Below are 72,089 nucleotides of genomic sequence, written 5' to 3'. Positions count from 1 at the left end.
TTAAACTGCAGGTTTATGCATGTGGGAAATCAATAGAAGGTTATGAATATTGATAGTTATATTGTTTTTATCAATATATATGTATTGTTATACGGGTATAAACAGTAACGGTCCTACATTATGTCGATACTTTTATTTAGGCATCGCACAAGGTCATGTTTTTCTTACATAAATAAAAAGATGTGATATGATTGCTATTGAGACAACAGTTACTCTCCATCAGAGACCAAATGACATAGAATTAAGTTTATTGAAATAATGCACAATTATATACCCCAATGGGGTTGATGGGATACATGAAAACAAAATAACACATTACATAATACATCACAAAAATAATAAAAGGACATGAATTCATATATGCACATGTCATGCAGTTGTTGAATCCACTCTCCTCGGTGACCAGGACTTTTTGATAAATGGATAGGTGAAAGTGTGACCTTCAACAATGAGTAAATCACATTCCGCTCAGCAAAAGGCCCCGAAATGACAAATGTAAAACAATTCAAAGAAGAAAACCGATGTAATGGTCTGGTTTATGTACAAACAATAAATGAAAAACGAATATGATATACAGCAACAAACAACAACCAGAGATCCGCAGAATTATGCCATTCCAAGGCGCAGAACAGTTTCATATTAAAGAAGTTTCATACCATCTGCTCTGGAATGAATTAGATCCTTATGTAAAAAATGTTTTGTCGATTAACCAGTTCAAATCTTTACTTGATAAAATTAAAAAAAACAGAAATGCCTCCTAAGTATTTTGAAAACTTTGATTTGTCATGTTCAATATGAATAAAAAGAAATAAAAGGTGTTGGTCATGAGTCAGCAATCCGAAAACACAAAAGAGACATCTACAACAACAGACATCTACAACAATAGACATCTACAACAATAGACATCTACAACAATAGACATCTACAACAATAGACATCTACAACAATTGACATCTACAACAACAGACATCTACAACAATAGACATCTACAACAATAGACATCTACAACAACAAACATCTACAACAATAGACATCTACAACAATAGACATCTACAACAACATACATCTACAACAACAAACATCTACAACAACAGACATCTACAAACATCTACAACAATAGACATCTTCAACAACAGACATCTACAACAATAGACATCTACAACAACAGACATCTACAACAACAAACATCTACAACAACAGACACCTACAACAACAGACATCTACAACAATAGACATCTACAACAACAGACATCTCAAACAATAGACATCTACAACAACTGACATCTACAACAACAGACATCTACAACAATAGACATCTACAACAATAGACATCTACAACAACAGACATCTCAAACAATAGACATCTACAACAACTGACATCTACAACAACAGACATCTACAACAATAGACATCTACAACAACTGACATCTACAACAACAGACATCTACAACAATAGACATCTACAACAATAGACATCTACAACATTAGACATCTTCAACAGTAGACATCTACAACAGTAGACAACAACAATAGACATCTACAACAATAGACATCTACAACAATAGACATCTACAACAATAGACATCTACAACAATAGACATCTACAACAACAGACATCTACAACAATAGACATCTACAACAATAGACATCTACAAAAACAGACACCTACAACAACAGACATCTACAACAATAGACATCTACAACAACAGACATCTCCAACAATAGATATCTACAACAACAGACATCTACAACAACAGACATCTACAAAAATAGACATCTACAACAACAGACATCTCCAACAATAGACATCTACAACAATAGACATCTACAACAATAGACATCTACAACAACATACATCTACAACAACAGACATCTACAACAATAGACATCTTCAACAGTAGACATCTACAACAGTAGACATCTACAACAGTAGACATCTACAACAGTAGACAACGACAACAATAGACATCTACAACAATAGACATTTACAACAATATCTACAACAATAGACATCTACAACAATAGACAATTTCTATACAAAGTTTTATGATCTAAATTGCCCCGAGTTTGGACAAATAAAAGATGATCTTAACCATGTTAACAGAGACATTAAAAAAACAAGGCTATACATAGAAAATCAGTCATTAGAATAATAAAGCTTCACAGAAAAATTTGTCATTAGAATAACAAGGCTACATAGAAAATCAGTCATAAGAATAATAAAGCTTCATAGAAAATCAGTCATTAGAATAACAAGGCTAGATAGAATATCAGTCATTAGAATGATAAAGCTTCATAGATCATTCAGTCATTAGAATAATAACAAGGCTACATAGAAAATCAGTCATTACAATAATAAAGCTTCATGGAAAGTCAGTCATAAGAATAAAAGGCAACATAGAAAATCAATCATTATAATAACAAGGCTACTTAGAAAATCAGTCATTAGAATAACAAGACTACATGGAAAATCAGTCATTAGAATAACAAGGCTACATAGAAAATCAGTCATTAGAATAACAAGACTACATAGAAAATCAGTCATTAGAATAACAAGGCTACATAGAAAATCAGTCATTAGAATAACAAGACTACATAGAAAATCAGTCATTAGAATAACAAGACTTCATAGAAAATCAGTCATTAGAATAACAAGACTTCATAGAAAATCAGTCATTAGAATAACAAGGCTACAAAGAACATCAGTCATTAGAATAACAAGACTTCATAGAACATCAGTCATTAGAATAACAAGTCTACATAGAACATCAGTCATTAGAATAACAAGGCTACATAGAAAATCAGTCATTAGAATAACAAGACTTCATAGAATAATCAGTCAATAGAATAACAAGACTACATAGAAAATCAGTCATTACAATAATAAAGCTTCATGGAAAGTCAGTCATAAGAATAACAAGGCAACATAGAAAATCAGTCATTATAATAACAAGACTACATAGAAAATCAGTCATTACAATAATAAGGCTTCATGGAAAGTCAGTCATAAGAATAACAAGGCAACATAGAAAATCAGTCAATAGAATAACAAGGCTAGATAGAACATCAGTCAATAGAATAACAAGGCTACATAGAACATTAGTCATTACAATAACAAGATTTCATAGAAAATCAGTCATTATAATAACAAGGCTACTTAGAAAATCAGTCATTAGAATAACAAGGCTAGATAGAACATCAGTCAATAGAATAACAAGGCTACATAGAACATTAGTCATTAGAATAACAAGACTACATAGAAAATCAGTCATTAGAATAACAAGGCTACATAGAAAAGCAGTCATTAGAATAACAAGGCTACATAGAACATCAGTCATTAGAATAACAAGACTACATAGAAAATCAGTCAATAGAATAACAAGGCTTCATAGAAAATCAGTCATTAGAATAACAAGACTACATAGAAAATCAGTCATTAGAATAACAAGGCCACATAGAAAATCAGTCATTAGAATAACAAGGCTACATAGAAAATCAGTCATTGAATAATAAAACTACACAGAAAATCAGTCAATAGAATAACAAGACTACATAGAAAATCAGTCATTAGAATAACAAGACTTCATAGAAAATCAGTCATTAGAATAACAAGGCTACATAGAAAATCAGTCATTAGAATAACAAGACTTCATAGAAAATCAGTCATTAGAATAACAAGGCTAAATAGAACATCAGTCATTAGAATAACAAGGCTTCATAGAAAATCAGTCATTAGAATAACAAGGCTACATAAAGAATCAGTCATTAGAATAACAAGACTACATAGAAAATCAGTCATTAGAATGACAAGACTACATAGAAAATCAGTCAATAGAATAACAAGACTACATAGAAAATCAGTCATTAGAATAACAAGACTTCATAGAAAATCAGTCATTAGAATAACAAGGCTACTTAGAACATCAGTCATTAGAATAACAAGGCTTCATAGAAAATCAGTCATTAGAATAACAAGGCTACATAAAAAATCAGTCATTAGAATAACAAGACTACATAGAAAATCAGTCATTAGAATGACAAGACTACATAGAAAATCAGTCAATAGAATAACAAGACTACATAGAAAATCAGTCATTAGAATAACAAGACTTCATAGAAAATCAGTCATTAGAATAGCAAGGCTACATAGAAAATAGGTCATTAGAATAACAAGGCTACTTAGAACATCAGTCATTAGAATAACAAGGCTACATAGAAAATCGCAACAATGTAATTTTCAATAGAATTTCAATAGAATTTTGTTAGTGGGTTTTTCTATTGAATTTTTCATAAAAAAACACAACATATTTGAACAGAATGCTATTTCCTGTGTACAACACTTAAACCATTGTCGTGACGTCAGCCTATTCATTTACCGTGGATTCTATACAAAACACAACATATTTAAATAGAATGCTGTTTCCTGTGTACAACACTTAAACCATTGTCGTGACGTCAGCCTATTCATTTACCGTGGATTCTATACAAAACACAACATATTTAAATAGAATGCTGTTTCCTGTGTACAACACTTAAACCATTGTCGTGACGTCAGCCTATTCATTTACCGTGGATTCTATACAAAACACAACATATTTAAATAGAATGCTGTTTCCTGTGTACAACACTTAAACCATTGTCGTGACGTCAGCCTATTCATTTACCGTGGATTCTATACAAAACACAACATATTTAAATAGAATGCTATTTCCTGTGTACAACACATAAACCATTGTCGTGACGTCAGCCTATTCATTTACCGTGGATTCTATACAAAACACAACATATTTAAATAGAATGCTATTTCCTGTGTACAACACTTAAACCATTGTCGTGACGTCAGCCTATTCATTTACCGTGGATTCTATACAAAACACAACATATTTAAATAGAATGCTATTTCCTGTGTACAACACTTAAACCATTGTCGTGACGTCAGCCTATTCATTTACCGTGGATTCTATACAAAACACAACATATTTAAATAGAATGCTATTTCCTGTGTACAACACTTAAACCATTGTCGTGACGTCAGCCTATTCATTTACCGTGGATTCTATACAAAACACAACATATTTAAATAGAATGCTATTTCCTGTGTACAACACTTAAACCATTGTCGTGACGTCAGCCAATTCATTTACCGTGGATTCTATACAAAACACAACATATTTAAATAGAATGCTATTTCCTGTGTACAACACTTAAACCATTGTCGTGACGTCAGCCTATTCATTTACCGTGGATTCTATACAAAACACAACATATTTAAATAGAATGCTATTTCCTGTGTACAACACTTAAACCATTGTCGTGACGTCAGCCTATTCATTTACCGTGGATTCTATACAAAACACAACATATTTAAATAGAATGCTATTTCCTGTGTACAACACATAAACCATTGTCGTGACGTCAGCCTATTCATTTACCGTGGATTCTATACAAAACACAACATATTTAAATAGAATTCCTGTGTACAACACATAACTCGTCAACTGTGTTCATATATCGTCTAGCTAAAATAAATACACATCTTTTATACGGTTTCTAATGATGCTAATTTTTACAATATTGATACAACTTATCTGCTAAAATAAAGATGTTGGCATTCGATCTAGATTTCCGACAGCAGTACTCTGCTAGCAGAAAGCAGTTAAAAACTCACACTGTCAAAGGAGGGAATTAGACATTAAAAATAAACGTAGCTGATAAAGAAATTGTCGGATATAAAACTTGAATCATCAGAAAATGTTCTAATACAGACGTCCGGACAATAACGACATATATAATCGGACGTACTTAGTATAAGGCATTCGAAAGGAATATGGATTATCTCCCATTTATCAGGAAAAAAAATCACAACTAAAAATAATCTCCAATTAAATTAAATATGTGTGTCTTTTATCAACAAACTTCATGTTATAAATCCAAGTAGTTTGTTCCACCGTCCATTCATGTTGTCATATAGACCGAGGTCATGCTGTCTGAACTCAATTAATCCCTCACTGGGAAGCTCGCATTTACCAGATGTATTTAGATATTGAAATCTTGAAATGAGTTTAATATACTTTGAATCGATTGAATTTACAGAACATTCATATGCAGCTTTTAACGTTATATTGCTGTGTTTTCAAAGTACTCCACGAAATCTGTTTCTAAATTATTAACATCAATTTTATCAGCAATCAAAGCTGGGCTCCAAAATTATTGTGGAACTACCTATCCTAGAGGTGGCGTGAATCTGATGTGGATACTAAAAAATCCAAAGATCTTTTAGAGTACATACAATCTAAGACTATTTTATCATGCAATAGTATTAACAGATTTGACTTTTTTACACTTGACACAAGCATCCCCCGTTCCAAACTAAGAGACAAATTGAAAGAGTTCGTCCTTCTTTGTTTCATAAAAAAAGAATGGCCAACGTAGATACAAGTATCTTGTCTTAGGGAGGGATAAATAGTACTTTGTTAAAAGTCACTCAAAAATTCAAACAAAATATTTTCTGAAACTGACATTATCAAAATGCTTGATTTCTTCGATTGACAACATATTTGTTACGTTTGAAGGATGGGTTTTTCAACAGACAATCGGCTTTCCCATGGGAACCAACTGTGCTCCTCTCTTCTTGCTGACTTGCTCCTTTATTCATATAAGGCTGAATTCATACAGAAGGAAGAAAACAAAGAAGTTAGAAGTATCATTAAACTTCACCCTCCTTTAAAGCTTGGTTTTAAAGAACTGAGTTATTCTATCATGAATTTCATTAGAAGATTTTGCTTTGTGATGCATATTCTTAATAATTAGGCAAAATAAGTTGAAATTGACTTTGATTGATTGATTGATGTTTGCTTTATGTCCAATCGCAAATATTTCATGCATTTTAAGGACGAAAATTGACTTTGAACTATAGATTGCAGTAACATGTACTCTTGTAACGGTACAATATGCGTGTCTTTTGTATTTTTGTGAGTTGCTTTTGGGCCAACCAAGCCCTTTCCAACTGATATTAATAGTCTGTTTTTATTTCATGTTGGGATGTTACACCACTATCCCAGCTTAAGGGAAAGTTTGAGCGATCACAAACATGTTGGAGTCTGTAATTCAATGATTGTTGTTAGTTGTGTAATTCAATGATTGTTGTTAGTTGTGTAATTCAGTGATTGTTGTTAGTTGTGTAATTCAATGATTGTCGTTAGTTGTGTAATTCAATGATTGTCGTTAGTTGTGTAATTCAATGATTGTCGTTAGTTGTGTAATTCAATGATTGTCGTTAGTTGTGTAATTCAATGATTGTCGTTAATTGTGTAATTCAATGATCGTCGTTAGTTGTGTAATTCAATGATTGTCGTTAGTTGTGTAATTCAGTGATTGTCGTTAGTTGTGTAATTCAGTGATTGTCGTTAGTTGTGTAATTCAATGATTGTCGTTAGTTGTGTAATTCAATGATTGTCGTTAGTTGTTTAATTCAATGATTGTCGTTAGTTGTGTAATTCAATGATTGTCATTAGTTGTATTATTCAATGATTGTCGTTAGTTGTGTAATTCATTCAATGCTTGTCGTTAGTTGTTTCATTCAATGATTGTCGCTAGTTGTGTAATTCAATGATTGTCGTTAGTTGTGTAATTCAATGATTGTCGTTAGTTGTGTAATTCAATGATTGTCGTTAGTTGTGTAATTCAATGATTGTCGTTAATTGTGTAATTCAGTGATTGTCGTTAGTTGTGTAATTCAATGATTGTCGTTAGTTGAGGTCTATTATTTATCATTGAATTGTTTCTCATTTTATCATGACAGGCCCTTTTATAACTTAGTATACGGTATGATTTTTGCTCATTGTTGAAGACCATACTGAGACTATTGTTGTTTCCATCCTAGTCATTTAATGGATAGTTGTCTCATCGGCAATCATACCACATTTCCATTATTTTTTATATATCATAACCCCTTGATTGAAAACGACCTTGAATCTGAATCCGAACCTGTTCTTGAATATTAAATATCAGTAAAATTGAGAATGGAAATGGGGAATATGTACTTTGTCTAAAAATGTGAATCATGTGCACTGAAAAAGTTATCACCCTCCTTTAAAGCTTGGTTTGAAAGAATTGAGTTATTCTATCATGAATTTCATTAGAAGATTTTGCTTTGTGATGCATATTCTTAATAATGCATAAAAAATGTCACTAGCCCTAATCTCTAACAGCTTTATGCTAATTCGTGTATGTATAACTTTATCAAAAGCTTATGAAAATCAAAAAAGCATGCAAACACTCTCTCGTCCCTCTAGGCTGATATCCAGTTGAAATTAAACAAAAGAAATGAAATTCTTTATTAGAGAAGGTTAAAATGACCAAGTTGGTATATTTGAATTGTTAACATCTGTTTCTATGACTTTTGAATGTTTGCTATATGTGCATAGTTTATTATATCATATTTTTGCATCAAATATACGTGTTAATACTTCTATTATAGTATCGACTTTCGAGATAAATTTTCACAAAACAGTAAATGTGGTACTAGTATGTGCAAATACATTGGGGTGTTTTTTTATGCATAAGCATATATTCCACCGAAAAAAATCCACAGAAAGATGAAAGATTGATCTTTTTAAAGTATTTATCTCCATCTCTGCCACTGGCAACAGCTTTTTGGGGAAAAATAAAAAAAATGGACAAAAATTTTAATGAGGAAGTCGGATACAACTTAGTACGTTTAGGCGTGTTTGTACGTTTAGGCGTGTTTGTACGTTTTGACGTGTTTGTACGTTTAGGCGTGTTTGTACGTTTAGGCGTGTCTGTACGTTAAGGTGTGTCTGTACGTTTAGGCGTGTCTGTACGTTTAGGCGTGTCTGTACGTTAAGGCGTGTTTGTACGTGTAGGCGTGTTTGTACGTGTAGGCGTATTAGTACGTGTAGGCGTGATTGTACGTTTAGGCGTGTTTGGGCTTACTGTTTGGTCTTGAAAACGTATAAAACAAAAAAATAGTAAATACGTCATCTCGCTCCAGTTATATGTGTCGCAACTGAAATAGCAACCATACGTTGATTCAATTATTTAAATACAGGAAACATTCAAGGGACAGTACTTTGTCTAAAAATGTGAATCATGTGCACTGAAAAAGTTATCATACGTTTTTGGGGCGCCCCTTTCACATTCTAGAGAGAGGGCAGGAGGATTTTTTTCTAATGGAATATTCATTTTCACCTTTTGCAAGTCTCGCTTATTTTTCCGCTTTTGTACACATTCAATCATGTATGTTGTAGCTTAAACTATTTCTTTTCATTGTGTTTTAGGCAAAGTTTGGGGACAATTATTTGATATTCGGGGGGAAAGGGGGGGGAGGGGGGGGGGGGGGGTTCCGGTTTAAATATTTATTTCATCTGTTGCTATAAAAATAAGAAGATGTGGTATGAGTGCAAATGAGACAACTCTCCACCAGAGACCAAATGACGTAGAAGTTTTAACAGCTATGCCTGCTTATTTTTTTTAAATTGTGTATACAGTATTCCCAGAATATCAAAATTAATGGTCGTCCTCTTATAATTTTCAGTTCTTACCAGGCCATAATATTCTTTTTCAAAATCCTCCAGAAATTCATAAGATCTTTTTCTGTCTTCGTTAATTTTTAAGTCATTTTTTCTCTGTTCTTATAATGAGCTGCTTCGGATAGAAATTGACCATATGCAGATTATTTTCAATACATCTGTTAAACTATTTCGGGTTGAACAAATCTATATGCAAAGTTTGTAACTGTTTGGAAATCGAGTTAATATATGAACCCTACAAATCATCTTTTATTTGAATGTTCCAAAATTAATGAAAGTCTATTACGTGTACATTTTATAGCCAACCATACGGTATGGGTTTATCTAATTTTCGAAGGCCGTACGGTTGCCTATAATTGCTTACATCCATATCATTTTAACTTTGGTGGACAGTTGTCTCATTGGCAATCATACTATATCTTCTTATTTTAATATTTTTTACATAAAAATCAGTTGGGAAGGTCTTAAATAATAAGATCGATACAACGCAGAAAAACAACTAACAAAAACACAGACGGGTTGTGGCAAGGTATTAATACATCCCTCATAACAAAAAGAAACAAAGTACAGATCTGTCTCTGAGAGTTATCGCAGTAACTGACAGCTAGTTCAAATCCAATAACAACTAATAAAAAAAATCATGTATTTAAGACTCAATCAGTACACATTCAACATCCAATTTCTATTCTTTATTTTTGTTTGCCAATCAGTTTCTAAATAATGCCCATTATTCCATATTCTGTAAACACAATCCAAACTCTCGTTCATGACACAAAACCTGAATAATGCATTTCAGAAACCTAAAAGAAAATCAAGATGTTTTGATGGATAGAGAGAGAGATTTTGACCCTTTTAATTCGAAAATCTCAAAGAATTATAAATTAACCATATGACATTCTTCAAATGTTCACATGCCATTAGTGATCACCAGTCACGTGCCATCAGTGATCACCAGTCACGTGCCATCAGTGATCACCAGTCACGTGCCATCAGTGATCATCAGTCACGTGCCATTAGTGATCACCAGTCTGTCAGATAGTCAGTTATAATTTATTCAAATTTTTGCTTCCAAACTTTGTGTATGTAAAGAATGCCAGAATTCTCTTTCATATTTACATATATGTAAAATAGTCTTAATACCGACAAGACAAAAATATGTGTTTTACAAGGATGTTGATATGAGTCTTGTTATATTCAGCTGTTACTCAAACTTAACATTTCAAAAACTATTGTGTTAACAGTTTTCTAAACACGAGATCGGTGCAAAATAAAATTACCGGAAATATTTCTTAATTTACAACATTGCATGCAGTTAAAAATTTGTGTGAAATGCAATGTTTCTGGTAAAAAAAAGTAAACATCCCATGTTGTATAACATTGTAAGGAAGGTTTCAGCAATTAACGCATAGGATTCTGTGCCTGTAGTTGGTTCATGTCTGTCATATTTATTTTTCGTTATTTTTTTATTTTAAATTAGGCATTTAATTTTGTCAATTGAATTGTTTCATAATTTTCAACTCAGGGCCTCTTATAACCGCGACTATACGGTATGGGTTTTCTCATTGTTTAAGGCCGTACGGTTGCCTATAATTGCTTTCATCCACTTCATTTGAAGTTGGTGGGATAGTTGTCTCATTGGCAATCATACCACATCTTCTTATTTTTATATTTGTGTTTTGTGTATACTAATTCTTTACATTTTTTAACAAGACATAAAGCCACTGGGTGACTGAACTATTTTGTTTTCGTATTTTTTTGTAATTCTGATTTCATAATAAAAAATAAATGATGCAAGCCAGTTAAACATTGGTCGGCAAAGGTTTGCAAAGATGATATCAATACACACAATGTCTGATACACATGTAACATGAATACTTGTGGTCAAACATCTGGTCGATACTTACATTTTAGTATTGCACAAGTGCATGCTTTTTTTCAGACTGTTTATGACTTCTTTACACTAAATCCATCAGATGTGTACTGCATTGTTGATATTCAAATTAGGCAAAATAAGTTGAAATTGACTTTGATTGATTGATAAATGTTTGCTTAATGTCCAATGGCAAATATTTCATGCATTTCAAGGACGAAAATTGACTTTGAACTATAGATTGCAGTAACATGTACTCTTGTAACGGTACAATATGCGTGTCTTTTGTATTTTTGTGAGTTGCTTTTGGGCCAACCAAGCCCTTTCCAACTGATATTAATAGTCTGTTTTTATTTCATGTTGGGATGTTACACCACTATCCCAGCTTAAGGGAAAGTTTGAGCGATCACAAACATGTTGGAGTCTGTAATTCAATGATTGTTGTTAGTTGTGTAATTCAATGATTGTTGTTAGTTGTGTAATTCAGTGATTGTTGTTAGTTGTGTAATTCAATGATTGTCGTTAGTTGTGTAATTCAATGATTGTCGTTAGTTGTGTAATTCAATGATTGTCGTTAGTTGTGTAATTCAATGATTGTCGTTAGTTGTGTAATTCAATGATTGTCGTTAATTGTGTAATTCAATGATCGTCGTTAGTTGTGTAATTCAATGATTGTCGTTAGTTGTGTAATTCAGTGATTGTCGTTAGTTGTGTAATTCAGTGATTGTCGTTAGTTGTGTAATTCAATGATTGTCGTTAGTTGTGTAATTCAATGATTGTCGTTAGTTGTTTAATTCAATGATTGTCGTTAGTTGTGTAATTCAATGATTGTCATTAGTTGTATTATTCAATGATTGTCGTTAGTTGTGTAATTCATTCAATGCTTGTCGTTAGTTGTTTCATTCAATGATTGTCGCTAGTTGTGTAATTCAATGATTGTCGTTAGTTGTGTAATTCAATGATTGTCGTTAGTTGTGTAATTCAATGATTGTCGTTAGTTGTGTAATTCAATGATTGTCGTTAATTGTGTAATTCAGTGATTGTCGTTAGTTGTGTAATTCAATGATTGTCGTTAGTTGAGGTCTATTATTTATCATTGAATTGTTTCTCATTTTATCATGACAGGCCCTTTTATAACTTAGTATACGGTATGATTTTTGCTCATTGTTGAAGACCATACTGAGACTATTGTTGTTTCCATCCTAGTCATTTAATGGATAGTTGTCTCATCGGCAATCATACCACATTTCCATTATTTTTTATATATCATAACCCCTTGATTGAAAACGACCTTGAATCTGAATCCGAACCTGTTCTTGAATATTAAATATCAGTAAAATTGAGAATGGAAATGGGGAATATGTACTTTGTCTAAAAATGTGAATCATGTGCACTGAAAAAGTTATCACCCTCCTTTAAAGCTTGGTTTGAAAGAATTGAGTTATTCTATCATGAATTTCATTAGAAGATTTTGCTTTGTGATGCATATTCTTAATAATGCATAAAAAATGTCACTAGCCCTAATCTCTAACAGCTTTATGCTAATTCGTGTATGTATAACTTTATCAAAAGCTTATGAAAATCAAAAAAGCATGCAAACACTCTCTCGTCCCTCTAGGCTGATATCCAGTTGAAATTAAACAAAAGAAATGAAATTCTTTATTAGAGAAGGTTAAAATGACCAAGTTGGTATATTTGAATTGTTAACATCTGTTTCTATGACTTTTGAATGTTTGCTATATGTGCATAGTTTATTATATCATATTTTTGCATCAAATATACGTGTTAATACTTCTATTATAGTATCGACTTTCGAGATAAATTTTCACAAAACAGTAAATGTGGTACTAGTATGTGCAAATACATTGGGGTGTTTTTTTATGCATAAGCATATATTCCACCGAAAAAAATCCACAGAAAGATGAAAGATTGATCTTTTTAAAGTATTTATCTCCATCTCTGCCACTGGCAACAGCTTTTTGGGGAAAAATAAAAAAAATGGACAAAAATTTTAATGAGGAAGTCGGATACAACTTAGTACGTTTAGGCGTGTTTGTACGTTTAGGCGTGTTTGTACGTTTTGACGTGTTTGTACGTTTAGGCGTGTTTGTACGTTTAGGCGTGTCTGTACGTTAAGGTGTGTCTGTACGTTTAGGCGTGTCTGTACGTTTAGGCGTGTCTGTACGTTAAGGCGTGTTTGTACGTGTAGGCGTGTTTGTACGTGTAGGCGTATTAGTACGTGTAGGCGTGATTGTACGTTTAGGCGTGTTTGGGCTTACTGTTTGGTCTTGAAAACGTATAAAACAAAAAAATAGTAAATACGTCATCTCGCTCCAGTTATATGTGTCGCAACTGAAATAGCAACCATACGTTGATTCAATTATTTAAATACAGGAAACATTCAAGGGACAGTACTTTGTCTAAAAATGTGAATCATGTGCACTGAAAAAGTTATCATACGTTTTTGGGGCGCCCCTTTCACATTCTAGAGAGAGGGCAGGAGGATTTTTTTCTAATGGAATATTCATTTTCACCTTTTGCAAGTCTCGCTTATTTTTCCGCTTTTGTACACATTCAATCATGTATGTTGTAGCTTAAACTATTTCTTTTCATTGTGTTTTAGGCAAAGTTTGGGGACAATTATTTGATATTCGGGGGGAAAGGGGGGGGAGGGGGGGGGGGGGGTTCCGGTTTAAATATTTATTTCATCTGTTGCTATAAAAATAAGAAGATGTGGTATGAGTGCAAATGAGACAACTCTCCACCAGAGACCAAATGACGTAGAAGTTTTAACAGCTATGCCTGCTTATTTTTTTTAAATTGTGTATACAGTATTCCCAGAATATCAAAATTAATGGTCGTCCTCTTATAATTTTCAGTTCTTACCAGGCCATAATATTCTTTTTCAAAATCCTCCAGAAATTCATAAGATCTTTTTCTGTCTTCGTTAATTTTTAAGTCATTTTTTCTCTGTTCTTATAATGAGCTGCTTCGGATAGAAATTGACCATATGCAGATTATTTTCAATACATCTGTTAAACTATTTCGGGTTGAACAAATCTATATGCAAAGTTTGTAACTGTTTGGAAATCGAGTTAATATATGAACCCTACAAATCATCTTTTATTTGAATGTTCCAAAATTAATGAAAGTCTATTACGTGTACATTTTATAGCCAACCATACGGTATGGGTTTATCTAATTTTCGAAGGCCGTACGGTTGCCTATAATTGCTTACATCCATATCATTTTAACTTTGGTGGACAGTTGTCTCATTGGCAATCATACTATATCTTCTTATTTTAATATTTTTTACATAAAAATCAGTTGGGAAGGTCTTAAATAATAAGATCGATACAACGCAGAAAAACAACTAACAAAAACACAGACGGGTTGTGGCAAGGTATTAATACATCCCTCATAACAAAAAGAAACAAAGTACAGATCTGTCTCTGAGAGTTATCGCAGTAACTGACAGCTAGTTCAAATCCAATAACAACTAATAAAAAAAATCATGTATTTAAGACTCAATCAGTACACATTCAACATCCAATTTCTATTCTTTATTTTTGTTTGCCAATCAGTTTCTAAATAATGCCCATTATTCCATATTCTGTAAACACAATCCAAACTCTCGTTCATGACACAAAACCTGAATAATGCATTTCAGAAACCTAAAAGAAAATCAAGATGTTTTGATGGATAGAGAGAGAGATTTTGACCCTTTTAATTCGAAAATCTCAAAGAATTATAAATTAACCATATGACATTCTTCAAATGTTCACATGCCATTAGTGATCACCAGTCACGTGCCATCAGTGATCACCAGTCACGTGCCATCAGTGATCACCAGTCACGTGCCATCAGTGATCATCAGTCACGTGCCATTAGTGATCACCAGTCTGTCAGATAGTCAGTTATAATTTATTCAAATTTTTGCTTCCAAACTTTGTGTATGTAAAGAATGCCAGAATTCTCTTTCATATTTACATATATGTAAAATAGTCTTAATACCGACAAGACAAAAATATGTGTTTTACAAGGATGTTGATATGAGTCTTGTTATATTCAGCTGTTACTCAAACTTAACATTTCAAAAACTATTGTGTTAACAGTTTTCTAAACACGAGATCGGTGCAAAATAAAATTACCGGAAATATTTCTTAATTTACAACATTGCATGCAGTTAAAAATTTGTGTGAAATGCAATGTTTCTGGTAAAAAAAAGTAAACATCCCATGTTGTATAACATTGTAAGGAAGGTTTCAGCAATTAACGCATAGGATTCTGTGCCTGTAGTTGGTTCATGTCTGTCATATTTATTTTTCGTTATTTTTTTATTTTAAATTAGGCATTTAATTTTGTCAATTGAATTGTTTCATAATTTTCAACTCAGGGCCTCTTATAACCGCGACTATACGGTATGGGTTTTCTCATTGTTTAAGGCCGTACGGTTGCCTATAATTGCTTTCATCCACTTCATTTGAAGTTGGTGGGATAGTTGTCTCATTGGCAATCATACCACATCTTCTTATTTTTATATTTGTGTTTTGTGTATACTAATTCTTTACATTTTTTAACAAGACATAAAGCCACTGGGTGACTGAACTATTTTGTTTTCGTATTTTTTTGTAATTCTGATTTCATAATAAAAAATAAATGATGCAAGCCAGTTAAACATTGGTCGGCAAAGGTTTGCAAAGATGATATCAATACACACAATGTCTGATACACATGTAACATGAATACTTGTGGTCAAACATCTGGTCGATACTTACATTTTAGTATTGCACAAGTGCATGCTTTTTTTCAGACTGTTTATGACTTCTTTACACTAAATCCATCAGATGTGTACTGCATTGTTGATATTCAAATTAGGCAAAATAAGTTGAAATTGACTTTGATTGATTGATAAATGTTTGCTTAATGTCCAATGGCAAATATTTCATGCATTTCAAGGACGAAAATTGACTTTGAACTATAGATTGCAGTAACATGTACTCTTATACCGGTACAATATGCGTGTCTTTTGTATTTTTGTGAGTTGCTTTTGGGCCAACCAAGCCCTTTCCAACTGATATTAATAGTCTGTTTTTATTTCATGTTGGGATGTTACACCACTATCCCAGCTTAAGGGAAAGTTTGAGCGATCACAAACATGTTGGAGTCTGTAATTCAATGATTGTTGTTAGTTGTGTAATTCAATGATTGTTGTTAGTTGTGTAATTCAATGATTGTCGTTAGTTGTGTACTCAATAATTGTCGTTAGTTGTGTAATTCAGTGATTGTCGTTAGTTGTGTAATTCAATGATTGTCGTTAGTTGTGTAATTCAATGATTGTCGTTAGTTGTGTAATTCAGTGATTGTCGTTAGTTGTGTAATTCAGTGATTGTCGTTAGTTGTGTAATTCAATGATTGTCGTTAGTTGTGTAATTCAATGATTGTCGTTAGTTGTGTAATTCAGTGATTGTCGTTAGTTGTGTAATTCAGTGATTGTCGTTAGTTGTGTAATTCAATGATTGTCGTTAGTTGTGTAATTCAATGATTGTCGTTAGTTGTGTAATTCAATGATTGTCGTTAGTTGTGTAATTCAATGATTGTCGTTAGTTGTGTAATTCAATGATTGTCGTTAGTTGTGTAATTCAATGATTGTCGTTAGTTGTGTAATTCAGTGATTGTCGTTAGTTGTGTAATTCAATGATTGTCGTTAGTTGTGTAATTCAATGATTGTCGTTAGTTGAGGTCTATTATTTATCATTGAATTGTTTCTCATTTTATCATGACAGGCCCTTTTATAACTTAGTATACGGTATGGTTTTTGCTCATTGTTGAAGACCATACTGAGACTATTGTTGTTTCCATCCTAGTCATTTAATGGATAGTTGTCTCATCGGCAATCATACCACATTTCCATTTTTTATTATATATCATAACCCCTTGATTGAAAACGACCTTGAATCTGAATCCGAACCTGTTCTTGAATATTAAATATCAGTAAAATTGAGAATGGAAATGGGGAATATGTCAAAGAGACAACAACCCGACCAAAGAGCAGACAACAGCCGAAGGCCACCAATGGGTCTTCAATGCAGCGAGAAAATCCCGCACCCGGAGGTGGTCCTCAGCTGGCTCCTAATCACATTGTGTGCTAGATCAGTGAAAATGGATGTTACACTAAACTCCAAAACATATAAATGAACTAAAATTAAAAAACATACAAGACTAACAAAGGCAAGAGGCTCCTGACTTGGGACAGGCGCAAAAAATGCGGCGGGGTTAAACATATGTTTTGTGAGATCTCAACCCTCCCCCTATACCTCTAGTCAATGTAGAAAAAACAAACGCACAACAGTACGCACAGTAAAAATTTTGTCTACATGATTTATTTTCTTATGCTTGATATGTTCAGTATAAATCAAAGAAACACATAGAAATACGCACAGTAAAACTCGTTTAAAAGAAGTCCGAGTCCGATGTCAGAATAGGTAACAAAAGAACAACAGTGTATATATGCTTCCGCAAATTCACAGATCTAACATTGTTGGGCTGTTATTTAGACGAATTATATATACAGTATGTGTTTTCAGCCTTGTATCACCATCACCGGTGATCCGATGGATAAAATCTGTCGTAGAGTTGTCACTGGTTCAGACATACTTATAATATAATTATTTCTGTGACTTCATCCTACATTAATTTGTAAGATTTTCTATGATAGATAATTTCGCTGATCTGTAATATACCATCTTCATGCCTTATATATCATGTACTGTGTTACGACGCTAGATAAAAACTGACGAGGAAAGGTAACACCCGGCCACCGAAAGCTTGATTTTTATATTGGCCTAGGTGGTCGAGTGGTCTAGCGCGCCGGGCATAGTGCAAGAGGATTTGGTGCCACGATTCAGTAGCATGAGTTCGAATCCCTGTCAGGGAAGAACACATGTTCAATTCCTGGCAGATTTTTATAAAACTTATATCTTAGGTTATATCAGTAATGTCTTGGACGAGTTCGAAAATCAGTGCCGATCAATTATTTTTAAAAGAGTTATGTTCCTTGGAAATATTAATAATATGGAAAATTGAATTGTTAGCGCTCTCATGTGTACAATTCGTGCCAGATTTTTATGAAACTTATGTAACGTGTAACCAATCAGGCGTTTATATCTTAAACGTACGTTCCAGTAAATACTTGGATTCAAGCTGTCAATAAATAATACTGCAATACCAAAAGCCTATAATTTTCTATCTATGTTAAAAAATTGAATACAACACGTTTCATAATTTCATGCGTCCGAAGCGCTCTCTGGATTTACCTTCATCAGGAACGCTCAAAGCCAAACATTTGAAATCCGAGGGATGTATAAGTACCGAAACAGTTAATATGCACAATGAACTAAAATATACACACAGGCTCTTTGCCGATATAAAGCAACAATGAACAATAACACAATTATATATACACAAATATAATATTAACTAACAGCCTGTCCTCCAGATGGGACGACCTGTCACAACAAGACAGTGTGGCTGTTACAGTCTGTTTCTACCAGACAGTGCGTGCTGGTACAGCTGTCCTCCGAGCGGGACAGTTTGTCACTACCAGACAAGCGGGCTGGTACAGCCTGTCCTCCGTGTGGGACAGACTGTCACTATCAGACAGTACGGATTATTGCAGTCTGTCCTCCGTATGGGACAGTCTGCTCTGCCAATTTCCTATTTTAGACCAACTTGTACCCAGTACAAGTTGTCTCCAGTACAAGTTGTCCTCGACTTTATCACTTAATTACAGCTATGTAACGTGCTTACTCTTGTACACTGGTCTTCTTAATAAGAATATCGACAGTACCCGAATTGTATTCCTCACCCACTTATATACTCCAGGGCGAATACACTATTTAGTGGATAGGGGTGATCTCTTAATGTTCCCGATACCGAACACAAGAATCCCTCTAAAACACACCCATACCCTTGGAACCAACCACTGACTTTCCCGCCAAACGTCTAAATCGACACGACGCTTCCTTCTGCGTGAAACACGTATTGATACAACAAGATTCTTCTTGTTTGTAACCATAACGACCAATAAACATTACATTACCCACGCCTCAATCTACCTGCGTCCCGCATGATAAACATTACAATTACAAAACAAAGTTCATCCATAAATATATGTACACAAGCTTGACTCTATTCAATTACACAATCAGCCATCCAGTCTGGTCTCTTACTCTCACGACGACCATTGAACTCAAATCTCACTTAGGCACGCTTCCTTTTCATTTGAGGTTTTCTCCTCAAAAGTCGAATGAAAACGGCGGATAGAAAAGTGATATTGCACGGTTATTTTTAGAATATCTAAAAACCGATATACTTTGTGACTTCATCTAATGAATGTCATGATATTGTTAAAAGTTTATATTTATGAACGATTATTTGAAGAAAAAATCTTCAAACACATAAGATGAACACAAAAAACATAAAACATTATATTTGACATAACAACTTATATGTTGTTTTTGTCAAAGAGACAATATGATATCTATAAAATTCCAACAAAATTACATTATCAAAAAAGATGATTGTATAATGCAGTGACGATTTTGATACAAATATGGTCAGTAATTAATAATATAAAAATTAATTTATAGCCTTTGTATGAGGTCAATACAGGATTTATCGACCTAAAGAAGTATATAGACATCGGACTTCGTGCTCAGTCAATATACTTTTTCAGGTCAATATATCCTTGTATCGACCTCATACAAAGGCTATAATTGTATAATATTATTAATTCATATATTCCAACTAATTTGATTCGTACAGGAATAGTCACATGTTAAACTATATTTTCGAAGGTAGATAGAAAACGGCGGATAGCAAAAGTGTGATTGCACGGTTATTTTTAGAATTTCTAAAAACCGATATACTTTGTGACTTCATGTAATGAATTTAATGATATTGTTAAAAGTTTTTAAAATGTGTATATTTATGATCGATTATTTGAAAAAAAAATCTTCAAATACATAAGATGTACACAAAAAACATAAAAAATAATTGAAATAACTCTAATATATTGTTATTGTCAAAGAGACAATATGATATCGAAAAAAGAGAATATATTGCACAGACGATTTTGATACAAATATGGTCAGAAATTAATAATATAACAATAATAGCCTTTGTATGAGGTCAATACAGGAAATATCGACCTAAAGAAGTATATTGACCTCGGACTTCGTCCTCAGTCAATATACTTCTTTCTACATCACAATAAAATAAGTTAAACTGCAGGTTTATGCATGTGGGAAATCAATAGAAGGTTATGAATATTGATAGTTATATTGTTTTTATCAATATATATGTATTGTTATACGGGTATAAACAGTAACGGTCCTACATTATGTCGATACTTTTATTTAGGCATCGCACAAGGTCATGTTTTTCTTACATAAATAAAAAGATGTGATATGATTGCTATTGAGACAACAGTTACTCTCCATCAGAGACCAAATGACATAGAATTAAGTTTATTGAAATAATGCACAATTATATACCCCAATGGGGTTGATGGGATACATGAAAACAAAATAACACATTACATAATACATCACAAAAATAATAAAAGGACATGAATTCATATATGCACATGTCATGCAGTTGTTGAATCCACTCTCCTCGGTGACCAGGACTTTTTGATAAATGGATAGGTGAAAGTGTGACCTTCAACAATGAGTAAATCACATTCCACTCAGCAAAAGGCCCCGAAATGACAAATGTAAAACAATTCAAAGAAGAAAACCGATGTAATGGTATGGTTTATGTACAAACAATAAATGAAAAACGAATATGATATACAGCAACAAACAACAACCAGAGATCCGCAGAATTATGCCATTCCAAGGCGCAGAACAGTTTCATATTAAAGAAGTTTCATACCATCTGCTGTTAAACTCTGGAATGAATTAGATCCTTATGTAAAAAATGTTTTGTCGATTAACCAGTTCAAATCTTTACTTGATAAAATTAAAAAAAAACAGAAATGCCTCCTAAGTATTTTGAAAACTTTGATTTGTCATGTTCAATATGAATAAAAAGAAATAAAAGGTGTTGGTCATGAGTCAGCAAACCGAAAACACAAAAGAGACATCTACAACAACAGACATCTACAACAACAGACATCTACAACAATAGACATCTACAACAATAGACATCTACAACAACATACATCTACAACAACAAACATCTACAACAACAGACATCTACAAACATCTACAACAATAGACATCTTCAACAACAGACATCTACAACAATAGACATCTACAACAACAGACATCTACAACAACAAACATCTACAACAACAGACACCTACAACAACAGACATCTACAACAATAGACATCTACAACAACAGACATCTCAAACAATAGACATCTACAACAACTGACATCTACAACAACAGACATCTACAACAATAGACATCTACAACAATAGACATCTACAACAACAGACATCTCAAACAATAGACATCTACAACAACTGACATCTACAACAACAGACATCTACAACAATAGACATCTACAACAACTGACATCTACAACAACAGACATCTACAACAATAGACATCTACAACATTAGACATCTTCAACAGTAGACATCTACAACAGTAGACAACAACAATAGACATCTACAACAATAGACATCTACAACAATAGACATCTACAACAATAGACATCTACAACAACAGACATCTACAACAATAGACATCTACAACAATAGACCTCTACAAAAACAGACACCTACAACAACAGACATCTACAACAATAGACATCTACAACAACAGACATCTCCAACAATAGATATCTACAACAACAGACATCTTCAACAACAGACATCTACAAAAATAGACATCTACAACAACAGACATCTCCAACAATAGACATCTACAACAATAGACATCTACAACAATAGACATCTACAACAACATACATCTACAACAACAGACATCTACAACAACAGACATCTTCAACAGTAGACATCTACAACAGTAGACATCTACAACAGTAGACATCTACAACAGTAGACAACGACAACAATAGACATCTACAACAATAGACATTTACAACAATATCTACAACAATAGACATCTACAACAATAGACAATTTCTATACAAAGTTTTATGATCTAAATTGCCCCGAGTTTGGACAAATAAAAGATGATCTTAACCATGTTAACAGAGACATTAAAAAAACAAGGCTATAGATAGAAAATCAGTCATTAGAATAATAAAGCTTCACAGAAAAATTTGTCATTAGAATAACAAGGCTACATAGAAAATCAGTCATAAGAATAATAAAGCTTCATAGAAAATCAGTCATTAGAATAACAAGGCTAGATAGAATATCAGTCATTAGAATGATAAAGCTTCATAGATCATTCAGTCATTAGAATAATAACAAGGCTACATAGAAAATCAGTCATTACAATAATAAAGCTTCATGGAAAGTCAGTCATAAGAATAAAAGGCAACATAGAAAATCAATCATTATAATAACAAGGCTACTTAGAAAATCAGTCATTAGAATAACAAGACTACATGGAAAATCAGTCATTAGAATAACAAGGCTACATAGAAAATCAGTCATTAGAATAACAAGACTACATAGAAAATCAGTCATTAGAATAACAAGGCTACATAGAAAATCAGTCATTAGATAAACAGACTACATAGAAAATCAGTCAATATAATAACAAGGCTAGATAGAACATCAGTCAATAGAATAACAAGGCTACATAGAACATTAGTCATTAGAATAACAAGACTACATAGAAAATCAGTCATTAGAATAACAAGACTTCATAGAAAATCAGTCATTAGAATAACAAGGCTACAAAGAACATCAGTCATTAGAATAACAAGACTTCATAGAAAATCAGTCATTAGAATAGCAAGTCTACATAGAACATCAGTCATTAGAATAACAAGGCTACATAGAAAATCAGTCATTAGAATAACAAGACTTCATAGAATAATCAGTCAATAGAATAACAAGACTACATAGAAAATCAGTCATTACAATAATAAAGCTTCATGGAAAGTCAGTCATAAGAATAACAAGGGAACATAGAAAATCAGTCATTATAATAACAAGACTACATAGAAAATCAGTCATTACAATAACAAGGCTTCATGGAAAGTCAGTCATAAGAATAACAAGGCAACATAGAAAATCAGTCAATAGAATAACAAGGCTAGATAGAACATCAGTCAATAGAATAACAAGGCTACATAGAACATTAGTCATTACAATAACAAGATTTCATAGAAAATCAGTCATTATAATAACAAGGCTACTTAGAAAATCAGTCATTAGAATAACAAGGCTAGATAGAACATCAGTCAATAGAATAACAAAGCTACATAGAACATTAGTCATTAGAATAACAAGACTACATAGAAAATCAGTCATTAGAATAACAAGGCTACATAGAAAAGCAGTCATTAGAATAACAAGGCTACATAGAACATCAGTCATTAGAATAACAAGACTACATAGAAAATCAGTCATTAGAATAACAAGGCTACATAGAAAATCAGTCATTAGAATAACAAGACTACATAGAAAATCAGCCATTAGAATAACAAGACTTCATAGAAAATCAGTCATTAGAATAGCAAGGCTACATAGAAAATAGGTCATTAGAATAACAAGGCTACTTAGAACATCAGTCATTAGAATAACAAGGCTACATAGAACATCGGCATTAAAATAATAAGGCTACATAGAAAATCGCAACAATGTAATTTTCAATAGAATTTCAATAGAATTTTGTTAGTGGGTTTTTCTATTGAATTTTTCATAAAAAAACACAACATATTTGAACAGAATGCTATTTCCTGTGTACAACACTTAAACCATTGTCGTGACGTCAGCCTATTCATTTACCGTGGATTCTATACAAAACACAACATATTTAAATAGAATGCTATTTCCTGTGTACAACACTTAAACCATTGTCGTGACGTCAGCCTATTCATTTACCGTGGATTCTATACAAAACACAACATATTTAAATAGAATGATATTTCCTGTGTACAACACTTAAACCATTGTCGTGACGTCAGCCTATTCATTTACCGTGGATTCTATACAAAACACAACATATTTAAATAGAATGCTATTTCCTGTGTACAACACTTAAACCATTGTCGTGACGTCAGCCTATTCATTTACCGTGGATTCTATACAAAACACAACATATTTAAATAGAATGCTATTTCCTGTGTACAACACTTAAACCATTGTCGTGACGTCAGCCTATTCATTTACCGTGGATTCTATACAAAACACAACATATTTAAATAGAATGCTATTTCCTGTGTACAACACTTAAACCATTGTCGTGACGTCAGCCTATTCATTTACCGTGGATTCTATACAAAACACAACATATTTAAATAGAATGCTATTTCCTGTGTACAACACGTAAACCATTGTCGTGACGTCAGCCTATTCATTTATCGTGGATTCTATACAAAACACAACATATTTAAATAGAATGCTATTTCCTGTGTACAACACTTAAACCATTGTCGTGACGTCAGCCTATTCATTTACCGTGGATTCTATACAAAACACAACATATTTAAATAGAATGCTATTTCCTGTGTACAACACTTAAACCATTGTCGTGACGTCAGCCTATTCATTTACCGTGGATTCTATACAAAACACAACATATTTAAATAGAATGCTATTTCCTGTGTACAACACTTAAACCATTGTCGTGACGTCAGCCTATTCATTTACCGTGGATTCTATACAAAACACAACATATTTAAATAGAATGCTATTTCCTGTGTACAACACTTAAACCATTGTCGTGACGTCAGCCTATTCATTTACCGTGGATTCTATACAAAACACAACATATTTAAATAGAATGCTATTTCCTGTGTACAACACTTAAACCATTGTCGTGACGTCAGCCTATTCATTTACCGTGGATTCTATACAAAACACAACATATTTAAATAGAATGCTATTTCCTGTGTACAACACTTAAACCATTGTCGTGACGTCAGCCTATTCATTTACCGTGGATTCTATACAAAACACAACATATTTAAATAGAATGCTATTTCCTGTGTACAACACTTAAACCATTGTCGTGACGTCAGCCTATTCATTTACCGTGGATTCTATACAAAACACAACATATTTAAATAGAATGCTATTTCCTGTGTACAACACTTAAACCATTGTCGTGACGTCAGCCTATTCATTTATCGTGGATTCTATACAAAACACAACATATTTAAATAGAATGCTATTTCCTGTGTACAACACTTAAACCATTGTCGTGACGTCAGCCTATTCATTTATCGTGGATTCTATACAAAACACAACATATTTAAATAGAATGCTATTTCCTGTGTACAACACTTAAACCATTGTCGTGACGTCAGCCTATTCATTTATCGTGGATTCTATACAAAACACAACATATTTAAATAGAATGCTATTTCCTGTGTACAACACTTAAACCATTGTCGTGACGTCAGCCTATTCATTTACCGTGGATTCTATACAAAACACAACATATTTAAATAGAATGCTATTTCCTGTGTACAACACTTAAACCATTGTCGTGACGTCAGCCTATTCATTTACCGTGGATTCTATACAAAACACAACATATTTAAATAGAATGCTATTTCCTGTGTACAACACTTAAACCATTGTCGTGACGTCAGCCTATTCATTTACCGTGGATTCTATACAAAACACAACATATTTAAATAGAATGCTATTTCCTGTGTACAACACTTAAACCATTGTCGTGACGTCAGCCTATTCATTTACCGTGGATTCTATACAAAACACAACATATTTAAATAGAATGCTATTTCCTGTGTACAACACTTAAACCATTGTCGTGACGTCAGCCTATTCATTTACCGTGGATTCTATACAAAACACAACATATTTAAATAGAATGCTATTTCCTGTGTACAACACTTAAACCATTGTCGTGACGTCAGCCTATTCATTTACCGTGGATTCTATACAAAACACAACATATTTAAATAGAATGCTATTTCCTGTGTACAACACTTAAACCTTTGTCGTGACGTCAGCCTATTCATTTACCGTGGATTCTATACAAAACACAACATATTTAAATAGAATGCTATTTCCTGTGTACAACACTTAAACCATTGTCGTGACGTCAGCCTATTCATTTACCGTGGATTCTATACAAAACACAACATATTTAAATAGAATTCCTGTGTACAACACATAACTCGTCATCTGTGTTCATATATCGTCTAGCTAAAATAAATACACATCTTTTATACGGTTTCTAATGATGCTAATTTTTACAATATTGATACAACTTATCTGCTAAAATAAAGATGTTGGCATTCGATCTAGATTTCCGACAGCAGTACTCTGCTAGCAGAAAGCAGTTAAAAACTCACAGTGTCAAAGGAGGGAATTAGACATTAAAAATAAACGTAGCTGATAAAGAAATTGTCGGATATAAAACTTGAATCATCAGAAAATGTTCTAATACAGACGTCCGGACAATAACGACATATATAATCGGACGTACTTAGTATAAGGCATTCGAAAGGAATATGGATTATCTCCCATTTATCAGGGGAAAAAAATCACAACTAAAAATAATCTCCAATTAAATTAAATATGTGTGTCTTTTATCAACAAACTTCATGTTATAAATCCAAGTAGTTTGTTCCACCGTCCATTCATGTTGTCATATAGACCGAGGTCATGCTGTCTGAACTCAATTAATCCCTCACTGGGAAGCTCGCATTTACCAGATGTATTTAGATATTGAAATCTTGAAATGAGTTTAATATACTTTGAATCGATTGAATTTACAGAACATTCATATGCAGCTTTTAACGTTATATTGCTGTGTTTTCCAAGTACTCCACGAAATCTGTTTCTAAATTATTAACATCAATTTTATCAGCAATCAAAGCTGGGCTCCAAAATTATTGTGGAACTACCTATCCTAGAGGTGGCGTGAATCTGATGTGGATACTAAAAAATCCAAAGATCTTTTAGAGTACATACAATCTAAGACTATTTTATCATGCAATAGTATTAACAGATTTGACTTTTTTACACTTGACACAAGCATCCCCCGTTCCAAACTAAGAGACAAATTGAAAGAGTTCGTCCTTCTTTGTTTCATAAAAAAAGAATGGCCAACGTAGATACAAGTATCTTGTCTTAGGGAGGGATAAATAGTACTTTGTTAAAAGTCACTCAAAAATTCAAACAAAATATTTTCTGAAACTGACATTATCAAAATGCTTGATTTCTTCGATTGACAACATATTTGTTACGTTTGAAGGATGGGTTTTTCAACAGACAATCGGCTTTCCCATGGGAACCAACTGTGCTCCTCTCTTCTTGCTGACTTGCTCCTTTATTCATATAAGGCTGAATTCATACAGAAGGAAGAAAACAAAGAAGTTAGAAGTATCATTAAACTTCACCCTCCTTTAAAGCTTGGTTTTAAAGAACTGAGTTATTCTATCATGAATTTCATTAGAAGATTTTGCTTTGTGATGCATATTCTTAATAATTAGGCAAAATAAGTTGAAATTGACTTTGATTGATTGATTGATGTTTGCTTTATGTCCAATCGCAAATATTTCATGCATTTTAAGGACGAAAATTGACTTTGAACTATAGATTGCAGTAACATGTACTCTTGTACCGGTACAATATGCGTGTCTTTTGTATTTTTGTGAGTTGCTTTTGGGCCAACCAAGCCCTTTCCAACTGATATTAATAGTCTGTTTTTATTTCATGTTGGGATGTTACACCACTATCCCAGCTTAAGGGAAAGTTTGAGCGATCACAAACATGTTGGAGTCTGTAATTCAATGATTGTTGTTAGTTGTGTAATTCAATGATTGTTGTTAGTTGTGTAATTCAATGATTGTTGTTAGTTGTGTAATTCAGTGATTGTTGTTAGTTGTGTAATTCAATAATTGTCGTTAGTTGTGTAATTCAATGATTGTCGTTAGTTGTGTAATTCAATGATTGTCGTTAGTTGTGTAATTCAATGATTGTCGTTAATTGTGTAATTCAATGATTGTCGTTAGTTGTGTAATTCAATGATTGTCGTTAGTTGTGTAATTCAGTGATTGTCGTTAGTTGTGTAATTCAATGATTGTCGTTAGTTGTGTAATTCAATGATTGTCGTTAGTTGTGTAATTCAATGATTGTCGTTAGTTGTTTAATTCAATGATTGTCGTTAGTTGTATTATTCAATGATTGTCGTTAGTTGTGTAATTCATTCAATGATTGTCGTTAGTTGTTTCATTCAATGATTGTCGTTAGTTGTGTAATTCAATGATTGTCGTTAGTTGTGTAATTCAATGATTGTCGTTAGTTGTGTAATTCAATGATTGTCGTTAATTGTGTAATTCAATGATTGTCGTTAGTTGTGTAATTCAATGATTGTCGTTAGTTGTGTAATTCAATGATTGTCGTTAGTTGAGGTCTATTATTTATCATTGAATTGTTTCTCATTTTATCATGACAGGCCCTTTTATAACTTAGTATACGGTATGGTTTTTGCTCATTGTTGAAGACCATACTGAGACTATTGTTGTTTCCATCCTAGTCATTTAATGGATAGTTGTCTCATCGGCAATCATACCACATTTCCATTATTTTTTTATATATCATAACCCCTTGATTGAAAACGACCTTGAATCTGAATCCGAACCTGTTCTTGAATATTAAATATCAGTAAAATTGAGAATGGAAATGGGGAATATGTACTTTGTCTAAAAATGTGAATCATGTGCACTGAAAAAGTTATCACCCTCCTTTAAAGCTTGGTTTGAAAGAATTGAGTTATTCTATCATGAATTTCATTAGAAGATTTTGCTTTGTGATGCATATTCTTAATAATGCATAAAAAATGTCACTAGCCCTAATCTCTAACAGCTTTATGCTAATTCGTGTATGTATAACTTTATCAAAAGCTTATGAAAATCAAAAAAGCAAGCAAACACTCTCTCGTCCCTCTAGGCTGATATCCAGTTGAAATTAAACAAAAGAAATGGAATTCTTTATTAGAGAAGGTTAAAATGACCAAGTTGGTATATTTGAATTGTTAACATCTATTTCTATGACTTTTGAATGTTTGCTATATGTGCATAGTTTATTATATCATATTTTTGCATCAAATATACGTGTTAATACTTCTATTATAGTATCGACTTTCGAGATAAATTTTCACAAAACAGTAAATGTGGTACTAGTATGTGCAAATACATTTGGGTGTTTTTTTTATGCATAAGCATATATTCCACCGAAAAAAATCCACAGAAAGATGAAAGATTGATCTTTTTAAAGTATTTATCTGCATCTCTGCCACTGGCAACAGCTTTTTGGGGAAAAATAAAAAAAATGGACAAAAATTTTAATAAGGAAGTCGGATACAACTTAGTACGTTTAGGCGTGTTTGTACGTTTAGGCGTGTTTGTACGTTTTGACGTGTTTGTACGTTTAGGCGTGTTTGTTTGTTTAGGCGTGTCTGTACGTTAAGGTGTGTCTGTACGTTTAGGCGTGTCTGTACGTTTAGGCGTGTCTGTACGTTAAGGCGTGTTTGTACGTGTAGGCGTGTTTGTACGTGTAGGCGTATTAGTACGTGTAGGCGTGATTGTACGTTTAGGCGTGTTTGGGCTTACTGTTTGGTCTTGAAAACGTATAAAACAAAAAAATAGTAAATACGTCATCTCGCTCCAGTTATATGTGTCGCAACTGAAATAGCAACCATACGTTGATTCAATTATTTAAATACAGGAAACATTCAAGGGACAGTACGTTGTCTAAAAATGTGAATCATGTGCACTGAAAAAGTTATCATACGTTTTTGGGGGCGCCCCTTTCACATTCTAGAGAGAGGGCAGGAGGATTTTTTTCTAATGGAATATTCATTTTCACCTTTTGCAAGTCTCGCTTATTTTTCCGCTTTTGTACACATTCAATCATGTATGTTGTAGCTTAAACTATTTCTTTTCATTGTGTTTTAGGCAAGGTTTGGGGACAATTATTTGATATTCGGGGGGAAAAGGGGGGGGGGGGGGGGGGGGGTCCGGTTTAAATATTTATTTCATCTGTTGCTATAAAAATAAGAAGATGTGGTATGAGTGCAAATGAGACAACTCTCCACCAGAGACCAAATGACGTAGAAGTTTTAACAGCTATGCCTGCTTATTTTTTTTAAATTGTGTATACAGTATTCCCAGAATATCAAAATTAATGGTCGTCCTCTTATAATTTTCAGTTCTTACCAGGCCATAATATTCTTTTTCAAAATCCTCCAGAAATTCATAAGATCTTTTTCTGTCTTCGTTAATTTTTAAGTCATTTTTTCTCTGTTCTTATAATGAGCTGCTTCGGATAGAAATTGACCATATGCAGATTATTTTCAATACATCTGTTAAACTATTTCGGGTTGAACAAATCTATATGCAAAGTTTGTAACTGTTTGGAAATCGAGTTAATATATGAACCCTACAAAACAGATCAAATTTCATCTTTTATTTGAATGTTCCAAAATTAATGAAAGTCTATTACGTGTACATTTTATAGCCAACCATACGGTATGGGTTTATCTAATTTTCGAAGGCCGTACGGTTGCCTATAATTGCTTACATCCATATCATTTTAACTTTGGTGGACAGTTGTCTCATTGGCAATCATACTATATCTTCTTATTTTAATATTTTTTATATAAAAATCAGTTGGGAAGGTCTTAAATAATAAGATCGATACAACGCAGAAAAACAACTAACAAAAACACAGACGGGTTGTGGCAAGGTATTAATACATCCCTCATAACAAAAAGAAACAAAGTACAGATCTGTCTCTGAGAGTTATCGCAGTAACTGACAGCTAGTTCAAATCCAATAACAACTAATAAAAAAAATCATGTATTTAAGACTCAATCAGTACACATTCAACATCCAATTTCTATTCTTTATTTTTGTTTGCCAATCAGTTTCTAAATAATGCCCATTATTCCATATTCTGTAAACACAATCCAAACTCTCGTTCATGACACAAAACCTGAATAATGCATTTCAGAAACCTAAAAGAAAATCAAAATGTTTTGATGGATAGAGAGAGAGATTTTGACCCTTTTAATTCGAAAATCTCAAAGAATTATAAATTAACCATATGACATTCTTCAAATGTTCACATGCCATTAGTGATCACCAGTCACGTGCCATCAGTGATCACCAGTCACGTGCCATCAGTGATCACCAGTCACGTGCCATCAGTGATCATCAGTCACGTGCCATTAGTGATCACCAGTCTGTCAGATAGTCAGTAATAATTTATTCAAATTTTAGCTTCCAAACTTTGTGTATGTAAAGAATGCCAGAATTCTCTTTCATATTTACATATATGTAAAATAGTCTTAATACCGACAAGACAAAAATATGTGTTTTACAAGGATGTTGATATGAGTCTTGTTATATTCAGCTGTTACTCAAACTTAACATTTCAAAAACTATTGTGTTAACAGTTTTCTAAACACGAGATCGGTGCAAAATAAAATTACCGGAAATATTTCTTAATTTACAACATTGCATGCAGTTAAAAATTTGTGTGAAATGCAATGTTTCTGGTAAAAAAAAGTAAACATCCCATGTTGTATAACATTGTAAGAAAGGTTTCAGCAATTAACGCATAGGATTCTGTGCCTGTAGTTGGTTCATGTCTGTCATATTTATTTTTCGTTATTTTTTTATTTTAAATTAGGCATTTAATTTTGTCAATTGAATTGTTTCATAATTTTCAACTCAGGGCCTCTTATAACCGCGACTATACGGTATGGGTTTTCTCATTGTTTAAGGCCGTACGGTTGCCTATAATTGCTTTCATCCACTTCATTTGAAGTTGGTGGGATAGTTGTCTCATTGGCAATCATATCACATCTTCTTATTTTTATATTTGTGTTTTGTGTATACTAATTCTTTACATTTTTTAACAAGACATAAAGCCACTGGGTGACTGAACTATTTTGTTTTCGTATTTTTTTGTAATTCTGATTTCATAATAAAAAATAAATGATGCAAGCCAGTTAAACATTGGTCGGCAAAGGTTTGCAAAGATGATATCAATTCACACAATGTCTGATACACATGTAACATGAATACTTGTGGTCAAACATCTGGTCGATACTTACATTTTAGTATTACACAAGTGCATGCTTTTTTTCAGACTGTTTATGACTTCTTTACACTAAATCCATCAGATGTGTACTGCATTGTTGATATTCAAATTAGGCAAAATAAGTTGAAATTGACTTTGATTGATTGATTAATGTTTGCTTAATGTCCAATGGCAAATATTTCATGCATTTCAAGGACGAAAATTGACTTTGAACTATAGATTGCAGTAACATGTACTCTTATACCGGTACAATATGCGTGTCTTTTGTATTTTTGTGAGTTGCTTTTGGGCCAACCAAGCCCTTTCCAACTGATATTAATAGTCTGTTTTTATTTCATGTTGGGATATTACACCACTATCCCAGCTTAAGGGAAAGTTTGAGCGATCACAAACATGTTGGAGTCTGTAATTCAATGATTGTTGTTAGTTGTGTAATTCAATGATTGTTGTTAGTTGTGTAATTCAATGATTGTCGTTAGTTGTGTAATTCAATGATTGTCGTTAGTTGTGTAATTCAGTGATTGTCGTTAGTTGTGTAATTCAATGATTGTCGTTAGTTGTGTAATTCAATGATTGTCGTTAGTTGTGTAATTCAGTGATTGTCGTTAGTTGTGTAATTCAGTGATTGTCGTTAGTTGTGTAATTCAATGATTGTCGTTAGTTGTGTAATTCAATGATTGTCGTTAGTTGTGTAATTCAGTGATTGTCATTAGTTGTGTAATTCAGTGATTGTCGTTAGTTGTGTAATTCAATGATTGTCGTTAGTTGTGTAATTCAATGATTGTCGTTATAGTTGTGTAATTCAATGATTGTCGTTAATTGTGTAATTCAATGATTGTCGTTAGTTGTGTAATTCAATGATTGTCGTTAGTTGTGTAATTCAATGATTGTCGTTAGTTGTGTAATTCAGTGATTGTCGTTAGTTGTGTAATTCAATGATTGTCGTTAGTTGTGTAATTCAATGATTGTCGTTAGTTGAGGTCTATTATTTATCATTGAATTGTTTCTCATTTTATCATGACAGGCCCTTTTATAACTTAGTATACGGTATGGTTTTTGCTCATTGTTGAAGACCATACTGAGACTATTGTTGTTTCCATCCTAGTCATTTAATGGATAGTTGTCTCATCGGCAATCATACCACATTTCCATTTTTTTTTATATATCATAACCCCTTGATTGAAAACGACCTTGAATCTGAATCCGAACCTGTTCTTGAATATTAAATATCAGTAAAATTGAGAATGGAAATGGGGAATATGTCAAAGAGACAACAACCCGACCAAAGAGCAGACAACAGCCGAAGGCCACCAATGGGTCTTCAATGCAGCGAGAAAATCCCGCACCCGGAGGTGGTCCTCAGCTGGCTCCTAATCACATTGTGTGCTAGATCAGTGAAAATGGATGTTACACTAAACTCCAAAACATATAAATGAACTAAAATTAAAAAACATACAAGACTAACAAAGGCAAGAGGCTCCTGACTTGGGACAGGCGCAAAAAATGCGGCGGGGTTAAACATATGTTTTGTGAGATCTCAACCCTCCCCCTATTCCTCTAGTCAATGTAGAAAAAACAAACGCACAACAGTACGCACAGTAAAAATTTTGTCTACATGATTTATTTTCTTATGCTTGATATGTTCAGTATAAATCAAAGAAACACATAGAAATACGCACAGTAAAACTCGTTTAAAAGAAGTCCGAGTCCGATGTCAGAATAGGTAACAAAAGAACAACAGTGTATATATGCTTCCGCAAATTCACAGATCTAACATTGTTGGGCTGTTATTTAGACGAATTATATATACAGTATGTGTTTTCAGCCTTGTATCACCATCACCGGTGATCCGATGGATAAAATCTGTCGTAGAGTTGTCACTGGTTCAGACATACTTATAATATAATTATTTCTGTGACTTCATCCTACATTAATTTGTAAGATTCTCTATGATAGATAATTTCGCTGATCTGTAATATACCATCTTCATGCCTTATATATCATGTACTGTGTTACGACGCTAGATAAAAACTGACGAGGAAAGGTAACACCCGGCCACCGAAAGCTTGATTTTTATATTGGCCTAGGTGGTCGAGTGGTCTAGCGTGCCGGGCATAGTGCAAGAGGATTTGGTGCCACGATTCAGTAGCATGAGTTCGAATCCCTGTCAGGGAAGAACACATGTTCAATTCCTGGCAGATTTTTATAAAACTTATATCTTAGGTTATATCAGTAATGTCTTGGACGAGTTCGAAAATCAGTGCCGATCAATTATTTTTAAAAGAGTTATGTTCCTTGGAAATATTAATAATATGGAAAATTGAATTGTTAGCGCTCTCATGTGTACAATTCGTGCCAGATTTTTATGAAACTTATGTAACGTGTAACCAATCAGGCGTTTATATCTTAAACGTACGTTCCAGTAAATACTTGGATTCAAGCTGTCCATAAATAATACTGCAATACCAAAAGCCTATAATTTTCTATCTATGTTAAAAAATTGAATACAACACGTTTAATAATTTCATGCGTCCGAAGCGCTTCTCTGGATTTACCTTCATCAGGAACGCTCAAAGCCAAACATTTGAAATCCGAGGGATGTATAAGTACCGAAACAGTTAATATGCACAATGAACTAAAATATACACACAGGCTCTTTGCCGATATAAAGCAACAATGAACAATAACACAATTATATATACACAAATATAATATTAACTAACAGCCTGTCCTCCAGATGGGACGACCTGTCACAACAAGACAGTGTGGCTGTTACAGTCTGTTTCTACCAGACAGTGCGTGCTGGTACAGCTGTCCTCCGAGCGGGACAGTCTGTCACTACCAGACAAGCGGGCTGGTACAGCCTGTCCTCCGTGTGGGACAGACTGTCACTATCAGACAGTACGGATTATTGCAGTCTGTCCTCCGCATGGGACAGTCTGCTCTGCCAATTTCCTATTTTAGACCAACTTGTACCCAGTACAAGTTGTCTCCAGTACAAGTTGTCCTCGACTTTATCACTTAATTACAGCTATGTAACGTGCTTACTCTTGTACACTGGTCTTCTTAATAAGAATATCGACTGTACCCGAATTGTATTCCTCACCCACTTATATACTCCAGGGCGAATACACTATTTAGTGGATAGGGGTGATCTCTTAATGTTCCCGATACCGAACACAAGAATCCCTCTAAAACACACCCATACCCTTGGAACCAACCACTGACTTTCCCGCCAAACGTCTAAATCGACACGACGCTTCCTTCTGCGTGAAACACGTATTGATACAACAAGATTCTTCTTGTTTGTAACCATAACGACCAATAAACATTACATTACCCACGCCTCAATCTACCTGCGTCCCGCATGATAAACATTACAATTACAAAACAAAGTTCATCCATAAATATATGTACACAAGCTTGACTCTATTCAATTACACAATCAGCCATCCAGTCTGGTCTCTTACTCTCACGATGCTCAACTCAACAAACATTCCTGCATCCTCTGATACTGAAATAACAGTGCGTTTATCATTGTTTGAAGACTTAACTTCAGACTTTAGTGCATTGACCGATCCGTCCGTATATGTTCCGTTGTTATCTGTACCCCGTATATTGGTTTCTGATTATTATTGGGACAATTTCTTGCAAAGTGTCCTATTTCTCCACAACTGAAACAGGTACCACACATTTTTCCTTTACTTTGTGCGCTATTTATCTTCCCCCTTTGTTGGAACTTTCTTTCGGACTTTAAATCTTTAATCTCTTTTGTTAAGGACAGTAAACTATTTTCAATCGTCTGCATCCACGTCGTCATTTGTCCCATAGATACAGCCGTATCAGGACTATTATGTGCTTCTGTCCGTTCGTCACTCGTAGTCTGTCGTAAGTGACCCATACTTTTCATTTTTCTACTCTCAGCCTTATTATAAGCTTCAAGCTCAACTGCCAACCGTATATCATCGTTAAGACCTTTAGGACGAGACTGTTTAATTTTCAGTCTCATTTCAGAGTCTACTAACGCGTCTAAAAATTGTTCTTTGGCAAGCGTGTCCCTTTATTCTAACGGAGCAGTCGGGTAGGCCAGATTAGAAAGTCTTCGAACTTACTGACCTAACATCGGCAGTCTCGCTTGCTTTTTGTCGACATTCCTTGAATTGAACACGATAGAGTTCAGTTTTACTAGATGGAGCAAAGCGTTCCTCCAGTGCGTTTACTAGGTCTGAAAATATTTGTCTCTTTTCCTTTGGTAAATCACCAAGAACTGCTTGAGCCTGTCCAATCAGTGACACGGCCAAGTACAAACCTTTTTGATGTTCAGACCACATATTGACTAGGGCACACATCTCAAAGTGTGATAATTAATCCATCCAAGGAGTATTGCCATCATATTTTGATGGTTTGATTTTAACATCGTTTGAACCAGAGAAAACAGTATGAGCAGTACTTTGATTTTTTTGTTAAATACTGTTTAGGATGGAAATGATTATTTTTATCTTGCCCCATGGATTTTCTATTTCTCATGTGAGGATTTGATATAATATCCCCATCTGGCAAAGGCAGTGTATCTCCCACGACCAATCCACTATGTGCTGATAGAGACGGCCCTGTCGTCACTACGCCTGAATCATGATCTTTATTTGCAATAACCTTTGTACGTACACCCTGATCTTTAGGTGTAGAAGATATAAAGCCAAGTCCATGTTGCATTGTGCTTTCACTAAGAGACTGTATTTGCAACACAAAATTTGTTCCGGCGTGACATTTGTTCCGCCGGAACAAATCTCATAGGAAATATGTTCCACCGGACTTTATATCACAGAAAATATGTTCCAGCACTGTAAAATTTGTTCCGGAACTAATTTTATGACCAAATCTGAAATAAGTTCCGGAACAATCTTAGAAATCTTAGCTCCATGAATTTTGTTCCAATTAATATTAAGAGTTTTAAAAAGTTAGATAAGTTCATGTGATATTTGATTTAAACGAACATGTACATATTTCATAGACATCAATGCATAAGTTCCGCTTAAACCTATTTTCACAGAAAATAAGTACCTTTGCAACAAATTGCAAGCGAAACATTTTCTTGTTACATTTGAATTACTAGTATAAGGCAAACTGAGTGCTGTACTGAGTGTGCTTGCATGGAATACATTTGCAATTGAAGGCATGACTGTAACTAAAGGATGAAGATAAGAAATAAAAGCGATGGTAATGTATCATAATTTGTATTTATGTTTTATGTGGTATTCCTCCTTGGTTTTTGTTAACTGTCATGGCCCCGCGTGTTCTAGTCATACATGTACTTAGGTCATAGCACAGTTTAAAAAGAGTGTGTCTTTTGTTTCTACATGTCTTTTGATATAACTGATCAGTCACTTTGTTCTTTTCAAATAAGTACATATGTTCATCTTTAACTATACTTTTTTCTGAATGATTGGATTTTCTTATTCTACTCTTTTTTGGCTGAAAAGTGGCATTTTGATGATTATTTTTTTACGGAGTATATAATTAAACATTTGCTATACTCCACAGGATCCGAATTGGATGATTTACACTTTTTACTTTTTTTATTATTGATATAATACTTATTTTTATAATGCACTTGAATGATAACTTTAAACTCACTGATGACAAATGCTCAGTATATAAGATAACTTGTTCAACCAGTCGAACATATTTCACAGACAAGGAACTTATTTCACCAGGTGAGGAACAAATCTCGCAAACCCAGAACTTATTTCACCAGATAAGGAACAAATCTCATAAACCCGGAACTTATTTCACCAGGTAAGTAACAAATTTCACCAACCCGGTACTTATTTCACCAGGTAAAGTGTGGTACTTATTTTATAGAGATGGAATAAATTATATAGAAATCATCTATACACCTGGAAAAAAGTATTGCAACACCAAATATAAAATGAAATAAAAAACTGAAATTTCAATTTTTTTATTTTCATTTTTATTTAACTGATAGAGTACACCTTTCCTACTTATTGACCTTAAATTAACTGTTTTTCGCCCATGCATTTCCCCATGAGCTGTCCGTGCGTGGCCGTCACTTAAAACTTTCAAAAGTCAAGTTTAAGGTACGGGTCAAAATGTATGCTGTATGTTAGCTTGTTTGTAAAAAACTTATCAACAATTGATGAAATGGGTCCTCCTCAACTTTCTACTGATGTTAGATGGCAAATTATTGGCATGCGAGAAGCTGGAATGTCGTTAAGGCAGATTGCCCGACGCGTGGGCCACCACTATTCAACCATCAGCAGAATTGTAAGTAAACATCAAAATACCAATTCTGTGAAGGACCTTCCCAGATCTGGAAGACCTTCAGTAACTTCCGATCGTGAAAACAGAGCTCTTAGCCGAGTTATTCGAAGAAACCCCTTCATTAACAGTACAGTATTGAAAAGACAGTGGTTTCCATATCGTGCACTCTCCTCAAGAACTTTGAGAAATCGACTCAAAAGGGCAGGATACCGTTCCCGAAGGCCCGTGAAAAGGCCATTGTTAACGCCTAGACACAAAGCTGAACGATTACGGTGGTGTCGAGCTCGTCGTCGCTGGAATTTGGTATCTTGGAGAAGGGTGCATTGGTCCGACGAAAGCAGATTTTTGTTGCATGTCACGGATGGCCGAGTTCGTGTTTGGCGGCAGCCAAATACCGCATATGCCGAAAGGAACATTGTTGAGACAGTCGCTTTCGGTGGTGGCTCCGTTATGGTGTGGGGATGCGTGTCTTATGACTGCAAGTTGGACCTGAAAACTGTTCGTGGTAACCTTAATGGGCAAAGATACCAGCAGGAAATCCTTGAGGCAAGTGTAGTGCCGCATTTTGACAATCACCCGTTGAGGACAAGGCCCATTTTCATGGACGATAATGCACGACCGCATCGATCGCGGGCTGTAATAGCGTATCTTCACGACGAGTCAGTGGAGACATTGCCCTGGCCAGCATGTAGCCCCGATTTAAACCCGATAGAGCACATTTGGGACATCATCGGTCTAAAAGTGCGAAAAATGACACCTCCTGTGCAAAATCTTGCAGAATTGGACAATGCACTGCACCATGAATGGCAACAGTTAACACAACAACAAATACGACGGTTATGTGGTGGTATGAGAAGGCGGCTGGAAGCAGTGATCCGTGTGGACGGAAGTTATACAAAATATTGAAATTTCCGGTTTAAATTGACAAAATGGACCAAAATGGGTGTGTTTGACATCAACTCGAAGTTGTCCGATGGAATTGGAATCGCGTAGACCAATAGTTGTAAACAGTGCATTTGTGCTCAAAAATGATGTCTTTTTTAAAATAAAATTTCGTATAATTTAATTTGAATTTTTCAGTGTTTAACATGTCTATCAGCTTTAAAAAGACCCAATTCACCCCAAACCTATGAACATTTAACCATATTTTAGAAAAAAATGGTACACGTAAGGTTTGAAATTTGTCTAATGGAAAAAATCAGGTGTTGCAATACTTTTTTCCAGGTATATGAAAAAAGTTCTCCCAGAACATATTTTCTGGGATATTAGTTCCACTGGAACTTTTTTCACAGGAACAAATTTTGGCTCACATATTTGTCTACTTATTTCAGCAATCTGATCGTCAATATTTGACATATTTATTACTGTATATTGTAATTCAAATAAAACAATTATAGTGTTATAATATTTTATTAAATAATACACTCGTGTTACAACTCAGCCGTGAACTACAACTTTGTCTTACGGTTCATTTACTTTAATCCTTTAAATAAATACTGATTTCAACTGACAATAAATTAAATGTCACCAAATATGTAACGTGTAACCAATCAGGCGTTTATATCTTAAACGTACGTTTCAGTAAATACTTGGATTCAAGCTGTCCATAAATAATACTGCAATACCAAAAGCCTATAATTTTCTATCTATGTTAATATGCACAATGAACTAAAAATATACACACAGGCTATTTGCCGATATAAAGCAACAATAAACAATAAAACAATTATATATACACAAATATAATATTAACTAACAGCCTGTCCTCCAGATGGGACGACCTGTCACAACAAGACAGTGTGGCTGTTACAGTCTGTCTCTACCAGACAGTGCGTGTTGGTACAGCTGTCCTCCGAGCGGGACAGTCTGTCACTACCAGACATAGCGGGCTGGTACAGCCTGCCCTCCGAGTGGGACAGACTGTCACTACCAGACACTACGGATTATTGCAGTCTGTCCTCCGTATGGGACAGTATGCTCTGCCAATTTCCTATTTTAGACCAACTTGTACCCAGTACAAGTTGTCCTCGACTTTATCACTTACAGCTATGTAACGTGCTTACTCTTGTACACTGGTCTTCTTAATAAGAATATCGACAAGACCCGAATTGTATTCCTCACCCACTTATATGGGTCATTTTCAAAAAATGTCGAATTTTGAAATTGCAAAATTGATTTAAAGTTACTTATTCAAACAACCCTCGTCATAAACAAATCAAAACAAACAGTACTTATAGAAAAACATATAAAAAGATGCAATCTTGATAATGTCATACAAGAATATATTGAAACATATTTTGATAGGTGGTGCAATATTTTGTCTCTCCTGTTACCATGTTCAAAAGAAATTTCAGGGTTATTTAGAAAAGGTTTCGATAAAATTTTAAGCTTGTTTTTCGTAGCCAATAAGATGGTTTTCAAGAATAAAAACATCTATATATATTCATTCTATAAAATAATAGATAGTTTGCTAATTTTCCATGTTGTACTGAAAAATGCCTCTATAAATTGGTTTTCAAAGGTTATAAAAATAACCACCAGTAATGCAAGTCTAAGATATCAATTTATAATGATCAGCATTTGTTCTCTCTTTCAAATAAACCCAACATCAAATAAATCCCTCGCACGTTGGTTTACTTTTGTCTTTATTTTATTGTTAACAGAAATGTACGTAATGATATATCACTATATTAAGTTCTATCCTGTTACCTTTTTGTCTATCCTGTTACCGATAGCAGTATTGCACCTGCAAATGCTAAATTGCGAAGATTAAGACGTTATAACCTTTAGATGAGTTCAAACAACGAAACATTTCATTATGTGTGCAACTATATCTTATTATAAACTTTTTAATTATGTCTACTATTGTCTATCCTGTTACTGTAACCATAGCAACCATAGTAACAGGATAGACATAACAGGATAGACAAATGTCTTCATTTTTGAATGCTGTTGTGAAATAACTACTTCCCTTTGATGTAGTGATAATGTTTTTCTGTTGTGATTTTGATTTCCAACACGTTATTGCACTTTTTGCAAGTATAATATTGGTGTAATTAATCAATATGTTGGTAAAGCATAGACATGACAAAAGAGTACCCACTATTTTTTTTCACTAAATGTCTTGAAATTTCTTTTCTCTACACTATTATACAAAAAACGTGCTGTGTTAAATGTTTAGGTTACTTTGCGCTTTTGAAATCAACACCGACTAGTTCAATATTCATAGGGAGAAAAATTTAACGGCTGATTTAAGTAGCGGTAACAGGATGGACATGAACTTCATGTACGCTGATTGAATTTAGTTTGTAGAAAAAATGTTACATATAATAATAAAGAAGCTACGATTTTTCGTTAGGGTTATTATTTACGTTCTAAAAAAGTCCCTTTTGCAGATATCAAGGCGATCAGAAAATAGAAAAAAAAAATCATTTGAAATGTGTTACTCGGACACTGTACGCACATAAATTACGCAAAAATCGGACTTAAATATATTTTAATCTTATCAAAATAGATCTAAATCGTGTTTATTATTAATGTTCTAACTCATAAATCCTACAAACTTTCATTTAAATACTTACAACTGCATTTTCCATTAGAAATAAATTTTTTAGCACGGGTGTACTGAAAATTCGACATTTTTTTAAAATGACTCATTTACTCCAGGGCGAATACACTATTTACTGGATAGGGGTGTTCTCTAAATGTTCCCGATACCGAACACAAAAATACCTCTCAAACACCCACATACCCTTGGACCCAACCACTGACTTTCCCACCAAACGTCTAAATCAGCATAGGTTTCTGACACAGAATGAATGTGTAAAAGAACTGAAAAATTTGACACAGCATAGGTTTCTGACACAGAATGAATGTGTAAAAGAATTGAAAAATTTGACACAGCATAGGTTTCTGACACAGAATGAATGTGTAAAAGAATTGAAAAATTTGACACAGCATAGGTTTCTGACACAGAATGAATGTGTAAAAGAACTGAAAAAAATTGGTTTACCTATTTTTCTTCAATACTCAAAATCTAAATATATGAAAAATAATCACAAGTTAATATATCTGAATCAGCAGAATTCTCCGTAATATTTAAAAATAAGATGACAGCTTCTTATTTGCATACCACTTCAAAGAGAAGACATAAATTATAAGCTAAAACATTTTAAGGGAAGTAACTTCTAATAAAAAATCCCTGCCATTCAATTTTTGTTGAAATCATACAAAGTTTAATTTTGGATCCTTTGGACCCTGAGGTGGACCAATCTGAAAAATGGGCCCAAAATCAAAAATCTAAATACATTATTTGATTCAGCATATTGAAATCAATTAAATTTTATTTTGCACTCTTATTAGTACCCACTCGAAAACACGACCCAAAATCAAAATTCTAAATACATGGTAAGATTACAAGCATATAAAAAAAAACAATACTTCAAGATTATTTAAACCCCATTGAAATTGGTCAGAAATAAGCAATTCAATCAAAGTTTAAAAAAATGCTTGTTTGTTTCCCCCTTTTTGGTCCCTAATTCCTAAGCGGATACGGCCATAACCCCAAATTCAATCCAACCTTCCTTTTTGTGGTATGGAACCTTGTGGTACAGTTTCATACTAATTCATACACGTTTACTCAATATGAAAATAAGGAGATTAGGTATGATTGCCAATGAGACAACTATATCCACCTAAGTTCAAATAAAGTGGATGGAAGCAATTATAGGCAATCGTACGGCCTTCAACAATGGGAAACACCCATACCGTATAGTCGGCTATAAAAGGCCCCTTCATAAAAAATATGAAACAATTCAACTGAGAAAACTAACGGTCTAATGTATAACAAAACAATTAACGAAAAACAAATATGACATTCAAGTTATTGTCCGGAAGCCAGAATATTGTCCGGAAACCAGAATAATGTCCGGAAACAATAATAATGTTTGCTTCTTGTCCCTTTGACCCAATATTCTAAACAGTAAGGGCCATAACTCCAAAATCAATCCAAACCTTCCTTTTGTGGTATGGAACCTTGTAGTACAATTTCATAGTGATTCATGCTGTATAACACAAATAAACAATAAGCAATACAAGCATGTAACATTGATACACAAAAAAAAAAAAGTAATCTACGTTGCTTTCTTTAAATGAGTTACAACATACCTCCTCTCAAATTATTTATAGTTTTTGAATTATTAGAACAGTGATAAAAAGTTGAAACTTACTAAAAAAACGTACTTGTCTCATTCCAATTTGATTTGCCATGTCAAATGTTTATGCACTTCTGGGCCCTTAATTGAAAAAAAATTTTCCTCCTTCTGCACTACTAATTCGTTTATGTTTAAATAAAATAAATATAATTTCGAAAGGATTGAAAATTTTTATTGTTATTGCAATTTGAGGAACCAAATATAACTAATGTTTTTCGCACCTTCTTATTTTTTAAATTGTCAATAGGTTGAAAGAATGACGTTTAGATATTTAAAATAATATTATATTAAATTAATTGCATGCATAATTCAGTTTAAAAAACTGAAAAAAAGTTTTAGATACAGCAAATGCAACAATATCTTCAAAAAAATATATATTAGCAGATCAGATAAATTCAGGTTGATTTATGGAGGGGGCAAATAGTTCGGGTCCCCTTATGGAGCTAAATATATAGTTAATGTATAGACTGTTTACAAATCTCATTCCTAATGTTGTCTTGTCTCACCTTTCAAATTCTGGACCCCCAGCTGTCCTTATAATGTACTTAGTACCAATGACAATAAAAAGAGACTAAAAGGCAGATATATAATAATTGTAATATTTTCTGTTTCAAACCGACAATACAGTTAAATTATAACCATCATCTTTTAAAAAATCGATTTGTTTATCAAAATTTTTCTTCTTCCGTGCTGACAGTGACCACAGACTGTATCATTACGTTATGTTTTTTAAATATTATAGACATAATTTTGAAAGGATTGAAAAACAATATTTCAAAATCAGAAACCAAATATAATCAGGGATTGAAAGGGGTAATTACAGAAAACGATATATATGTTTCAATCAAAGGTTACGCCCTCTACGACCCTCTGATTTATATTAATGAAAAAGAAATCTTTAAAAAAATGAATTACAATTTTTGTTTACATGTTTCTAACTAAATAAACCATTTGATTATTAAATTTTTAACATATATATGAAATCATGTTCCTTCAGAGGCGGATTTAATGGTGCTAAATATTTAGTGAATGCATAGACTTTTTACAAGTCCAACTCCTAACATTGTCTTGCCCTCCCCCACCCCCCTTTTTCAAATTCCTGACCCCTATCGGTCCTTTACCATAATCAATCAGCATTGAATGTTACCTTAGCAAAGAATATATCAAACATAAAGCAATTTAGTTATTTTCGTAACTATTCTGTTCCAATGATAAGAAAAAGAAGGACAACATGGCAGATATATAATAATTATAATATTTTCGTTTTCAAACCCACAATACAGATAAGAAAAAGAAGGATAAAATGGCAGATATATAATAATTATAATATTTTCGTTTTCAAACCCACACTACAGTCGAATATGTGACCATAAACTTTTAAAAAATCGATTTGTTTATCAATCTTTATATAACCATATATTTTTGACCTCGGCAATATCATTATTATTTTCAACAAAATATATGTATAATTAGATTATAAGTAAAAAGAAATGTCCTTCGTAAACGAATCAGTTTCACCTGAGAAAAATGCCAATATTAACGTGTCTGTGTGCCGTCTGAGTTATCACAAACGAACAAGGAAAAACACGGGTTCACTCAGAGGTTTCTGTGACGCGCTGCATAATGACCGAGCATGCCAAGTGCATATTACCCTATATTTGACCGCGAAAACGACGCGGCTAGCGTGCAGTGAATGCCGGGATAGTCTGCTGAGAGAGGAGGGCAATGAATACCAGATGCTCCTCGCATCAGCTGGCCGGTTATTACTATTGCCCTTTGGTCAAGGTCGCCAGCTTAGAAATATGACCATGGATTTTTTATGACGTGAATCGGAGTGCGTTGATGGAAATCAGTACTTAAATTTTGTTATGCAAATCGGCTTAGAAATGTTTCAGTTTTCCGATATGTTGAAAAAAATAATGATAATTAGTAAATGACCACTCCAAGGAATTACCGGTTTTTAGTCATTATCAGTTTTTATTCAGGCGAATGCATTTTAATTTCAATATTTGATATCGTGGTACATAAATTAATTCGACCTACATCTTTTAGATAGAAAGGAAAATACCGGTATAAATTAACTGTGTATATTTCTTCAGATACACATTAACAAGTATTCATCGTGTATTGACCAATGGTCAAGAGTGCAGACTGCCCACACAGATCATGGAAATAATCACTACTAGGTCAGTGGTGTAAATTATTAGACATTTTAAAAGATATACATTCGAATACCGGTTATATAAGATCATCACGTGTATTTTGCTTGACGTAGACGGACATCAAATTGTTTCCCGCCTGAAAATAAGCAGACGATACAGGTAAGATTTAAATTAAATCACCAATACACATTATTGCTTGGTCAGCACTGACCACTAGGTCAAATGATTAAGTAGATGGTTCTTGTATCCAAGGCTAGCTCTACGATAAAGGTAAATGATGTTTGTCTGTTTTATTTATTTTGTATGTTTTTTCTTTCAAATAACTGTTCATTCTACATGTACGTAATTAGTGAATGATCACGCCTGATTAAGGTCGGAAGATCAACAGAGTAGCTAAATTATCCATAATTAAATAATTCATGGAGAGATCGCTTTTCAGGATAAAACAAGGACTCGGTAACTTTTGTTACGGAATACGGAATGAACTTATTCAATGGGCGCTCTCCAAAGGCACTTGTTTCATGACGGTAAAGGGGCCCCTTATTCTCTTTTTCGTAAATAGTAGATGAAGCAAACCCTCATATGCTATCAAGAGAATTTCCATGAAAGTACCCCTTTATGCGCCCATGTGAAAATTTCTCGACCTTTATGTGCCGGTTTTGTAATTTTTGATGATGAACAGTTTATTTGCTAATAAATTCCTTGTCATGAGGGTCTTTGCAGCCTTCGCTCTCATGGCTTAGCTATGGTGCCGGCACGACTAAATAATCAGTGGCGGATCCAGAAATTTTCATAAGGGGGGGGGGGGGGGGAGCCCACTGACTGCCTAAGAGGGGGCCCGCCCCAGTCATGCTTCAGTGATTCCCTATGTAATCAACCAAATTTTTCCCACAAAAGGGGGGTCCGGGCCCTCTGAAAAATCCTCTTAATCCACCTCTGATAATGTAGGTGCCGGCACGGCTTATTATTTTGGGTGATCAATGCCTGAAAAAGTGTGTACACATATGAATCCCAACAGATTTTGTTTTGTTTGTCAATCACCCGCCCCCTTTTAGAGACGGATTATGGGAGGGGGCAAGGGACCTGCGCCCACTCATGGCACTACATATTTGATAAGTATAATACTTTTTACAAGTATCACTCCAAACGTTGACATGCCAGAAGTACGCCCTTTTCAAAATCCTGGATCCGCACCTGCCTATTCCCATGGATTTGAAATTTTGAACAGAATTGCATTAGAATTAAATGTAGAAACAATTTCAGAGCTGAGATTAATGTTTTTTTTTTATTTTTTTATTTTGTTTACCTACATTGGTTTTCAATTAACATATTAATTATATGTTTCTGAAGAAAATCTATTGTTGTCAAGGTGTGGTTTGAATTTTTTATTTTTCAGAGTTTGTAACACGTTACTTTTAAAGATTTTACTGTTTGAATGCCCTCGTTCTATATTTATACAATTTAAAAAAGAAATGATGAAGGATTGATGTTGAACTTCTTTATTTTAATATTTGTGTAATGTAATTGGACCATGTCTCGGTTGTGATCTTTCCAATAAAATATTGAATTGCATCAAATTAAATTGTCAAAAAAATGCATGCTTGCTTCTTACTTCTTCTTAAAAAACGATAGGAAAGGTATGTAGTTCACATGGATGCTTAAGCACCTATTTAACGAAAATTGATTGACTTTAGCGCTGCTTATCCAAAATTGGCTGGACGTAGGCACTGCTTAACGAGAATTAGCTGGACTTTATGCTTAACGAAAATTGGCATGATTTTAATGGTGCTCAAAATAATACCCAGTCTTCACGATAAAATTTTTAAATCTACAGGCCCGGAGCTCAATTTTTGGAAAATTTTATTAAGATTGTGTTGGCTTGTAGAGATGATTTTTACAGGCCCGAAAGCAATTTTACAAGCCTGTGCGGCTGGGTCTCTGGGTAAGCGTGAAGACTGAATACCTTCAATATGATTTAAGGTATAGGCAGGAACATATGGGGATAGGTAAGGAGGCAGAAAACATCTATGAACATTTTTTTGTTTTGGTAATATAGGGGAAACAAATCAACTTAGATAAAACATTTAACCCTTAATATGACAGTCAAATCAAATTAATTCTTTCCATAATCAGTCATTTCAGACGAGATCTAACCCGAATAATTCAGTCGTTATATTCCGCTGATCTACGATTACCCTATTAACTCGCAAGTAGGAGAGATCGATTACGGGGGGGGGGGGGGGGAGACTGAATTATTTGTGTTAGACGAGATCGGGAAACCTACATTTTCAATATTGATAATCATATATTTTCAGTAACATCATAATTATGTTAGTTATATATTTTTTTTTATTGTCCGTAATTGATTTCTGGTGGTCAAGCCTTATATCAAGTTTAAAATAGCAATAAAATATTGAATTTAAAATTTTGAATTTAAATATATGTATATCAACAGTTCATATCTTCTCATGACTATAATTTGTTTTGAAATTTTATTTGAGTTATTTTGTTTTATAATATTTTATCTTCATTATTGGAGAGGACATTTAAGACTGTTTAGAAGGAAGGAGGTGACAGTATAATATTTTATCTTCATTATTGGAGAGAGCATTTAAGACTGTTTAGAAGGAAGGAGGTGACAGTATAATATTTTATCTTCATTGTTGGAGAGGACATTTAAGACTGTTTAGAAGGAAGGAGGTGACAGTATAATATTTTATCTTCATTATTGGAGAGGGCATTTAAGACTGTTCAGAAGGAAGGAGGTGACAGTATAATATTTTATCTTCATTGTTGGAGAGGACATTTAAGACTGTTTAGAAGGAAGGAGGTGACAGTATAATATTGTATCTTCATTATTGGAGAGGGCATTTAAGACTGTTTAGAAGGAAGGAGGTGACAGTATAATATTTTATCTTCATTGTTGGAGAGGGCATTTAAGACTGTTTAGAAAGAAGGAGGTGACAGTATAATATTTTATCTTCATTGTTGGAGAGGACATTTAAGACTGTTTAGAAGGAAGGAGGTGACAGTATAATATTTTATCTTCATTGTTGGAGAGGACATTTAAGACTGTTTAGAAGGAAGGAGGTGCATGACAGTATAATATTTTATCTTCATTGTTGGAGAGGACATTTAAGACTGTTTAGAAGGAAGGAGGTGACAGTATAATATTTTATCTTCATTGTTGGAGAGGGCATTTAAGACTGTTTAGAAGGAAGGAGGTGACATTATAATATTTTATCTTCATTGTTGGAGAGGGCATTTAAGACTGTTTAGAAGGAAGGAGGTGACAGTATAATATTTTATCTTCATTGTTGGAGAGGGCATTTAAGACTGTTTAGAAGGAAGGAGGTGACAGTATAATATTTTATCTTCATTGTTGGAGAGGACATTTAAGACTGTTTAGAAGGAAGGAGGTGACAGTATAATATTTTATCTTCATTGTTGGAGAGGACATTTAAGACTGTTTAGAAGGAAGGAGGTGACAGTATAATATTTTATCTTCATTATTGGAGAGGGCATTTAAGACTGTTTAGAAGGAAGGAGGTGACAGTATAATATTTTATGTATAAAGTAATGGATATATTTTAAAAATTTTGTTTGTGTACTTGTATGCATGAATTCCGAATGAATCCGATGCTCTATTTCCTTTCTACTTCATTGAAATTTCGTCTAATATAGTTATTTATTCTCAGACTTTACATGAGACCAAAGTAAACATAGTTATGTTTAGGGTTTCCCTGCCGATCACACATAGTTGTGTTTAAGGTTTCCCTGCCGACCACACATAGTTGTGTTTAGGGTTTCCCTGCCTACCACACATAGTTGTGTTTAGGGTTTCCCTGCCTACCACACATAGTTGTGTTTAGGGTTTCCCTGCCGACCACACATAGTTGTGTTTAGGGTTTCCCTGCCTACCACACATAGTTGTGTTTAGGGTTTCCCTGCCTACCACACATAGTTGTGTTTAGGGTTTCCCTGCCTACCACACATAGTTGTGTTTAGGGTTTCCCTGCCTACCACACATAGTTGTGTTTAGGGTTTCCCTGCCTACCACACATAGTTGTGTTTAGGGTTTCCCTGCCTACCACATTTTTATTTGTCAAAATGCCTACCCTGGAGTTTTTATCGCACTTTTGGTAGCGATTTGTAAAAAACGGTTGTCCCCATATACATTGATGATATATTCAATGTGAAAAAAATATGCATATATATACCTACCATATTTTTCTAAAAAAGGAAACATTAAAACAAACATTTATATTGTTTGGCCTGAGTAACATGATAGGTATTGATTGATTATCCTACACCCGAGTTCAGCCCGGTTTTCGATGAGGTTCGTGTTGCTCTGAAAGGTACAATACTTGGTATCGATGACTACGTAATATGTTTTATTTATAAACTTGTGTGTACTTGTTGCTTCGTGTACAGTGGCCAATATCACATGTATCATGCATATACTAGTATTTAATAAAATACATGTGTACCATTTTATTCCTTAATACGCATTTACATCCAAATAGATTGGCGGCAGAGGTAACATAAAAATGTTAATAAATAAGTTATTAACAATGAAACTAAGGTGCCTCGGAAGGGTTTGCAGTTTCTGTTTCTGAATGAATTGATCATGCTTCCATGTTTCGATTACAATGGACGAAGCGATCACTGATATAGGAGGTATTTTTCAGCATAAAAACACCTGTGTTTCCACTTATATTCTTCCTATCCTAATATTTAGTACCTTTCCTAAATTTTGTAATGCCTTTTTTGAACAAGCACTCTTAAAATCTTACTGCTCCTCCTGTTTAAACCATGCAGATACAAACTTTTTCGTTAAATTATTTGCCTACCGACTGACCTTTATTTCCAGCATGTTATCCGAAACACAGGTACAACTTTTTATGCCTAATGTATGAAGAATCATATAACTGTGGTTTTTTTCTACTTGGCATAATATAGCCCCTACTTGTTGACAACTTTGAATCACATTTATTGACCTCATAACCCATATTACTATAAATTATTATCACTTTAGAATCAAACGATTACAAGTCAAGATATCGATGTTGATAATTAAATATTCCCTAGTAGGCTACTGATCTACACTCTTGGTGGTGGGGGTAAAGGGCAGGACATTACGTATGAACACTTTTCTAATGTTGAAGACTGTTAGAAATGTAAAGGCAGGCAGTAGGGGCAGTAATTCTGCCTTGCCAGTGGTCACCAACGAACGAACCCCTCAGAGATTTATGTCAAAGGTTCTTTAACGTGCTGCTGCATAGAGGGCATAGCACTCTCCCACGCGTGCATCGGGTGTAGTTGCATATTTATTTCACAGAACCATGCGCAACATGAGCAATTATTTAAATGTCGGACGAGTGAAGTCAAGTGAAGGCTATATTTTTACAACCCAGTCAACCGCTAGGAGTTCTTTCGAATGAGGATTTATGAAAACACTCTTAATTGGTGTCTTTATTTTTTTGTTAAATTTATGTATCTCGAATAATTCAGCGCCCTCTAGCCAGTATTGTTTCTCCTCGAGGAGTGATCGAATGGGTGGAATATAATGACTGGATTATTCGGGTTATAATTTACAAAGTTCTAAAATGCTTCACCTGTTAATGCCCATCATTCACATTTTCAGTTATAAATAATCTTGACCTTGGATAAGTGAAAAGTAACCTTGGATGAAGTACAATAATAGATTTATATAGACCTTGGTTGAAGTACAATAATAGATTTTTAAGATAATGAACTTCGTTATGTATAAATGTACAGATTTATCAAAATGTCTTCCACATATAAATATTATCATAATTTATACAAGGCAATTCTCAGAATTGTAAAAATAAATCTTTGCTGCATATTGAAACAACAATTTGTAAATGCGTTTACACAAATTAAAAGCGTGAAGATTTGTTTCTACATACTAAAAGATGGGCTACCAAAAACATCAATCTAATTAAAATACAGATTATGTGTCCATGCTTTGCCTAAACAGATCTGTCAGACAGCTCTCCGTTTTACATTCTGTTAAGATATTTTTTTTTATTACATCAGCCAATGAAATTTCAGCCTTCAAATTTTTGAAGGTGTGTATTAATCCGACAAAACCAGAGGATCCCGAAAGGTCCATAAAGCCGAAAGTAGAACGGAGCGTTTTCAGATCCTTGTGAGATTTGCAAACACAGAGAAGATAGTTTTACCAGATTAGATATTATACCTGATTTGTTTCTGTTTTTAACATTTTCCAACTGATCATTTAACTTAAATATGACTTAATTACATCGGTTCTATTACTTTTCGGCTCGCCCACTGTGGTGACCTCGGATAAATAAAAGAACCATGTTGTTTTGTTGCTGTCTGTCATATTTGTTTTTCTTTATTCATATTTTTTCAATAATCAGGCTGTTGGTTTTCTCGTTTGAATTGTTTCACATTTTGTCATGTCGTGGGCCTTCCATTACATGACTATACGGCATGTGTTTAGTGGGTTGTTGAAGCCCGTGTCGTCGTACTGTAACCCACAGATGCTTACATACTCGTTATTTAGACACTGGGGGATAGTTGTCTCATTGGCAATCGTAACCTTATTTTTACCATGTTAAAATTACAACCTGCACACTCAATGATGTACGTCTTTGGCCTTCATTTAACCGATATTTAATTAACTTGGGCTTATGGAATATTGACAGTAATGTCAAAATAAGTAAACGAACGACCCGTTGACATGAAACTATGAAACAATTCAATTAAGAAAATTTATAACAAAACAATTTACGAAAATCAAATATGACAGACATGAACCAACGACAACCACTGAACACAGGCTCCTGACTATGTCGGTTAACTGATTTCGAATTTTACTGAATGTAAAGTTTACAAATCCGACATTTTTTGTATTATTTAACATGCAGTCGTTATAAGAGGGTCTTGGTGGAGTTCAGAGAATTGAGAAGAATGAAAAGGGTTAAGAATAGAGAATAATGGACAAAAAAGCAAAGAAGACAGAAAAATGGACAAAAAAATAAAGATTATAAAAATGAATACCTGCCCTTTCAGACCCTCTTCTAAAAGCGTCCTTGCCATTAATCAATATTAATATTTAAAACAAGAATTCTCATCTATTAACTGACACTTATTCTTGTCATATTTGTTATCACTGACTGGTCAGTTTGTCCAGAAAGGAGGTGTGTCTCGACTTTTACCTTGTAATGTATGTCCATGTCACTGTAATAAACATCCGGCCTGATAAATCATCAAGTCAATCAACAGAGTAACCTGAATAATTCAGTCGTTATATTCCGCGTACAATTATTCCATTTGAAAGGGGAGATAATCGAAGATGTTCATGGAATCATGTTTTTTTAAACCCGACATTATTTTAAAAAAAAATTCTTAACACCAATCGAAAAAGACAGACAACAATACGACACAATAAAACAACTTGAACAAACAATCAACAGAGTTCTCAAGAAAAGTAGTGATCCGAAAGTTTTGACCACCAAAATGTTCAAAGGCCCGACTTTTTTTGTTGCGGAAAGGATAGGTCACACTTTTGGTATTTTGATATAGAAATATTAGAGAATCACCAAGGAATAAAGATTTCGACAACTCTGAATCAAAATGAGAAAAAAATACTCAGATTGAGGAACGGGAACCGCAAAAAAAAAAAACTGGGTGTACTCGATTGCTCGGTAAAGGTTTGAACCAACCACCATTGGCATATAGGATGTCATAACCCATTTAAGATACTATAGCCCAAATGGGATAACAAATTACAGTGCAAAACAATCTCAAATTTTGAATATAGCAAAAATATTGAAAAGAGTCATTTGTCCAGGTCAATAGTAACACCTTTATTGTTAGCGGCTTTTCCAGAAAGTTGACAAGTTGCTAGATTGTCCCCCCTTTAGTAGAAAACAGTATCTTCCCATGGATCAAACTTATAAACAACCAGGTATTCAGAAAAGTTGTTAACCAAAAGTTGTTGCCTTTTATGCTGTCATTTGCGCTTTGAAATATTTGCCGTTGAAAAAAATATTGTGCACAGTAACGGGATATATTATATTCAATCGGGGCGATTAGTACCAACTTGCGGAAAGGATAGGTCAAAAGTTTTGACTGATTTATAAAACAGGGGGACAGTCTCAGACTTTGATAATGTCTGTTTAAAATGACAAACAATCTTAAGGGAATGTAACAAAAATTATGGTAGGTCGGGTAAGTAGAAATGCATGTATATTTTTAGGCATAAACAGTCCCTGAACATAAAGTTCACCGTCCGGGTCTTCACATGTATAAATAGACAGCCCATGGCTAAATACCAACATTTTGAAAGCATTCATAAAGGTTAACATTTTTGTATTTTTACTAAATATAACTTGTATATAAATTACAGTACAGTAGCTGATTCATATTAGTTTTATTTTTACATATATTTCGGACACTATACATCACGCCCGGTTTGAGAATACATCAAAGTCTATATTAGTCCACTTGTATTATGAATGTCGCTTCTAGAATAGTTGTCATTTGTCATAGATTGTATAAATAACTAAACCAGGAGGATGACCAATAGGTTATATTTATATACGAGGAGGGGTCTGTGGGGGTTACAGAATAGAGAATTATGAGGAGGAACAAAGAAGAAAGGACTAAAAATAGGCCAAAACAATAAAGAAGAGAAAATAATGTGGTGCTAAAATCTATGGAAAAGAGAATAATTGTAAAAAAAAAACAAAAAAATAAGAATTGAGAAAAATTTATAAAGTATGCACAAATGATGATGGTTATTCTAGGAACCGTAACACGGTGTAACTGATATGCGCATGATTTATTTGTGTTTTAGTCTTTTTAAGTAATTTATCTAAAATATTTTTTGTTCTTTTCTTTCTGTCATCTTGATTCATGGACAATATTATGTTAGAATTCCAAATATAAGTCAATACACAACTGAATTTATTTTTATTGAATTTAAAAACAATTGAGATATCTTTTGAAATAAAATTCAATTTATTGCAAATATATGTCCGGTTGTTTCCGATAATCTATTTCAAATGTATGTCCGGTTGTTTCCGATAATCTATTACAAATATATGTATGGTTGTTTCCGATAATCTATTACACGGTTGTTTCCGATTCAATTATTTATTCGACAGTACAACACTAATAGCGTAGTAATTTAAAAAGTCTGGATACCCGCCTTACAAATCCTCTTCATTGGAAATTATGCAGACAGGGATGTGGTGGGTACGCCCTTATAGGCCACAGTAGAAAATAATTGTATTTGGGGTTTCCCTACATTTCATTTTTTCATCCTTCAAAAAATATTCCCTGAAGCATTCATTTTACAGTGAAACGTGACACAAATCTCCATTGTTTCAAGGTTAATAAATCATGAATCAAAATAATTGAGAATTCCTAACTACTTATGATATTTTCAAGGAAACAACATTGTAGGTATTTGGATGAGTTTAAACTAGAAAAAGCACAAGAAATTCAGATTTTTTGTTTAAATCAAGAAGTTGGGAATTTTTAAAAAGTCGTATGAAATATAGATATAAGTATGAATTAATTGAGATCATATTTGGTAGTAATTATATCCTGACGTGTCGATTTCGAAATAAAATTAATGAACGAAAATTATTATGAATTTTAAAATGGCATGTTTAGTTCAATTTAGATGTATCTGTGTTCTTCTTATTTGTATGTTTGTTAGCTTTTGAAAATTTGACATAAACAAATAAAAATAAGAAGATGTGGTATTATTTCCAATGAGACAACTTTCCACCAGAGACCAAATGACACAGATATTGACAACTATAGGTCACCGTACGGCCTTCAACAATGAGTAAAACCGATACCACATAGTCAGCTATAAAAGGAAACGAGAAAACTGATTTATGTACAAAATAATGTTATTTAGAAAAACGTACAAAACAATATGCCAAATAAATTAAATCATAAAATTTTGATTAATTGATAAATTTGCTCGTTTAACACTTTATTAGATACATGCTGCTTTTAAAACTTTTTAACTGTTAATAGCTCAAACTATGCTGACCCTTGGGTATAATTATGGACATGGCTAGTTAAGAATAGAACGGACAAATAAACTTCAGATGACCCTGAAATATTTCGTTTCATCCATGTTAAAAGGACGTTTGGTTTTGAAAGGTATTTACAAAACAAGACTTAAAATTTTAAAATTAACAATGCATTGGTGATTCAAACAGAGGATTAAAATGAAAAATTCAACTCTAGACGTCGAGACTTGTTATGAATGTGTAGTTTTTGAATTTCAAATTTGTTTTAAACCTCCATTTTGTAAATGTAAGTACTTGTTCTTTGAATATTGGAATGGGATAGGGAGGGAGGGGAGCTGAAGTACTGGAATGGGATAAGGGGAGAGGCTGAAAGGAGGGAATTGTCTGAAGTCCTGATTTTAGATACTCAATTGTATTGGGGTGTCCGATATCCTGATCTTAAAGATCGACCATTTAACTTTGAGGGGGTATGGGGTTTTTTTTCAATCTGCATTTTATTTTATACCTCGCAAGGATCAAATTATTTAATTTTTGTCGCGCACAGTCCGATATTGTATGTTTTTTTTTTGAGAACTTAAAATGTAATGACAAAAACTCTCAATCTCTCAATCATGATATTTTCTTTCCTTCTCCATTATGAAAACATTTGTTTCTTCAATGTTGGGAATCTGAATCACAATGATTTTTTTGGTAAAAAAACATATCCCCATCTCCCCTTTTTCAGAGTTTAATGGTCGTTTCCATACGTATATTATGGAATTCACATTTATCTATATATTAATTTTTAATGTACTGAAAATTCTTGGTTTATATTGTTAAATTTGAACTACTTCCTTCTATATTCTAAAAAATGGTCAAATTGATTCCTATTTTAACAAGTTAAGATGAAAATGTTATATAAATACTATACATGAAACTTTTTTTTACCATGACAATCAACGCTATTTCAAATATTCAAGTAATATTTGAAGCCGAGAAAATTACGATAAATTATCAGGAAATTGCACTAAGAAAATACAAGATCTTTATAGGAATCATGTTATTTTTTCGTGTTAGAAAGATTTTCACAAGCACTTAATTCTTACATTGGCTGATGCCGTAGATTCAGGAGAGAAGGCAAAATTTGACGAAAATTAGGGATGGGAGCATACCTGTTTTGTTTCAAGGCACAAGCTTAAGAACTATATTTTTAAAACTTGCCAATTAGAAACTTTTAAAATGTACAGAACAGAATAGAATAGAATAGAATATTTTTATTTCCGAAATTACAGGGCCCATAAAGAGCATAAAATTGGATACAATTGATTGACGTAATTGATAATTACAACAATAAACATCACAGTGTACATGTAAATGTATATTTAGTATATTAGCATTGGTCAGAATTAGAGCCAACAACAATATATATTATGAATGCACAATTAGATAATAAAATTACATTATATCTACATATACGGTATGACTGAGTTGTTCTCATTGTTGAAGGCCGTACAGTTACCTTTAATTGCTTACATCCACTTCAGTTGAACTGGGTGGATAGTTTTCTCGTTGGCAATCATACCACATCTCCTTATTTTTATATACTCTATCTCACAAAAGAATAGAATTTAACAAGTCAATAATATGTCATTGCGTCCCCTGTCCTCGGGACTAAATACTTTTTTTTTTCAAAAAGGAAACCGATATTGATCGTCTGAATATGAGTGACAATGTTTCATATGTTGTCATCAGAGTTCGGGAAAAGTGTTGGTCCGAAGATTTTCTTCAAAGATCACCAGGGGAAAAAAATTCGCGAACTTTGTGTCATGTAAACATAACCTGGATAAATGGCGATTTTATTTTACTGAAATGAAGATTGAATTTCATTCAATGGCTTTACGTTGTTTTCTTAGGATTTGTTCTTTCGGAATTTGTAAATGTCTCTCTCTTTCTATTAGCAAATATTATAGTCAGTTATTGGGAATTTTCTTTAATCAAAATATAAAATTTATCCTAAGAGTGATTAATACTGATTTTCTACATAAGTCTACTAAATTGGGCAACTAATGCATTGGATATCTTGGTCATTAGTCAGATTTAGCAATATCTCCTGTTCTGTTCGGTGATTGGATTCTTTCTCGCACCTGCTGACCATAATGAAAGTACTGTCATTTTTTTACACAAGGTCAGACAGATGGCGTTCTTTTCTAACCATGTCATGGCAGACAAAGCTTTAAATAGATATATAACGAGGTAGCCTGCTGGGACATCAACGTACCATAAAATTTTGCAACCATTTAATTCATAAATGTGAAAATATAGTAGTGTCTGGCTAAGTCACCATTGCTTTCAAGAATGCTAGATAACTTATTCGTTGTGTGCTCGTCTCGAGTGCAGGAGGCCCGGCTGAATTTAAGGGGACGACCATTTAGTATTCTAGTGTGCGGAATTAAGAACTGGTCGGCTCGTAGTCTGAATAATGTGTCTGAGTAATTTGATATGTTAACAAGTCAGCAAGCACGTTAAACATTGGACTCTTGTGTTGGTTTAGTATATTGGGTATAATGCACATAAAATTGCACTTTTGACAGGCAATTGGTCGATTTACTAATTACAAAATTTTACACAATTTCATAAATGTGAAAAGAAAGTTTCTGTCTGTTTATTTGAATCAAATTGAAATACGTATAACCCCCTCCTCCTGGTTTTTACCTAGACTAAGCACTGAGATTGTCTCAGCTATGCATTAGAGAAATATTGCCCTTCAAGCATACAATTTTCAATTTCTTTTAAAAATGTGCATCTTAAATGCACCTCTTGTAATATATTTTGCTATTTTGTTTCAATATATATTTCATATTTATCTACAATACATTAAATATGAAAAATGCAGAGATGACTTTATCGCATCGAAAAGTCAGTCTAGTTTTTCCAATGCTTGTATTTTCCACATTTATAATATTTTAGTAATGAATTGTTGAAAAAGATGTCTATGAACATGTTATTTCAAATATCGACAACTGTAATCATCGGACAGATTTTTTTCTCTTTCCCGCCAAAAATGTTATTATATAGTACACTTAGGGGGAAACATAAATTTAGGCAAATATCAACAAATAAAGATTTCTATAAATTTTCTTTTTATCCTCGCACTATTTCGGACTGGAACTCACTACCTGAAGCAATAGGTATGTCTGACACCCTGGAATCCTTCAAAAGTGGCATATCCACTCTAACATTTGAAGGATCCACAACAACTTATTAAACTACAAAGCCACTGTACATAATGTATATATGTTATTGTTATTGATTTTTCTTTGTCATATTATTTTTAAATTAAGTCCATATGTACATAGCACACAAGTTCCGGGAAGTTTTACACTCCTACCTAGGAGTCTACTCCCGTATTCGGAAGAAGAAGAAGAAGAAGGTTACGCATTGTCATATATAGATTAGATTAGCTTTATCCTATTAAATATTTGATTTATATGATTTTAATATTATGTTAAACTCAGACAAAAAATTTATGTATGTGCTTCTTGGTAAAGTTAGATAGAATATTAGGGCCGGCAGGTCAGCAAAAATCAAGTTAAAAAAAATACAATATGTTCCAAACGTAGTCACGTGTTTAATATGGCCTTGAGTAATTAAGTATTACTCTTTCAGACGATCGATTTACTGACTACAGAATTCCACAGCTGGTCATGTAAAGGTTCATAGCAAGGTTGTCATTACTAAACAAGTCCAATCGTTACTTTACACAGTGTGTAAAAGTAACAACCATTTAAAGAGTTCATTTCAGTTGGTTCAAACTGCTGCAGTATGTAATGGCACCGCATTCTTAGTTCGGCCTTGTAAAAGTTCGTCCCTTTACTTTTTAAAAATCTTTGATGAAACCTATGCATCATTGGAAACGAAGCGTTAACTTATCAGACAGGTGGATCTATACAATACCTTCAAGCTCGATCAATCGTTCAGTCTATAAAAGTTGTGAATAAAAACACAAACATTCAAAAATCTGCCGTTAACACCAAATCCTCCAAATAACAAACAAAAAATTAAGAATCATAGTTTAATTTATTCCCAATTTTTTGGATGATTTATATTTTGATATTTTGTAAAGACATCCGTCTATTGTTGAACTATTGTTAACTATATGTTACTCTCTATCGAGATGTCTTTTGGTTATTTTAGTACTTTTGTTGCCTTTTCATAGACGTTTACCCCATTTCTGAGGGTCATTTCTGTATTCTTTATTTATTGTGCCAATTATTCTGTACTCTTTATATTTTAACAACCCATTATTCTCTATTCTTTTTTTTTGGTCCATTTTTCTGTTCTTTCTGTCAATCATTCTCTTTTCTGTAAACCCCATCCAGACCCTCATATCTCATTTTTTATTAAAATAATCCCTAAGTACTGTGTTTTTTTCGGGAATTTTATCGTCTGGCTGCAAGCTCCACACTGTTAGGACTAGATCCCGTATTATTATCCTAGTAAACCGTACTTAAACCAAATTAGAAGTCTTCTTATTCGACACCTCCTGTGTACACCGGACTCAAAGTAAAGAACAGTCGTATAATAATAATATATTGATTTAGTCACCTTTTTTATATATGTATATACTTTATTTATTTATTTTCAGTATCCCTACTGTTTGTATGTCTACCAAGTGTCAAATAATACAGGTCAGATGAAACCATCTCTAAAAGATGTATGTTACTCCTGGAAGATTTGTATCTGATGGCCCACGTGACTGCCACGGGTAACCATAGGGGACTGGTAGATCTTATGAATGGAATTGTAGGAGCAAAAGGTGAGTTCAAATATGGGGTACCTATTTATTATTTGGTTAATACTATGTTATTATTTTATTTAACTTGATTTAAAACATAATAAATTTGTATGCTTTTTGTTTCGCTTATATGAATTTCTGTACAATAAGGATTTACCACATGTAATGTAGTGGCAAAAACGTTATTATATGATAAATTGGCAAACATGATGTGATAATATGATAAAAGTTGCCAAACTGTGGCAAAAAAAAATACATAATAGTCACTGTTATTTAATCATTTTTAAAAATGTGTCCAAAATGTAATTATAAAAATTCATTGTGTCAAAGATGTGATTATATGATTACTTTGACAATAACCGTTATCATATTGTAACTGTGTCCAAAATGTGATTATATTATTACTGTCCAAAATGTGATTATATTATCACTAGGTCAAAAATATGAGTATATGATGTGTGTGGCAAAAAGGTGATTATAAGATTACTGTGGCAAAAAAAATAGAATTTGGATTTCAAAAGAGTTAAATTCGCTTATGTGTAAATAGGTCCAATATTTTGACCTTTTTAAAAGTTGCTAGTAACAAAACAATTATCATGTAGTTGAAACGAGAAGACGGTAGTAACTTGGTTCAAATGATTTCAAATCTTTAGAATTCCAATTTTGTTTTCCTCTGATATTTTAAAGGAGGATCGGTTACCAAGCAACCTCGTAGCAGAACATCTAGTTTAAGAAAAAAAGACAGCAGCTGTAACATAGAACATTTTCTTTTGTTTCGAAGTCCATCAATTGTACGTTTGAAAGCAACCTAATTGGTTTGAAAGGCAATGACGCTTGCTATACTGTTGAGCAAGGGTAAAAATGTTGGATAGAAGATACAATTATAAATCAGTAAAAATCCTTACAATAAATCCCAAACGATCTAATTATTTAGAGAAATGATTTAGGTATTTACGGAACCTTATGATTCTCTTCTACCGTTCTCTTCTGTTGTTCAAATGCCAATCTTTCTGTTGCGTTGTATAAAGTGCAGGCAACTCGAAATGACTGGTAAATTGATTCTCGTATGAATTGTTTTACAGTTGTCATTTCTGGACCTTTTATAGCTTACTATGTAATATGGGTTTTGCTCATTGTTGAATGCCGTATGGTGACCTATAGTTGTTAAGTTCTATACGTAATTTTTTCTCTGGTGGAGTTGTCTCATTGGCAATCATGCCACATCTTCTTATTTTATATTGTAATTTATGAACTTCTCCGGTGAGGAGACGATTCGACACAAAAGTAATTCAGAAGTTTTGTTAATTTCAGCTCTGATTAACCTGGAAGACTATCGAGTCCATAAATGTGTTTAGGAAAAATATCATGATGTTTATTTTAGTATCAAAGAATAGCAGCTTCTGTATAAAAAAAATGGTAACAAGTATCATGTTTGTAGTTTTTATACGCCCGTTTACGGGACGTATTATGGTATACCGTTGTCCGTCTGTCCGTCCGTCCGTCCGTCCGTCTGTCCGTCGTCAACATGTCGGACATTAACTCAAAAATGCTTAAACCAATTTGCATAAAACTTTGGTGAATTGTTTATATCTTTTGACGTGAGCTCCCTTTCGTTTTTTATAAAATTTAGATTTTACGTTTCTGAGTTATGGGGTTTTATTCATTTAAAAAAGGGGGATTTTCCAGTTTTCGGACAATAAGTCAAGAATGCTTTCACCAACTTGCAAGAAATTGTGGTGAATTGTTTATATCTATTGACATGAGCTCCCTTTTGATTTTTATAAATTTTAGATTTTACGTTTCCGAGTTACAGTGTTTTATTCATAAAAAAAGGGGGGATTTTCCAGTTTTTGGACAAAAACTCAAAAATGCTTTGAGCAATTCTTATGAAACTTTGGTGAATTGTCTGTATGTATTGATGTAAGCTCCCTTTAGAATTTTATAAATTTTACATTTTACATTTCTGAGTTATGGGGTTTTATTCATTAAAAAAAGGGGTGATTTTCCAGTTTTCAGACAATAACTCAAAAATGCTGTCACCAATTCTCATGAAACATTTGTGAATTGTTTATATCTATTGATGTAAGCTCCTTTTTTATTTTCATAAATTTCTAATATGACATTGAGAATTAATTGAACTTTATTTGTTTATAGTCTGACAACAGATTTACTAAGTATTGCACAACAGCAAGAAATCTTAATTGAATATAAATTCAATTCATATAACCAATTTCAAGTCCTTTGACTACATTTATTCAGAAACCTATAATATGTCAAATATTTAATTACAATCCAAATTCAGACCTGAATCAAGCTTGAATATTGTGTCCATTTTTGCCCCAACTGTTCAGGGTTGGACCTCTGCGGGCGTATCTAGCTGCGCTCAGCGAAACAGTTTATTTTTTAATGAAACGAACTGTCTTTCTGTACAAGTGCACTTATTCATGCACTTCAGTTAAATTATTGCATTCATAGAAGTTACATGTATCCCCTTAAAATGCGGACGACATCTTTTTTGCTTGGTTAACTATAATTCAGCATTACTGCTCGGACCCAGATATAAATAAAATGATAGGCTTCCTGCATATATATATTAATGACCATCAATACATATTCGCGGTCATCAAAATTATTCATAAGATATTCATAAAACACTCCTACACATAAACATCTTGAAGACGAGGGTGTAGAAGCATACGTGAAACATCGATTGATGTTCAAAGAACACTCCCACAGACCTACACACTCATAGTGAAGACGAGGGTGTAGAAGCATACATAAAACATCGATGGAGGTTCAAAGAACACTCCCACAGACCTACACACACATCGTGAAGACGAGGGTGTTGAAGCAGACTTGAGACATCGGTAGAGGCTCATAAAGAAATTATCTTTACATCAGATGAAACATGCCGGGGAATGACATCCGTCCGTCCGTATTTTCTGTTGCCTCGGTTGCAATGTTTTCTTGGGGGTGGGGACAATCTACTCTTTCCCCTCACATCTATGTGTTTTACACATATTTATAAATGATCAGGGGTAGGGATTATATCCTGAAATATTAGACACTGGTCATAGTAGTCAGAAACGGTTGTAATATATGATAAGGTTATTGATACTGATTAACAAATTATCCGAATTTGTTATCTATAGTGTCAAAGGTCATTAACTAATCTAAAATTTGTCAATGATTTAAGTAATCATTTCTTTATCTCATCCGATTATACTTGATATGACATTACGTCTGCTAATAGTTTAAAAAAATGGAATAAAACATAATTTCAAAGATTCAAACTATATAAGTATATGATATCCAAGCAACAGCTACAAAATAGATCCAAATGTATCCCTCGCTGTTCGGTTGCATATCTTTTTGTATTTTGATGAAAATTATAAGAATAAGAATAAAGACGCAGTTACCGAGCCTCTGTATTACACAGCTTTTAATTGTATTTAATATTGAATAAATAATATGATTTAATATTATTTTCATCGTATATTTAAGTAATTATATCAATTTTCTTCATTTTAATGTATGATCCTCATCAGTGGACCAATGATTTGAAAACAAAATATAATTTGTTCTTTATATTTGACGGTTATGGGGTCCCTCCATTATAACCCCAGTTTTATATGACACGAAGGCCTTGGTCATTCCGATCGACCAAGGTACTAATTCTAGTCCGAAAATAAATCATTTAGTGTTGTCGTCTGCTACCATATTAGTTTTTCATTTGTTAAGTATGACACACACCCGCCATTTCCGGGTCGCGAACTTTATGAAAAGAGCCACTTCACTGAATATCAAATATTAAAATCTTTGATCGTTATGTCGCTTGTGTACTTGAACAAGTTCGCTGACATGGATAATTGACCTTTTGGCTAAGGCGATCTTAATTTGAAAACATGTTTTTTTTTATTCAATCAATGGTAACTTTTCTACACTTACCAGTCATCTAAGAAATAAAACACACACACAAACAAAACAATCATAAACTAAACATGCCGTACACGTATTGTTCAACTTCAATGCCGAAGTATTTTACTGAAGTGTAGATTTTTTTTATTTTTGAACCAAATAATGATTTAGGACGTTCACATTTCTTAGGTCATATGAACCCTTTAAAACCTAAATTCTTGATTTTTCAAAATATTTTCTGTGCTTTTTTTTTAAAGAGACCACGAAAGAAGTGGACGCCAAACAAAGAAAAAATATCTTTGGCCTAATAACATGTGTCTGCAACAGCTGCTTTCTTAAGTAGCTTAAAGGTCATAGGTTATATCCATTATGTGTTACACATATTTTGATCAACAGTTTCAATATTTCTAACTTTCTAACTGATTGTTGCTTGCCTAAAGTTCAGTGCCATTCTGTTAAAACCTTCAACTACACACAAAAAAATGGTTTAAGATGGTACCAAACACCTTGACTAAAATTAATTTGGCTCGTTTAATTTACATAAAATTTTGACAAAATATTTACTTTGACCCTTTGATAAAAATATAATTTTTTTTAAAAACTTGAACCAAACACTTTATCGGAAAAATTTCATTGGATATAACACTAATTTTAATCATTAAGAAGCTTAATATTTCCTTAACAATAGAACGTGATTAAAACGTTCAGCTGATTTTTACAGAGTTATCTCCCTGTAGTGTTATGTACCACCTTAAGATTTATTTGCCATTGAAGATAATTAACAGGCCGGTACTTCAGGACGTTAGTCAACAACAATCAAGCAATCGCCCAAAGGAATTACTTCACATGCGCTCGATAGTCATAGACATTTCACCCTTTTCAATAATTTCTCTTGCTGTCTTTTTAATATAAATTTTTACATTATTCCAGTGTGAAGTGATATGGTGTATTCACTGCTGACACATTATCCCTTCATTTGATGATGTATAGATTAATGATACAGTTTTCCCTGCTACAGGCGCTTGATAAAACCTACAGGAACGGAAAAACGCTAGTATTGCATTTCAAAGTCAAAGTGAGGCTTTACACAAACGCTCATAACTCGCTGCTGAAATTCTGTGTAAAATTTCTATAAAGCTACAATAGAATATAAAACATTTTTTTATTCAGTCAATTTCAAGTTCGTTAATCGTATATGTAGTGAATTTAACAGTACATACAGAAGATAATATGGAGAGAGATAGAGCAAAATACATTTTAATTTTCGCCAAAAAAAAAGTTAAAAATTTTATTAAAATAACTTCGATTATCTCCCTTTGAGCAGTATCTTATTAAAATTTTGTCATTTGTCATGTAGCATTCAGGTGCGGATCCAGGATTTTGAAAAGGGGAACCCCTGGCTAGCCAACTTGTAAAAAGTCTTAAGCATTTATCGCATATAAAACTTCATAAGGGGGCCAGGTCGTTACCCCAACCCCCCAAAAAAAAACTAAATCCGCCTCTGGCATTATATGTATATTATACCTTGTCCCAGATGGGCATTTGATTAAAGTAAATTTGGTTAGAATAAAGTTATATTAGTATTGTAGTACGGGGTAATATCTACATATATAATAGTAAAGTTATATTAGTATTGTAGTACAGGGTAATATCTACATATATAATAATAAAGTTATATTAGTATTGTAGTACGGGGTAATATCTACATATATAATAATAAAGTTATATTAGTATTGTAGTATGGGGTAATATCTACATATATAAACAACATAACGGTAAACGAAATCTAACAAAGGTTGCCCTGTTAACGTATATTTGTTCCCCTGGAAACTTTGTTATTACCAATTCCAAGGAACGAATTCTGTAATTTTGTTCTTGTGAATATTTCTTCCATTCGTAAATTGTATTACGGAGGAGCTTCTATTTCATGACAACCCAACTGCCCAAAAATCTCGTGGAAAATACAGAAGCCAGGCACACATTAAAACAAACACAAGATACATCTATATATTTGTAAGAGAACGTTACATAAGATACAAATAGGGACAACAATGAGATCTATTGACTGTTAGTTGCTTCACGTCCAGTGGCAAATATTTCATGCATGTTCAGGACGAACAACAATTAGAATTAACTGCATGCATAACAATTTGGAAAACATATATTTATACATACCGAAAAAGACGAATTATTGGCTAAATATTTGAAGCAAACCATAGTTTTGACGCCCACATTTAACAGGTGAGGGGGCTTAGTCTATCTTCTTTGCCCAGAGAAAAGTCTCTAACAATCCTTGTTTATTAAAATTCGTTATAATGAAGGGAAAATACACAAGAAAAAAAAATTCTTTCAGATATAATATCGATTTTTTCCTTAAATTATTATAAATGAGCTGGTCGCACGTTACCAACTTAAGACATGGAGTTATCTATCTTTGAACAACGTGCTCCTGCTCGACTTTTTACTTGTTTAAATTTGTTTTCTCTATTTTATTTGCTTAGCATTTGAAATAAGTTGTACTGTGGTCGAACTATATAAAATAAATCTGATGAATCGATCTGTTGATATCCTTTCGGAATTTGCCGTTTCAAATTCTAAAGAAGTCTGTGTCATTTTATTGTTCATATTTCAAAATGGTAATAATCAGGGCATTAGGTACATTTCCTTTACTGATCGAGGGAGTTGTTTGCCAATCACTTTGGTGTCCGCTTTTAAAATATTACCAACGAATGCATTACATTTGCTGTGCATAGCTGCCATCTACGTCATTTGGTCTCCGGTTGATTGTTGTCTCAATTGCAATTATATATCACATTTTCTGATTTTTTTTAATTTAAATTTTGAATCAATCAAATGAAGTACGTAACTTTCTTTTAAATTCCAAATTTAATCACTTAACTTGGAACTAAAACTATGTCTGTTCAGGGTTCCTCTGTTTACCTGATTTTGTGCTAAAAAAAATTATCTTCAAATTTATTTGACATTTTAAGACATGTAACGGTAGAAAAATCAAAAGAAAATTGCAACATATTTTGCCAAAAGAAATTAAAGATCTACTTTATTATCCTATATTCATGAACTTGAAAATGCCTTCTTCTTTATTGTTCGATCTTGGACGGTAGGATACATGGAAAATGGAGTGATTGTTTGAATTCATGTTTGGAGTTATTCCCCTTGTATCACTTCATTGAAAAATACTGAAAATATATTATTTACTCATAAATTTAGATAATTAATTTTTCTTTAGTCTAATGGTCTGACGATTTTAAATAACTGACATCTACGAAGCACAAATGTTGCAGATTTCAATAAAAATTTTATGCGAATACCGGATATTGTGTTTGATTTTTTTCCCTTTCCTGGCATGAACGACAGTTTTCTACCAACAACTGGTTTTAGCGTTAGCTATAGCGAGCACATTTTCTAGCTCCTGTAGTAGTTAACACACTGTTGATCCTGCTTTCCAAATTACGTTCCTTCTTTTGTTTTCTCTACTTACGGTGGTACCATTCTGTTGGTTACTCGACTATGCACATTTTTTTTTTTACTTTGTTTTGCTTTTTCGACATATGTTCTAGATAGTCAACGACCGGAGGGCGGACTATGTTAGATAGGCAACGACCGGAGGGCGGACTTATAACTTGTTTAGCTCACATTTTACCTTTGCCAATGAGACAACTTGCCTGTGCTATGATTACCAATAAGACAACTTGCCGGTGCTTTGATTGCCAATGAGACAACTTGCCTGTGCTATGATGGCCAATGAGACAACTTGCCTGTGCTATGATTGCCAATGAGACAACTTGCCGGTGCTATGATTGCCAATGAGACAACTTGCCTGTGCTATGATTGCCAATGAGACAACTTGCCGGTGCTATGATTGCCAATGAGACAACTTGCCTGTGCTATGATTGCCAATGAGACAACTTGCCTGTGCTATGATTGCCAATGAGACAACATGCCTGTGCTATGATTGCCAATGGGACAACTTGTCTGTGCTATGATTACCAATGAGACAACATACCTGTGCTATGATTGCCAATGAGACAACTTGCCTGTGCTATGATTACCAATGAGACAACTTGCCTGTGCTATGATTACCAATGAGACAACTTGCCTGTGCTATGATTACCAATGAGACAACTTGCCTGTGCTTTGATTACCAATGAGACAATTATTCACCGGAGCTAAAATGAAGTGATTACCAGTAATTATAGGCCACCATACGGTCTACAACAATGAGAAAAATCAAACCGTATAGTCTGCTATAAATGGCCGATATGAAAAATGTGAAACAATTTAAATGAGAAAACTAACGGTCTAATTTATAAAAAAAAAAAACAATTTACGAAATTCAAATGATAGAAACGAACCAACGACAACCACTGTACTACATGCTCCTGTCTTGGGACAGGCACACAAAAAAATGACTTACATATTGTCTCGGACTCCATATAAGCAAAACGCACGACCAGAAAAACGTATTCCTTTAATTTCTTTGCAACAAGAAAAAAATGTCCCTAGAAAAATACCCCCTCGGTTATTAATGCATGTGTTCGAGTTGGCACTTGGGCCATAGTCGGCGGAATAAACAGCTTAACTATAAACTGTGTGACTAACATCACCACCCAAAACGACTGACCATTCATCGCACAATTTTCAATAGAAAACTGTTTATGGGATGTAAGAAATCTGAACGACGGTTAAAATTTCCTTTAATTCTTATAATTTCAACTTTTGTGTTGAAATGACCCTTTTTCTGCTTGTCAAAGTAAAATGAATATCGACCCAACCCCTCTTTTCCAAAAAAGTGCTGCGGCGGCGACTATATATTGAACATGTTGCATCATTTTAATGAATTTCATTTATTTATTCTGTTTAACTTACTTCATTTTTTTAAAAGTTTATTTGTACCCCTTTTCAAATAAATAATTCTGAACTAAACTACGAAGAAAAGAACGAAATGTTTTTAATTGAATTACGTATGATATGAAAACTTCTCATATTTTATCAAAGTTTATCGATTTAAATTGGCAGTTGGTCTTTAAAAAAATCATTGTGACACTAAAATTGTTTGCTTTTTTGTCAAAACGACAATTAAAATATTTTTACAGTATATTAAAATCCAGCTAAAATGATACCAGTGTCACGTGTTTACAGGTAGTGCGCGAGGTAGTGCTACCATAGTGATTAGAATTATAATTCCCCTTACAATAGCTGTGGTTTTACGGAGACGGATTTTGTACGCTTTAATGTGCCTGAAGATTAAATTTCAATTTACACATTTTGTAAAAAGAGTATTAATGGCCAATCGATGACCATTGTACAGTTAATCCAATTGTTGTTGGTCAAAATAACACAAGTAATTACATGTATTTCGGCGTAAAACTTGGCCCCCAGGCAGATTGCTCTCCAACGTGTAGCAGATTATTCGGACAATACGTTCTAAATTTACACTAATCCGAATATCAATGAGAAATCTATGTCAAAAATGGCACTAATTAATTTATTCGTTCACTAGACATATCAGTTATAAGACAAATTATACAAAAATTATTCCTTTTCCAAACATATTGAAGTGTTCTGTGAATAACTTATCCATACACAAATGCTGATAGATACAGTTAAGTGGCATTCTCTTTTTTTTTGCGAAAAAGGTCGAATTCAAGTTTTATTTTACTCAAGTTAATGCAATCTACCAAAGTAAAGGTTTACCTTTCAAAATTGCTGTAAAAAAAATAAGCAGGAAGCATGCAGATATTTTAAGGGGACGACCATTTGATTTTCGGGGTAGGGGGTGATAATTTTGGTAATGGATAATATTGCCTGGTAAGAACTGGAGAAAAAACCAAGACAGGAAGAAAATGGATATTCTGCCCAACACGATGAAGGAAGTATTTGTGTACCTAAGTGAAAATAAATAAACTATCCTAGCATAGGTACTAATGAATATCCCCCTCCAAATTAAAAAAAAAAACAAAGAAAATCCAAAATCAAATGGTCGTCCCCTACGTTCCTTTAGCCAGCGTTCAATCATAACGGACACATTTACTTTCAGTTCAGACATTGTAGCCTACACAGTGTACAATGTTTAACTTGCATGTGACATCATCACAACATATCATTAATATATATATATATAATATTAAAAAAAAACAGATATTTTTAATAACTTATAAAAAGTTTTCCCAGGTGTTTTCTAAGCAGACGACCGAATCACTCCACAGATTCAAATTTAAAACTCCGAAATATATTTTTTAAAAGCTCGTCAGATAATTAACTTGTTTTTTTTATTCATTTATCCTCGAGTGCTTCTAGATTTTGTTAGTTGTATAAATCGAGACGAAATTTGATCAAACACAAGGCGTTCATTATAAATAGGAATGTGTAGAGCTTTTGTTCCATTGAGCCATACACACCTACCGGTTTGAGATCTTTTCTAAACCAGCTTTTGTGGGAACAATACACTAGAATATTTATAGAGTGGTTCTTTTGTATTTCGGAGGTCACGTCACGGTGTCTAAATTCGTACTTATTGCGACCCATTGGAGTTCTTTAGAACGCGATTTCATTTTTCAAAATTTTGTGAAATTTTATTTGTTTCGGTTCAAAACTATCATTTTTACCAGACCTCTAAAAGGAGAATGGACAGTAAAGGTAGAGATGAAAATCTGAGAAAATTATAACGCGGGAAAGGCTTAAAGCAAAGGAATTTACTTCGCGCATGCGTACTGGTTCAATTTCATTCATTCACTGCATTCAAGTTGGAGAATTCAAAAGTCTTTTTATGACCGCATCTCGTTGGAAGAAGCCTACCCGTAAGGACAGGACGCTATCATTGCAAGCCCGCGTGCTAAGGGTTTGATTTTTTACAGGAAGTTTCATTTAATCACACGGAATTTTACTAAATTCTAGAATTGTAAGTTTTGTTCAACACAGGGAAATATTCATACCTAATTTGTAAACACCTGTGATGAAAATGGCGAATTTAGAAAGTATTGAACTTTATTTGAATTGATA

General features: G+C 33.4%; 1 long non-coding RNA gene across 1 annotated transcript; it reads left to right on the top strand.

The window, feature by feature from the left end:
* Window positions 1–46,518: 46,518 nt before the first annotated feature.
* On the top strand, window positions 46,519–62,964 carry LOC127731861 (uncharacterized). The gene is made up of 3 exons (XR_007995854.1): window positions 46,519–46,595; window positions 61,002–61,172; window positions 62,463–62,964. It is a non-coding gene; the product is annotated as an uncharacterized LOC127731861 (long non-coding RNA).
* The last annotated feature ends 9,125 nt before the right edge of the window (window positions 62,965–72,089 follow it).

This window comes from Mytilus californianus, unplaced genomic scaffold (assembly GCF_021869535.1).
Source record: "Mytilus californianus isolate M0D057914Y unplaced genomic scaffold, xbMytCali1.0.p SCAF_21, whole genome shotgun sequence".
Lineage (NCBI taxonomy): Eukaryota > Metazoa > Mollusca > Bivalvia > Mytilida > Mytilidae > Mytilus > Mytilus californianus.
Note: the sequence above shows the minus strand (reverse complement) of the source record. Positions and strands in the feature narration are given on the sequence as shown.